Here is a 72,089-nt window from a genome sequence, read left to right on the forward strand (position 1 = left end):
TGGGCAGACCATTGGCTTTGGCGAAGGAAGCGCATTTGTAGATGGTGGAAGCAACTTTTGGTTGACGTGTCCGAGAAGCATTGCGAAAATCATTTTGAAAATGTTTGGAGTCAATGTAAGCTTCGTGTAAAGTTTGCTTATACTGTCCGTCATATTATCGAATAGCGGAGGCACCCCAGACTCAGCCAGGATATTTTTAATAGGTGAAGTAGGGAAGGCATGTAATGATCTCCGTATTGCGGTGTGATAAGGAGCAGCCAGCATTTTGAGATTATTTTTAGCGTGATGACCATAAACTTCTAAACCGTAGTTGATAGTTGATAAGATAAGCGCCGTAGTTACATTGATAAGGAGTTGCGGGGTGATAAGCGAGCGTTTACAAGATAAATATTTAACAATGTTTAACTTAGAGAATAGTCTATCCCTAACGTATTTACAATGTTGTTTAAAGGTGTAATTAGAATCAAATATTAATCCTAGAAACTTAAGACTATCACTATAAGGAATATTTACATTATCAAAAAGCAATGAGGGGGTATTGCAATTACGTTTCTTATAGATATGAAGAAGCTTTGTTTTACTAATGGATATTGAAGCGCCAGTGGAGAGGGACCAGGAGGAGATACGGGCAAGGATATCGGAAAAGTTTGCAATAACGGAGTCTAGGTGAGAGGTTTTGGAAAACAATAGAACATCATCTGCGTAAAGCAGGTGGGAGACTTTAGGGAAATCGGAAAAACTAGAACTAAGTTCACCAAAAGCTACGGTGAATAGGATGACTGAAAGAGGTGAACCTTGAGGAGTGCCATTGTCTAGGGGGAGGATGGGGGATCGGTGGTTCGAAACAATCACGCTGATCTTCCTGGAGGATAAGAAGGATTTAATAAAGTTGTAGATTTTTGGACCAACTTTCCACTTGTTGAGTTGTCGCAGTACCACTTGGATACCGATTCTGTCAAAGGCTTTAACAAAGTCAAGTGAGAGAAGAGTAACATGATTTTTGCTTCAGAGATAAGATGACCGAGATGAAGGATAGCATCCCTTGACCTTGTTTAAAAGCAACCTGGTTCGGATGAATTAGTTTGTTTTTGTGAACGTACCAAGCGAGTCTGGTTGCAATCATTTTCTCCATCAACTTACCTAAGCATGGGAGTAGGGCAATGGGAAGGTAGCTGGTAGCTTCAAGTGGGGGTTTGCCAGGTTTTAGGATGGGGATCACGGAACTAGTTTTCCAAAGGTGGGGGTAGTAGCCAGAATTGAAAATGTTGTTGTAATGATCGAGCAGACGGGACTGAAGGGATAAGGGTAGGTGTTTAATAATAGGATATGATATTTTGTCAAAGCCAGGTATTTTGCCTTTGACTGCTGAGAGTGCTGATTGAAGTTCAGACACTGATAAGTTGGCTTCTAAATGTTTGGCAGAAGGGGATAAGGAAAGAGGACGAGTTCTATTGGAGTTAAGCAAGGAAAGTTTACCTGCGACAAACTCTGGAGGGAAATTAGATTCGGAGGAAACAGAGGAAAAATGGTTGGCAAGTTCTAAGGCTATATCCTGAGGATAGAGTAGATTGCCCCGAGGGGAGTTAAGGGAGGTTTTATTGGAGCGGGAGGAAAGGCCTGTAAGTCTTTTAATGTCCGACCATATTTTTTTGTGTCCGATGATGCAGAAATATTGGAAGTAAAATCTTGAAAGGAGCGAGTTTTAGCAATTTTAGCATTGCGTCGAAAAAGAGGATTCTGTTTTTTATAATGCATAAGGTTAGAAGAAGTAGGATTACGTTTAAATTCATGCCATGACTGTTGTTTTTTATCCCTTAATAACGAAAGTTCATTATTCCACCACACAGGGGCAGGCCTGATAGGTTTCGTAGTAGTTAGAGGAATGGATATGTTCGCTGAGGAACGAATGATTTTGTGGAGATTGGAAGTTTCCTGGTTTATGTTGGATGAAAAGGAGAGGGAGGAGGAGAGGGATTCACAGGATTCGCTAAATTTTTCCCAGTCGGCAAGGTTAGTTTTAAAAACGAGTCTGGGTTTGAAATAAGTTGATGGGCGATGGGTATGGATTTTGGTAAGAATTGGGAAATGGTCACTGCCATGAAGGTCATCGATTAGGTGCCAAGACAATTTAGAGGAGAGGGATGAGGAACATATAGTGAGGTCTATGTGGGTAAAAGTGGAATGAGTGGAAAAAAAGAGTAAGAGATCCGTTATTTAGGACGAAGCAGTTGGAAACTAAAATAGTCTTCAATCGCGCGCCCCTTGGAGTTATCCGAGGCTGAGCCCCAAAGATCGCTCCAAGCGTTAAAGTCCCCAGATATGATAAAAGGATGGGGGAGGAAGGGATTAGGTTATTGAAATCTGTAGATGTTATTGATTGAATAGGAGGTGAATAGGCACAGACAATTGTTAATTTATTTGGGGTTTGGAGCTCAATTGCCACCGAGGAGATTGTGGAATGAGGGAGGTAGGATGAATGGGGTAGGTTCTTTTTAACAAGGATGGCAATTCCTTGTTTACTGGAGGTTATGTGAGGATGGTTATAAAAGTGACCTATGTAAGCAGAAGGGGTGGGAGGGGTAACGTTAGCAGCGGTGTGAGTTTCGTTTAAAAGAACAAAAGAGGAGTTATGAGTTTTAATTAATATCTCAAGATTAACGTAATTGTTTAAATATCCGTTCATGTTCCATTGAATAAGAGACATAACCATGAAAAATGGAAAGAAGAGAAAAAAAAGTGACTTTAAGAGTTGGGGTTTGAGGTTTTGGGAGAATTAGAGACAAAATCTGGGTCTATGTGAGGGGAGGGGAGAGGGGAGGTATCCATCATAGATGGAGGGAGTGGGGTAGAGTCCAGTGGACAGGGGGAGAAGGGGTGCCTAAGGGGGAAGAGTATTGGGTGTTTCCCTGTGTAAGTATAGTTGTGTTAGAAGATTCAGTTTTAGGTGTGGTAATATTGACATTATTAATAGAGGATTTAGCTATATTAGCAAAAGATTTTGGGTTTGGAGTAGAAGGTAGTTGATCTTTGTATTTTTGTACGGCTTCCCTACTACATTTGTTTACGGTTTTAATTTTCAAGATTTCTTTAGTTTGTTGAAATTTAGGACAAAGGTTTGAGTAAGATGGGTGATCGGCGAGGCAATTGGCACACATAACTCTAGTACAATCTGATTCTGTATACTTTAAATCATCTGCATATAGAAGGAAAGAGGACGAAAAAAAAACAAGAACCAATATCATTTATAAAAAGCACAAACAACAAAGGCCCGAGAATGCTACCCTGAGGAACTCCAGACGTTGCATTAAAAGGTAGGGACTTGCAGCCCTCGATTTCAACACATAGAGACCGGTTCGATAGATACGATTTTAACCAAGATAAGAATACAGCGTGAAATCCAATATACTCAAGTTTAGATAGTAAGATTTGATGTGAAACTTTATCAAAAGCCTTTGAGAAGTCGGTATATATGGTATCAACCTGGCAGCCATCCTTAAATGCAGAGATACAGAAATCAGAAAACGACCCTAGATTAGTGACAGTAGAGAGACCAGCAACAAATCCATGTTGACGCGGGTCAATTACCCTTTTAATGATAAAATACAACTTCTCCTTTATGATTTTTTCGAAAAGCTTTGAGCATACTGTGAGTTTGGCAATCGGCCTATAGTTAGAGATGTCATTTTTATTACCAGATTTAAAAATAGGACAAATTGAGCTCCTTTTCCATCTATCGATAAAAGTTCCACAGGATAGAGATAAATTGAAGATATGGCAAATGGGAGCGCAGAGAGTTAAACTACAGTGCTTCAGAACAAAGGCGCAAAGGCCATCAGTGTCACAACTTAGCGAGGGTTTAAGGGAAAGCATAGCATTGCGAACATCATCCTCTGAGATAATGAGGGAGACAAAATCAATCTGATCACAAAGTCCCGAGCGCGAATGAAAGCCAGCCAAACCTACATTGGCATCACCAAAGTTAGATTTAAAGAATTCCGCAAAAAGCTCAACTGTTTCAGTTAGCGACTGGGAGCTTACCCCATTAAAGGTCATACAGATCGCAATATTCGTTGAACCACGTTTGGAGCGGATAAAGTTCCAAAGGGCTATTGGCTTTTCTTTAAGCTCATCTTCGAGCCTACGCATGTAGCGATTATAAAGAAATTTATCGAGAACATTAAACTGCCGCACACTATTAATGTACTGTTCTCTAAGGGAAATGTTTTCCCTATTTGCCTTATATAATTTATTGAATTTGTTACGCTTGTTTTTCAACCTCTTAAGCGTTATGTTATACCAAGGTAATTTATGCAACCTAGGCCTAAAACGAGGCACTGTACTATGAAATATCTCAGACAACTTCGATAAGAAAAGGTCATAACACATGCTGACGTCATTAGAGAGAAATATATTTGCCCAGTTAAGTGCAAGTAAGACATTGTTCAACTCACTGAAATCAGTAAGTCGAAAGTTAAAAGGAGAGTTATCCAATGGCGTCAGCGTAGGGATAGCAGCAAAGGTATTTAATTGAATGACAAGCGGTAAGTGATATCTATCGGATGGACACACAGGAAGAGTACTCTCAGAGAGATCAAATATTAAATTCTCATCGACAAACACTAGATCAAGCAACCTCGAAAGAGTATTAAATAAATTATTGATTTGAATCAAATCGCAACTTAAAATATTATCTATAAGATTGATTTCATAAGAACGGGTGACATTCGTAGGAGTTAGAATACCATTACATTGAAAGTCTGTCCAAACAATATTAGGCAGATTGAAATCACCAAGTATGCAAAAACTCGCATCAGGGTGGCTTTCGCATAGATTGACGATGTTCTCGACATGAGATGAGTATAAGGAATCACCACTGTTCGGCGGTATGTACGAGCAACATATGAAATTTGAACTAGAGGAACTGGAAATACAGACGCACAGCTGATCTAGTAATGAATCATGATGTAGAAGTTGAAACCTCGATGAATGCAGGTTTCTGTTAACTGCAATCAACACTCCACCCCCTTTCTTTTGACCAGTTTTCACAGTGGCATATGATAGAGTATTTACAGACTCACTATTAGTAGCAATTGTCGAATAATTAGAATGAGTAATAACAAATCCGCTCTGTATGGAATCGCCCGCTGGGGGTGCAGAACCTTTCGATCTCACCTTATTTTTTGTTGACGTATTTCAAGAATTGATTATGTTAGATGTCAGAGCATTTGACAATGATGATTGTGTAATAGTTGCAGGTGAAGAAGTAAATGCATTATTAATGTTGGTTGTAAGAGCATTTGTTTGTTTTGTAATTCTCTGAATAATTTGAAATTAATGTATTTAATTAGAACAATTGCAGAATACATACATTTGTCAAAAAAAAAAAAAAAAAAAAATGGGACTTTGTAGATTTTTATGCTGATTCCAACGGTAATTCTGCGTAGAACACCTTTCTGCATATGCGGCCTTCGGACGCGCTTATAAAAAATAACCCTGGGCTACGCCATGGCAAGTCCGGGTGTGTGGTATAACCGTGGCTACCGCCACGGTGATGTCCTTCTGCGTAGTACACCCTTCTGCGCAGCACCCCAAATAATATTAGACTACAAATTATTAAGTGTTTTACAAAAACAAAATATATTGATAGTGTATGTTTGTTTGCATTTATGTCGACGTGCCACCACCTTATAATGTTCTATCAAGATAAAAAGATAATATTGCGGAGCTGGCAACACTATTCACCACTTCATTTGTTTTCGTTTGTTTAATAGCAACAACGAAAAAAGCGACAATAGTACCGACGTGTTTTCCGCGAATAAATTTTAAACGAGATACAAAATATAGTTTCTGCTTTCGGATACTGAATCTTGAGGCAAATACGCGTCTTTTGATACCGCTATCGACATGTGCGACCCGAATTTTAAGTGCAGGACTTAAGTTGAAATGTCACTAAATTTGGAAATTAAAAAGCTTATATTTCATAAACTAAGAGTTTCCTAGAGCTGCGGATGATAATTTTGTGATTTTTAAGACCCCTCTACCCCTACAAATCAACAAAATTGAAAATCGTGGCACCTTATATAAAATCCAACTCGTTGCAGGCTACAAATATTCTAGTATTCTTATTTCCGCGGAAATATATGCAACCATTGTAAATTTTATCAAGTAGCGCAACTAACAGCTGGTCGGTGAAAATTCGAACATTCACACGCACAGTTCTCGACTCAGTTTCAAAAAAAACCTTTAATTTAAATTTTAAAGTGAGATAATCATTACGAATTTATGTATATATAATATATAAGGCGTTTTTGTTGTTATTAAAACAATAGTTTTATTTATATTAAAGCTTTTATCATTTTTTTTTTTTAACTTTGAAAAAACTCCGAACACCATTCCTTTATTATATGACATTCGACTGCCTAGTCCACTGCCTTCAACTCTATTCGCAACATAACCTCTATTTAAGCTGCCAAACTATATAGTAAACAATGTATGCAACTATTTTATCTGTAAATACTACAAAGTTTTATTAAACTATCAAATGCAACTCAGCTTGAAGCACTCTTACGTACCAAAAATGCAACTCTAGACCTGAGATTTGCATCAGGTGAGCGAGGCTGTTTGGAGTTTTGACGTTTATCGCTTAGTGGACACACTTGTATGGGTACACTATGGAAATTTGTAAAAAAGCACTGAAAAACGTTAATATTTTATTATCGAAGGCATTTTGTACAAAGAAAAGGAATAGATTATATTGCCGCCGTGTTATATTTTTTTGAGTGAAGACCTTTCATAATTGTAAGTGTGTTTTTGTCCGTTCTTTTGTCCAATTCCCTGCCGTGGCCACCAAGTTTTGTTAAAACGGATTCCTGCACGAATATTGTTGACATTTTCTGAATATTATGGATGCTAATTTCATTGCAGTGGCCTAAAATACTTTATGAAGATTTATTTATTCTTTCCACAAGGATTTTTTACGTTTTCGCTTCAACTTCCTCTACTCCGGCAGCTTACTTTGGCATATAACTGGACCCAACGAACAGACACAAATTATAGCTGTCTATTATAATGGAAGCAATGGCCGCGGTATTTATTTATTTATGAAAGCTTATATAAAAATAAAATTAATATATAAACTATAATTAAGTGCAGCGCTAGCGACGGAGGCTTTCGGCTGGCTGGTATAGGAACGTTGGTTTAGATTAGACGGAGAAAATCAGAATCCTTTAAAAATTTGTATTTTATAGTTATGTTGGAGTCGGATGGTTCCTTGAGAAGAAGTATAGGATCTGAGTTATCGAAATGAAGTTGACTCTGTAGGATCAAACCGGAACAGGAGGTTATAAGATGTAATTCGCTGACTGTCTCGTTGCAAAAGGGGCATTGGCTAGGCGGATGCCTTTGTAGTAAATGTGCATTTGTAATTAGTATATGCCCGATTCGAAGGCGAGTGTAAGGCGTAATATAGTTGGCAGAAATCTGATTTGAATAACTAGGCTTACTGTGGGTAGGATTAACTCTGGAATAGTGATGGGTGTAGGTGACCCAATCTGCCTCTATTTTAATTTTCCTCTGCTGCTTAATGAGTCTGAGAACATCGCTTTTGCAGATTGATATTGATGTAATTGTAGGAGTCATTTTCAAATCTTTGGCAGTAATATCAGCAAATGTGTTACCACTTATGTGCGAATGCCCTGGTACCCACATTATCTTAATCTTATTTGGGTGGGCCATTCAAATATTACGAATTCCTTTAATAATATGGTTTGCGTTATTTATTTTGTTAATGGCATCAAAGCAGGACATGCTATATGAGCATATAGTGAATTTTCCATTTGCCTTGGAGGCATACTGAGTGGCAAGTAGAATCGCAGTAGCTTCAGCAGTAAAGATGGAACAAAAGCAAAATAGTAAAACATATGAAATTGGATCTCCGTTTGCTTTCGAACCATCGGTGAAAATCAATTGCCAATTGGTAGATTTAAGGTGATCGGTAACCTCCAAAAACCGGAATTTGTATTCAGCTATTGAAGTGTTAGATTTTCGCAGGAAAGTTAAATCCTTAACTAGACACGATTCGTTAAAAGTCCAGAGAGGATGCACACTGGAACGTTGAGTAGGCATGATGATGGGCAGACCATTGGCTTTGGCGAAGGAAGCGCATTTGTAGATGGTGGAAGCAACTTTTGGTTGACGTGTCCGAGAAGCATTGCGAAAATCATTTTGAAAATGTTTGGAGTCAATGTAAGCTTCGTGTAAAGTTTGCTTATACTGTCCGTCATATTATCGAATAGCGGAGGCACCCCAGACTCAGCCAGGATATTTTTAATAGGTGAAGTAGGGAAGGCATGTAATGATCTCCGTATTGCGGTGTGATAAGGAGCAGCCAGCATTTTGAGATTATTTTTAGCGTGATGACCATAAACTTCTAAACCGTAGTTGATAGTTGATAAGATAAGCGCCGTAGTTACATTGATAAGGAGTTGCGGGGTGATAAGCGAGCGTTTACAAGATAAATATTTAACAATGTTTAACTTAGAGAATAGTCTATCCCTAACGTATTTACAATGTTGTTTAAAGGTGTAATTAGAATCAAATATTAATCCTAGAAACTTAAGACTATCACTATAAGGAATATTTACATTATCAAAAAGCAATGAGGGGGTATTGCAATTACGTTTCTTATAGATATGAAGAAGCTTTGTTTTACTAATGGATATTGAAGCGCCAGTGGAGAGGGACCAGGAGGAGATACGGGCAAGGATATCGGAAAAGTTTGCAATAACGGAGTCTAGGTGAGAGGTTTTGGAAAACAATAGAACATCATCTGCGTAAAGCAGGTGGGAGACTTTAGGGAAATCGGAAAAACTAGAACTAAGTTCACCAAAAGCTACGGTGAATAGGATGACTGAAAGAGGTGAACCTTGAGGAGTGCCATTGTCTAGGGGGAGGATGGGGGATCGGTGGTTCGAAACAATCACGCTGATCTTCCTGGAGGATAAGAAGGATTTAATAAAGTTGTAGATTTTTGGACCAACTTTCCACTTGTTGAGTTGTCGCAGTACCACTTGGATACCGATTCTGTCAAAGGCTTTAACAAAGTCAAGTGAGAGAAGAGTAACATGATTTTTGCTTCAGAGATAAGATGACCGAGATGAAGGATAGCATCCCTTGACCTTGTTTAAAAGCAACCTGGTTCGGATGAATTAGTTTGTTTTTGTGAACGTACCAAGCGAGTCTGGTTGCAATCATTTTCTCCATCAACTTACCTAAGCATGGGAGTAGGGCAATGGGAAGGTAGCTGGTAGCTTCAAGTGGGGGTTTGCCAGGTTTTAGGATGGGGATCACGGAACTAGTTTTCCAAAGGTGGGGGTAGTAGCCAGAATTGAAAATGTTGTTGTAATGATCGAGCAGACGGGACTGAAGGGATAAGGGTAGGTGTTTAATAATAGGATATGATATTTTGTCAAAGCCAGGTATTTTGCCTTTGACTGCTGAGAGTGCTGATTGAAGTTCAGACACTGATAAGTTGGCTTCTAAATGTTTGGCAGAAGGGGATAAGGAAAGAGGACGAGTTCTATTGGAGTTAAGCAAGGAAAGTTTACCTGCGACAAACTCTGGAGGGAAATTAGATTCGGAGGAAACAGAGGAAAAATGGTTGGCAAGTTCTAAGGCTATATCCTGAGGATAGAGTAGATTGCCCCGAGGGGAGTTAAGGGAGGTTTTATTGGAGCGGGAGGAAAGGCCTGTAAGTCTTTTAATGTCCGACCATATTTTTTTGTGTCCGATGATGCAGAAATATTGGAAGTAAAATCTTGAAAGGAGCGAGTTTTAGCAATTTTAGCATTGCGTCGAAAAAGAGGATTCTGTTTTTTATAATGCATAAGGTTAGAAGAAGTAGGATTACGTTTAAATTCATGCCATGACTGTTGTTTTTTATCCCTTAATAACGAAAGTTCATTATTCCACCACACAGGGGCAGGCCTGATAGGTTTCGTAGTAGTTAGAGGAATGGATATGTTCGCTGAGGAACGAATGATTTTGTGGAGATTGGAAGTTTCCTGGTTTATGTTGGATGAAAAGGAGAGGGAGGAGGAGAGGGATTCACAGGATTCGCTAAATTTTTCCCAGTCGGCAAGGTTAGTTTTAAAAACGAGTCTGGGTTTGAAATAAGTTGATGGGCGATGGGTATGGATTTTGGTAAGAATTGGGAAATGGTCACTGCCATGAAGGTCATCGATTAGGTGCCAAGACAATTTAGAGGAGAGGGATGAGGAACATATAGTGAGGTCTATGTGGGTAAAAGTGGAATGAGTGGAAAAAAAGAGTAAGAGATCCGTTATTTAGGACGAAGCAGTTGGAAACTAAAATAGTCTTCAATCGCGCGCCCCTTGGAGTTATCCGAGGCTGAGCCCCAAAGATCGCTCCAAGCGTTAAAGTCCCCAGATATGATAAAAGGATGGGGGAGGAAGGGATTAGGTTATTGAAATCTGTAGATGTTATTGATTGAATAGGAGGTGAATAGGCACAGACAATTGTTAATTTATTTGGGGTTTGGAGCTCAATTGCCACCGAGGAGATTGTGGAATGAGGGAGGTAGGATGAATGGGGTAGGTTCTTTTTAACAAGGATGGCAATTCCTTGTTTACTGGAGGTTATGTGAGGATGGTTATAAAAGTGACCTATGTAAGCAGAAGGGGTGGGAGGGGTAACGTTAGCAGCGGTGTGAGTTTCGTTTAAAAGAACAAAAGAGGAGTTATGAGTTTTAATTAATATCTCAAGATTAACGTAATTGTTTAAATATCCGTTCATGTTCCATTGAATAAGAGACATAACCATGAAAAATGGAAAGAAGAGAAAAAAAAGTGACTTTAAGAGTTGGGGTTTGAGGTTTTGGGAGAATTAGAGACAAAATCTGGGTCTATGTGAGGGGAGGGGAGAGGGGAGGTATCCATCATAGATGGAGGGAGTGGGGTAGAGTCCAGTGGACAGGGGGAGAAGGGGTGCCTAAGGGGGAAGAGTATTGGGTGTTTCCCTGTGTAAGTATAGTTGTGTTAGAAGATTCAGTTTTAGGTGTGGTAATATTGACATTATTAATAGAGGATTTAGCTATATTAGCAAAAGATTTTGGGTTTGGAGTAGAAGGTAGTTGATCTTTGTATTTTTGTACGGCTTCCCTACTACATTTGTTTACGGTTTTAATTTTCAAGATTTCTTTAGTTTGTTGAAATTTAGGACAAAGGTTTGAGTAAGATGGGTGATCGGCGAGGCAATTGGCACACATAACTCTAGTACAATCTGATTCTGTATACTTTAAATCATCTGCATATAGAAGGAAAGAGGACGAAAAAAAAACAAGAACCAATATCATTTATAAAAAGCACAAACAACAAAGGCCCGAGAATGCTACCCTGAGGAACTCCAGACGTTGCATTAAAAGGTAGGGACTTGCAGCCCTCGATTTCAACACATAGAGACCGGTTCGATAGATACGATTTTAACCAAGATAAGAATACAGCGTGAAATCCAATATACTCAAGTTTAGATAGTAAGATTTGATGTGAAACTTTATCAAAAGCCTTTGAGAAGTCGGTATATATGGTATCAACCTGGCAGCCATCCTTAAATGCAGAGATACAGAAATCAGAAAACGACCCTAGATTAGTGACAGTAGAGAGACCAGCAACAAATCCATGTTGACGCGGGTCAATTACCCTTTTAATGATAAAATACAACTTCTCCTTTATGATTTTTTCGAAAAGCTTTGAGCATACTGTGAGTTTGGCAATCGGCCTATAGTTAGAGATGTCATTTTTATTACCAGATTTAAAAATAGGACAAATTGAGCTCCTTTTCCATCTATCGATAAAAGTTCCACAGGATAGAGATAAATTGAAGATATGGCAAATGGGAGCGCAGAGAGTTAAACTACAGTGCTTCAGAACAAAGGCGCAAAGGCCATCAGTGTCACAACTTAGCGAGGGTTTAAGGGAAAGCATAGCATTGCGAACATCATCCTCTGAGATAATGAGGGAGACAAAATCAATCTGATCACAAAGTCCCGAGCGCGAATGAAAGCCAGCCAAACCTACATTGGCATCACCAAAGTTAGATTTAAAGAATTCCGCAAAAAGCTCAACTGTTTCAGTTAGCGACTGGGAGCTTACCCCATTAAAGGTCATACAGATCGCAATATTCGTTGAACCACGTTTGGAGCGGATAAAGTTCCAAAGGGCTATTGGCTTTTCTTTAAGCTCATCTTCGAGCCTACGCATGTAGCGATTATAAAGAAATTTATCGAGAACATTAAACTGCCGCACACTATTAATGTACTGTTCTCTAAGGGAAATGTTTTCCCTATTTGCCTTATATAATTTATTGAATTTGTTACGCTTGTTTTTCAACCTCTTAAGCGTTATGTTATACCAAGGTAATTTATGCAACCTAGGCCTAAAACGAGGCACTGTACTATGAAATATCTCAGACAACTTCGATAAGAAAAGGTCATAACACATGCTGACGTCATTAGAGAGAAATATATTTGCCCAGTTAAGTGCAAGTAAGACATTGTTCAACTCACTGAAATCAGTAAGTCGAAAGTTAAAAGGAGAGTTATCCAATGGCGTCAGCGTAGGGATAGCAGCAAAGGTATTTAATTGAATGACAAGCGGTAAGTGATATCTATCGGATGGACACACAGGAAGAGTACTCTCAGAGAGATCAAATATTAAATTCTCATCGACAAACACTAGATCAAGCAACCTCGAAAGAGTATTAAATAAATTATTGATTTGAATCAAATCGCAACTTAAAATATTATCTATAAGATTGATTTCATAAGAACGGGTGACATTCGTAGGAGTTAGAATACCATTACATTGAAAGTCTGTCCAAACAATATTAGGCAGATTGAAATCACCAAGTATGCAAAAACTCGCATCAGGGTGGCTTTCGCATAGATTGACGATGTTCTCGACATGAGATGAGTATAAGGAATCACCACTGTTCGGCGGTATGTACGAGCAACATATGAAATTTGAACTAGAGGAACTGGAAATACAGACGCACAGCTGATCTAGTAATGAATCATGATGTAGAAGTTGAAACCTCGATGAATGCAGGTTTCTGTTAACTGCAATCAACACTCCACCCCCTTTCTTTTGACCAGTTTTCACGGAGTCTCGATCTTTCCGGAAGGTTAGGAATAACTTAGAGTCAAAGTATTCTTCATCAAAGAAGTCTTCATTGAGCCACGTTCCCACAATGACATAAACGTCATAGTCCATACGAGACGAAGACAAAAGAAAATCATTAGATTTGGTGCGCATGCCGCCGACATTTTGAAAGTAGACTCTCAAACGTGCATTCGATGAGCAAGTGTGGATATTATGATTGTTGTTGAGTTGATCATTACGTGAACCTACGATACCGATGGGTTTTCTCCGATTTTTGGAAAAAACCGAAATGGCTTGATAGTGACATTAGAGGGCCACAGAGCAGGATCAAATAGCTTATTATAATCTGCTGAGCGCACACGAACTTTAAACGAAACTCTCACCAAAGAGTTGATGTCAGCATCCCTCCTTACTAACTTAAAACAAGCCAACGCTGATGTATCAATTTTGATATGCTCGGATATATATTTAACACCACCGTGGTGTGATGGTAGCGTGCTCCGCCTATCACACCGTATGCCCTGGGTTCAACTCCCGGGCAACGCAACAACAAAATTTTAGAAATAAGATTTTTCAATTAGAAGAAAATTTTTCTAAGCGGGGTCGCCACTCGGCAGTGTCTGGCAAGCGCTCCGATTGTATTTCTGCCATGAAAAGCTCTCAGTGAAAACTCATCTGCCTTGCAGATGCCGTTCGGAGTCGGCATAAAACATGTAGGTCCCGTCCGGCCAATTTGTAGGGCAAAATCAAGAGGAGCACGACGCAAATTGGAAGAGAAGCTCGGCCTTAGATCTCTTCGGAGGTTATCGCGCCTTACATGAAATATGGATCCATTTATATGGTACAAAAACATCCAGCTCAGCATTGTTATTATTGCCATTAACATTTAATTCGTTTGGAGCACGTGCGCTTCGAATAACTGTGGTAGGAGCCTTAGGTGATTTGCTAGTAGGGCAAGCAGTGACAGTGGCATATGATAGAGTATTTACAGACTCACTATTAGTAGCAATTGTCGAATAATTAGAATGAGTAATAACAAATCCGCTCTGTATGGAATCGCCCGCTGGGGGTGCAGAACCTTTCGATCTCACCTTATTTTTTGTTGACGTATTTCAAGAATTGATTATGTTAGATGTCAGAGCATTTGACAATGATGATTGTGTAATAGTTGCAGGTGAAGAAGTAAATGCATTATTAATGTTGGTTGTAAGAGCATTTGTTTGTTTTGTAATTCTCTGAATAATTTGAAATTAATGTATTTAATTAGAACAATTGCAGAATACATACATTTGTCAAAAAAAAAAAAAAAAAAAATGGGACTTTGTAGATTTTTATGCTGATTCCAACGGTAATTCTGCGTAGAACACCTTTCTGCATATGCGGCCTTCGGACGCGCTTATAAAAAATAACCCTGGGCTACGCCATGGCAAGTCCGGGTGTGTGGTATAACCGTGGCTACCGCCACGGTGATGTCCTTCTGCGTAGTACACCCTTCTGCGCAGCACCCCAAATAATATTAGACTACAAATTATTAAGTGTTTTACAAAAACAAAATATATTGATAGTGTATGTTTGTTTGCATTTATGTCGACGTGCCACCACCTTATAATGTTCTATCAAGATAAAAAGATAATATTGCGGAGCTGGCAACACTATTCACCACTTCATTTGTTTTCGTTTGTTTAATAGCAACAACGAAAAAAGCGACAATAGTACCGACATGTTTTCCGCGAATAAATTTTAAACGAGATACAAAATATAGTTTCTGCTTTCGGATACTGAATCTTGAGGCAAATACGCGTCTTTTGATACCGCTATCGACATGTGCGACCCGAATTTTAAGTGCAGGACTTAAGTTGAAATGTCACTAAATTTGGAAATTAAAAAGCTTATATTTCATAAACTAAGGCCCGGTTTCACCAACTCGACTTAACTTAGTTAAGTCATATTTTTTAATTTTTCTGTTTCACCACCAAAGCTTAGCTAAGTCGCAAATTAGCCTACCTGTTAGCTGGCTTATTCTCGACTTTCAACAGTGTTGCTGTAGTACAAATTTTGAGTTGAATTAAATGGCACTATTTATACTTATTTCATTATGCAAATATAGCAACCCCGCTATTGTTGACATCTGTAATTTCTCTGAAGAGGCTTATTTGTATTCTCGGTGGAAAATTTGTAAAAAAATTAATGGATCTTCGAGATTCTGGTGAAAGTGATTGCGATTTTGAAGCTCTGCAGGTAATCGTGCTTCGACGAAAAAGAAAAATTAAAGAGCGTCCTGACTTGTTTCATTATTATAACGATGTTGACTTTCGCGAACGATTTCTTATGTGCAAAGGTGCTGCTTGGTTGGTTTTTTCTTTAATGAAAGACAAAATTTATCTTGAAGCTCGGTAAGTTTACATCATATTTTATAAATGTTGCCCTAAATTACTTCTCCGTTTACAGCAACAACGCAATGCAGCCACACCAAATATTTTTCATCGCACTCCGGTTCTATGCTCCAGGATCTTTTTAGCAAATTGTGGCAGCCCTTTCCGGAGTTTCAAAAGCAAGTGCCTCACATGCAATTACGCTAGTTTCCTACCATCTAGTATCCTTGCAACCAGATTTTGTGAAATTTCCTCAAACGAAACAGGAGCGCTTGGAAACACAGGCTGCTTTTAAAGAAAGGGCAAATTTTCCGCGTGTAATTGGGGCAATGGACTGCACCCATGTTAAAATCAATTCCCCAGGTGTATATGCGTGAATAGCAATTGGAAAACAATATCTCTATATTTATTTATAAACGCTTCCCAAGGCAGCCGGTGCTGTCCGGCTTCATTTCAGTCTAATCCCATTTAATTTGTTGCGTCCTCCCAGCAGATCCTTGCAGCGGGGTAAAAGTTTAGTTGAGGGGTCGACTGCTAATACGCTACCAAAAATATCGAGAGAATATGCGAATAATCTCGAAAATAATAATCCGAAGGCGGAAAATAAAAATTGTATCTCAGTTCTGAGATATTTGCAGTTGAAGTGGGCGATTTTCATGTGGTTGTTGTAACGTTGTGTACCCACAAAAAAAAGTTGTGAACATAAGTGTTTTGCGCGGATATAGTTTTGGTCTACAAACCGGTGTTGGACCCACCCAGGGTAATTTTTTATAAGCGCGGCCGAAGGCCGCCAATACAGAGAGGTGTTCTGCGCAAAAATACGTTGGATCCCACCCCTGGTTTCGGAGGAACCCGCGGGAAATATTTCTGTTTTTCGTTAATATCTTTTGAACGAGTTAAAATTCTTACTTTCGGCCTTAGGATTATTAATACTGATGTCAAGACGCGTCGTTTGACACCTCTCGATATTTTTGGACGCGTATTAGCGGTCGACCCCTCAACTAGACTGTTACCTGCAGCGGGACTGCGCCATACTCCTGCTCCGGGAAGGTATCGAACCCTAAGGGCGCCCCGTAGTCTACGCCTCAGCACCCCTCACTACCTTTCAGCAGCTCTGCTGCTCAACAAGCCACGCCCCACGGCGCCACCAGCTCATACGGCCGCTTCCACTCATGACTACAATCTCCGTAGTTGAGTTGGTAGCAATGCCGAGCATCAGAAACCGCCCCGTCTTCTTCTCCCCTCTTGGAACCAACGCTTTTAATAACCCTCATTCATACGGCTGAGTTCTCAGGTGCCGTATTTCCTCAAAATGCTTACGGAGATGACTCCTTAAGCCCCTAGGCGGTGTTGGCTCATCAATCAGATGTCTGTTGGGATGCTCAGGTTTCTGGGTATTCAACAGGAACTGTTTGGTTAGCATCTCATTTCTCTCCCTGATGGGGAATATTCTCGCCTCATTATGTAGATGGTGTTCTGGGGACAAAAGAAGGCAGCCCGTGGCGATTCTGAGAAAAGTATTTTGGCAGGCCTGTAGCTTCTTCCAGTGGAGTCATTTTTAGGCTTGCCGACCATATGGGTGACGCGTAGCACGTAAACTGCTGGCCAATTGCTTTGTATGTAGTAATGAGCGTTTCTTTATCTTTTCCCCAGGTACTGCCAGCAAGGGATTTGAGGATTTTATTACGGCTCTGGATTTTCGGGACAATTGCGGCTGCGTGCTCACTAAAATGTTGCATCTGTGAGTGAAGAATAAATAGCACCAGCGAACAAAAACTATTTTTTTTAACATACTAAACATTTATTTTATATTATTTCCAGGCGAAGAAGATCAAACTTATGTGCAATGGAAGTGGCTGCAAAAAGGTACATCAAAACGCTGCTAATGCGGTCATTGGTTAAAATTGGTTGAGAAAGCTCCTGTATAAACTTATTACTTTTAAATAAACGCAAATATATTTTTATTAAGAAAAAAGTAACCACATAAATTCACAAATAATAATAATAATTTAATACTTTATAAACACTGTAATTTATGTTGATTATATTTAGTGACTGCTTCCCAAGGCAGTCGGTTCTATGTACCGGAGCGATTCGGGATTTTTCTGGCGAAGGACTGTCATTTCAGTGTAACCCCATTTAATTTGCTGCGTCCCTCCCACAAATTTGCATCCTCCCAGCAGCTCCTTGCAGCGGGACTGCTCCATTTTCTCTTGCTCTGGGAAGGTATCGAATCCAATCCGGGTCCGCCTCCTGACCCCGGTCCTGAGAAATGCTTTTGCTGCGTCTGCCGGAAAGGAATATTTTTAGGACGGTCATACTCTGTTCAGTGTGTCTCGTGTAAGGGATGGTTGTATCGGACAGGTTGTTCTGGGCTTGATCCCAAAACCCGACGTCCACGTAACTTTTATAAATCTTTTGTGGCTCCTTGCTGTTCACGTCCAAGGGCATACCGTAGTCTACGCTTTAGCGTCTCCGCGACGGCAACCCCCGAGGGGTTTCATTGCGCCATGTTGCCAGGTCGCAAACCCCAATCTACCGGGTACCCCAATGCTTGCCCAAGGACGCCCAGTCCCAGGGCAACAACAGCAGTTGCGTCCTGGCCTTCCTCAACCCAGGCGTAGTCACCCGTCACTTACTCCCAGAGTGGCGCATTGCTGCGATTCAAGAGACTAAACTCACAGCAAGGTCTGCAAACCTGTTCTGGGTATAATGTCCACAGAAAAGATCGCATGAGCGGAAATGGAGGCGGCCTCACGTTTATCATACACCACTCTGTGCAATATCATATATTTGATCCTGGCATCGACCGCTGGGACAATGTCTTAGAACGTCAAGGCCTTTCTGTCCGGTCAGGCGATGCAAACCTAGAAATCATCAACATCTACATCCCTCAGCGCCTTACTCACTGCCAACAATCGCATTATCTTAGCCGACTTTAATGCCCATCACGATCTATGGCATTCAAATTTGCGGGCGGACAGTAGGGGTGAGATGTTGGCTGATCAAATAGAAGAAACGACGTTCTGCACAATAAACGTAGACGCCCCCACACGTATGGTAGGAAGCTGTCACAGCTCGCCAGATATCTCAATCGTGAGCGCAGAACTCGTAAACTGCGTCAACTGGCAGCCGATGGTAACATTCGCATCCGACCACCTGCCCATACTTATTTCGCTCGAGCGTACCGCCGACTTCATCGTCACTGAAAAACGCACTTTCATAAACTTCAAAAAAGGAAAAATGGGAAGAATATAAATGCTTTACAGACAACCGCTTTGCTGCCCTCCCTATCCCGACTGATTCCCGCCAAGGGGAGCGTGCCTTCCGTAAGGTCATTGAATCCGCCTCGGCACATTTCATTCCCGCCGGGAGAATTCCCGAAATCCAGCCCCACTTCCCGGCGGACCAGGTGGACCGCAAATTATCTGGGTGGTCGGCAGGCATCGGTGCAATTTAGAAACGAAACATCAAAACCAAGAAGAATTAAACAAGGGGTGCCACAGGGTGGTGTTCTATCCCCTCTTTTGTTTAATTTCTACATATCTAAGCTACCTTCACCACCAGAAGGAGTCACTATCCTTTCATACGCCGATGACTACACAATAATGGCCACAGACCCAGGCCCACAGATCGATGAGCTCTGCAACAGAATAAACGGCTACCTCCCTGATCCCGACTAAATCTTCCGCGACCTTATTTACAACATGGACTTCCCAAATGTCGACCATTTTGAACATCCACGCCGATGGCACTACGCTACCGACTGTCCTACACCCCAAAATCTTGGGTGTGACGTTTGATCAGGATCTACATTTTGGTGAGCACGCAGCCGACATTGTTCCGAAAATCCAGAGCCGTAATAAAATCCTCAAATCCCTTGCTACTCGATACAATCATAAAGCGTGGGCCTGGCCCTAAAGAGCAACCAACTATGCTTTGTATTTAGTTTTTTGCAACCATTCTTTTTAGGTAAGGGTAATCGCTATGTTAATTGGATGTGGCTGGAAAAGGGTGCACCCAAACGGTGTGAATGTGGATTTTATTTCCAATTAAAGGAAGTAAAACCAATTTAAAAAGAATTACAGCAAAAGTCAACTTAAAACCGTGGTATATATTCGTCCGATATATTATTAATTTCAATATAATTGTTTACACATTATAAATAAACTAAGAATGTTAGCCTATGTTATAACCATTCAAGAGGTAACCACTATTACCATTCATATTTACTTCAGGATGTGTGCGATTGGGCAATATTTGATAGTAACGTAACCAATTTCAAGTAAAATGCAAATGTGTGACATTACAGTTGGTTTTCAGCTCTACATACAAGTCCATTAACAATTCCTTGCTAAGACTGTACAACACTATTGGGCGTGAAGGTTTTACAAAGTGTAATAAAGCTTGCACGATGTTACTTGGGTGTTCCTTTGCTGCTATGACAAGTGCATCAAAAGTGACGCACATTAACTCACATGCACGCCGGTTTTCTATCTGCCATTTCTGCGCCGGTGCTGCTGGAACTGTTGCAGATGGGTTATTTGTTTCGCTATAATCGCCGGTGCTGTCGCTATTAGGAGACGCTGCTGTTGTTGTAACAGTGCTTGATGTTGCGCCCGAAGTTGCTGCAGAAAAAAAAGAGTCAAGTTATTACAGCTAGCAAGGTTGTATTGTGCTGTAATGGCGAAAACCTGTCCGAGGTTTTTGAGCATACAAATTTAGGTCGTTCTGTAAACAAGACCAGAAAGGCTTTGGAGAATTCTCCAAGTGTTTCTGGCAATATTTTTATACAGATCAAGCCTGTCTAATCGTTTATTCAATGTTACTTACCCGCATCATCTTCGCTTAGTTTCTGCTTTTTACTGCTTGGCTCTCTTTCTTCAATGGATGTACTTGGCTCAGTTGCGGCCTCGGGTACCTGTTGATCCTTCTTTTGATAGTATTCTCGCAGCGCCGAATATAAATTTACCGAGATACAACGTGTTAGTTACTCTTTCATTGCTTGCTTCTGTGGCACATTACCTGGATGCATGTGCACAAGTGTCGCCTCAATGTTAGCGCCAATTGAATTCAGAAAGCTTGCAGGTAGCAACCACTTGTACCACTCTCATACATTAAATAACTACCAAAACCGCTTACACCCGCATATGAAATGTTATTATTTTTATTATAATTTTATTAAAAGTTGCCAATACGCAACTGACAGCCGTAACTGACAATACTTCAAATGGATTGGGTTGCGTGAAATTAAAGAGTAGCAAAAAATACTACTATGTATAAAACAGCTGATAGGGTTGTTGTTTGTCAATTTCGTTAAGTAACTAAGTTGGTGAAACCGAAAAAAAACTAAGCCGCAAATCAGGTCTAACTTAAGTCACAACTAAGTTTTAGCCTTAGTCGAGTTGGTGAAATCGGCCCTAAGAGTTTCCTAGAGCTGCGGATGATAATTTTGTGATTTTTAAGACCCCTCTACCCCTACAAATCAACAAAATTGAAAATCGTGGCACTTTATATAAAATCCAACTCGTTGCAGGCTACAAATATTCTAGTATTCTTATTTCCGCGGAAATATATGCAACCATTGTAAATTTTATCAAGTAGCGCAACTAACAGCTGATCGGTGAAAATTCGAACATTCACACGCACAGTTCTCGACTCAGTTTCAAAAAAAACCTTTAATTTAAATTTTAAAGTGAGATAATCATTACGAATTTATGTATATATAATATATAAGGCGTTTTTGTTGTTATTAAAACAATAGTTTTATTTATATTAAAGCTTTTATCATTTTTTTTTTTTAACTTTGAAAAAACTCCGAACACCATTCCTTTATTATATGACATTCGACTGCCTAGTCCACTGCCTTCAACTCTATTCGCAACATAACCTCTATTTAAGCTGCCAAACTATATAGTAAACAATGTATGCAACTATTTTATCTGTAAATACTACAAAGTTTTATTAAACTATCAAATGCAACTCAGCTTGAAGCACTCTTACGTACCAAAAATGCAACTCTAGACCTGAGATTTGCATCAGGTGAGCGAGGCTGTTTGGAGTTTTGACGTTTATCGCTTAGTGGACACACTTGTATGGGTACACTATGGAAATTTGTAAAAAAGCACTGAAAAACGTTAATATTTTATTATCGAAGGCATTTTGTACAAAGAAAAGGAATAGATTATATTGCCGCCGTGTTATATTTTTTTGAGTGAAGACCTTTCATAATTGTAAGTGTGTTTTTGTCGTTCTTTTGTCCAATTCCCTGCCGTGGCCACCAAGTTTTGTTAAAACGGATTCCTGCACGAATATTGTTGACATTTTCTGAATATTATGGATGCTAATTTCATTGCAGTGGCCTAAAATACTTTATGAAGATTTATTTATTCTTTCCACAAGGATTTTTTACGTTTTCGCTTCAACTTCCTCTACTCCGGCAGCTTACTTTGGCATATAACTGGACCCAACGAACAGACACAAATTATAGCTGTCTATTATAATGGAAGCAATGGCCGCGGTATTTATTTATTTATGAAAGCTTATATAAAAATAAAATTAATATATAAACTATAATTAAGTGCAGCGCTAGCGACGGAGGCTTTCGGCTGGCTGGTATAGGAACGTTGGTTTAGATTAGACGGAGAAAATCAGAATCCTTTAAAAATTTGTATATTATAGTTATGTTGGAGTCGGATGGTTCCTTAAGAAGAAGTATAGGATCTGAGTTATCGAAATGAAGTTGACTCTGTAGGATCAAACCGGAACAGGAGGTTATAAGATGTAATTCGCTGACTGTCTCGTTGCAAAAGGGGCATTGGCTAGGCGGATGCCTTTGTAGTAAATGTGCATTTGTAATTAGTATATGCCCGATTCGAAGGCGAGTGTAAGGCGTAATATAGTTGGCAGAAATCTGATTTGAATAACTAGGCTTACTGTGGGTAGGATTAACTCTGGAATAGTGATGGGTGTAGGTGACCCAATCTGCCTCTATTTTAATTTTCCTCTGCTGCTTAATGAGTCTGAGAACATCGCTTTTGCAGATTGATATTGATGTAATTGTAGGAGTCATTTTCAAATCTTTGGCAGTAATATCAGCAAATGTGTTACCACTTATGTGCGAATGCCCTGGTACCCACATTATCTTAATCTTATTTGGGTGGGCCATTCAAATATTACGAATTCCTTTAATAATATGGTTTGCGTTATTTATTTTGTTAATGGCATCAAAGCAGGACATGCTATATGAGCATATAGTGAATTTTCCATTTGCCTTGGAGGCATACTGAGTGGCAAGTAGAATCGCAGTAGCTTCAGCAGTAAAGATGGAACAAAAGCAAAATAGTAAAACATATGAAATTGGATCTCCGTTTGCTTTCGAACCATCGGTGAAAATCAATTGCCAATTGGTAGATTTAAGGTGATCGGTAACCTCCAAAAACCGGGATTTGTATTCAGCTATTGAAGTGTTAGATTTTCGCAGGAAAGTTAAATCCTTAACTAGACACGATTCGTTAAAAGTCCAGAGAGGATGCACACTGGAACGTTGAGTAGGCATGATGATGGGCAGACCATTGGCTTTGGCGAAGGAAGCGCATTTGTAGATGGTGGAAGCAACTTTTGGTTGACGTGTCCGAGAAGCATTGCGAAAATCATTTTGAAAATGTTTGGAGTCAATGTAAGCTTCGTGTAAAGTTTGCTTATACTGTCCGTCATATTATCGAATAGCGGAGGCACCCCAGACTCAGCCAGGATATTTTTAATAGGTGAAGTAGGGAAGGCATGTAATGATCTCCGTATTGCGGTGTGATAAGGAGCAGCCAGCATTTTGAGATTATTTTTAGCGTGATGACCATAAACTTCTAAACCGTAGTTGATAGTTGATAAGATAAGCGCCGTAGTTACATTGATAAGGAGTTGCGGGGTGATAAGCGAGCGTTTACAAGATAAATATTTAACAATGTTTAACTTAGAGAATAGTCTATCCCTAACGTATTTACAATGTTGTGTAAAGGTGTAATTAGAATCAAATATTAATCCTAGAAACTTAAGACTATCACTATAAGGAATATTTACATTATCAAAAAGCAATGAGGGGGTATTGCAATTACGTTTCTTATAGATATGAAGAAGCTTTGTTTTACTAATGGATATTGAAGCGCCAGTGGAGAGGGACCAGGAGGAGATACGGGCAAGGATATCGGAAAAGTTTGCAATAACGGAGTCTAGGTGAGAGGTTTTGGAAAACAATAGAACATCATCTGCGTAAAGCAGGTGGGAGACTTTAGGGAAATCGGAAAAACTCGAACTAAGTTCACCAAAAGCTACGGTGAATAGGATGACTGAAAGAGGTGAACCTTGAGGAGTGCCATTGTCTAGGGGGAGGATGGGGGATCGGTGGTTCGAAACAATCACGCTGATCTTCCTGGAGGATAAGAAGGATTTAATAAAGTTGTAGATTTTTGGACCAACTTTCCACTTGTTGAGTTGTCGCAGTACCACTTGGATACCGATTCTGTCAAAGGCTTTAACAAAGTCAAGTGAGAGAAGAGTAACATGATTTTTGCTGGACAATGCTTCAGAGATAAGATGACCGAGATGAAGGATAGCATCCCTTGACCTTGTTTAAAAGCAACCTGGTTCGGATGAATTAGTTTGTTTTTGTGAACGTACCAAGCGAGTCTGGTTGCAATCATTTTCTCCATCAACTTACCTAAGCATGGGAGTAGGGCAATGGGAAGGTAGCTGGTAGCTTCAAGTGGGGGTTTGCCAGGTTTTAGGATGGGGATCACGGAACTAGTTTTCCAAAGGTGGGGGTAGTAGCCAGAATTGAAAATGTTGTTGTAATGATCGAGCAGACGGGACTGAAGGGATAAGGGTAGGTGTTTAATAATAGGATATGATATTTTGTCAAAGCCAGGTATTTTGCCTTTGACTGCTGAGAGTGCTGATTGAAGTTCAGACACTGATAAGTTGGCTTCTAAATGTTTGGCAGAAGGGGATAAGGAAAGAGGACGAGTTCTGTTGGAGTTAAGCAAGGAAAGTTTACCTGCGACAAACTCTGGAGGGAAATTAGATTCGGAGGAAACAGGAAAAATGGTTGGCAAGTTCTAAGGCTATATCCTGAGGATAGAGTAGATTGCCCCGAGGGGAGTTAAGGGAGGTTTTATTGGAGCGGGAGGAAAGGCCTGTAAGTCTTTTAATGTCCGACCATATTTTTTTGTGTCCGATGATGCAGAAATATTGGAAGTAAAATCTTGAAAGGAGCGAGTTTTAGCAATTTTAGCATTGCGTCGAAAAAGAGGATTCTGTTTTTTATAATGCATAAGGTTAGAAGAAGTAGGATTACGTTTAAATTCATGCCATGACTGTTGTTTTTTATCCCTTAATAACGAAAGTTCATTATTCCACCACACAGGGGCAGGCCTGATAGGTTTCGTAGTAGTTAGAGGAATGGATATGTTCGCTGAGGAACGAATGATTTTGTGGAGATTGGGAGTTTCCTGGTTTATGTTGGATGAAAAGGAGAGGGAGGAGGAGAGGGATTCACAGGATTCGCTAAATTTTTCCCAGTCGGCAAGGTTAGTTTTAAAAACGAGTCTGGGTTTGAAATAAGTTGATGGGCGATGGGTATGGATTTTGGTAAGAATTGGGAATGGTCACTGCCATGAGGTCATCGATTAGGTGCCAAGACAATTTAGAGGAGAGGGATGAGGAACATATAGTGAGGTCTATGTGGTAAAAGTGGAATGAGTGGAAAAAAAGAGTAAGAGATCCGTTATTTAGGACGAAGCAGTTGGAAACTAAAATAGTCTTCAATCGCGCGCCCCTTGGAGTTATCCGAGGCTGAGCCCCAAAGATCGCTCCAAGCGTTAAAGTCCCCAGATATGATAAAAGGATGGGGGAGGAAGGGATTAGGTTATTGAAATCTGTAGATGTTATTGATTGAATAGGAGGTGAATAGGCACAGACAATTGTTAATTTATTTGGGGTTTGGAGCTCAATTGCCACCGAGGAGATTGTGGAATGAGGGAGGTAGGATGAATGGGGTAGGTTCTTTTTAACAAGGATGGCAATTCCTTGTTTACTGGAGGTTATGTGAGGATGGTTATAAAAGTGACCTATGTAAGCAGAAGGGGTGGGAGGGGTAACGTTAGCAGCGGTGTGAGTTTCGTTTAAAAGAACAAAAGAGGAGTTATGAGTTTTAATTAATATCTCAAGATTAACGTAATTGTTTAAATATCCGTTCATGTTCCATTGAATAAGAGACATAACCATGAAAAATGGAAAGAAGAGAAAAAAAAGTGACTTTAAGAGTTGGGGTTTGAGGTTTTGGGAGAATTAGAGACAAAATCTGGGTCTATGTGAGGGGAGGGGAGAGGGGAGGTATCCATCATAGATGGAGGGAGTGGGGTAGAGTCCAGTGGACAGGGGGAGAAGGGGTGCCTAAGGGGAAGAGTATTGGGTGTTTCCCTGTGTAAGTATAGTTGTGTTAGAAGATTCAGTTTTAGGTGTGGTAATATTGACATTATTAATAGAGGATTTAGCTATATTAGCAAAAGATTTTGGGTTTGGAGTAGAAGGTAGTTGATCTTTGTATTTTTGTACGGCTTCCCTACTACATTTGTTTACGGTTTTAATTTTCAAGATTTCTTTAGTTTGTTGAAATTTAGGACAAAGGTTTGAGTAAGATGGGTGATCGGCGAGGCAATTGGCACACATAACTCTAGTACAATCTGATTCTGTATGAGGAGGAGAGTTACAAGTGGCACAAACAGGAGCATTACGACAAAACTTAGCAGTGTGACATTGTTTACAACGCATTGGATTGGAAAATAGGGGCGAATGGAAAGGGTTCTCCAAGCGACTTCAATTTTTTCTGGTAGGTGGTATTTATTGAAAGTTAGTAATATGGATCCTGTAAACTTACGGCTACCGTCGATCATACGAGAGAATTTGTAGGCTTTAATCACCCCGCTATCCTTGAGGCCATCACCGATTTCATCTTCAGGAAGATGGCTAAGGTAAGGAGCGTATATGGTGCCCTTGACGCAGTTGAGAGTTTCGTGTAGGATGCTGAGATTTTGGTGACTCCAGGTGTCGCAGCAAGAAATCTGTCAGCGATCTTTTGATTTTTAACGAGTAGTAAGAAGTTACCATCACGAAGTTGGGTAATATTGTTGATTTCTTTGCTAATAGCTTGTAATCCCTTGTGGATGGCGAAACAGGAAAATGATGCGAGTGGTTTATTTTCAAGTGATGACATAACCAAAAAACGAGATCATCCTTTTTCGTTATTGGTAGATCAGGAAAAATTTCCGTTATTGAGTTTTCCGGCTTTTTACGTTTTGTTTTAGGTGTGGGGGACAATAGGGAAAACCTATTGTTCCCGAATTTAGTGCCCACTTGGGCCATTGCTTATAAATGTAGTCAAATTCACTTATTTGCAGTCACAAAGTTAAAGGTGGAGCAAAGAAAAAAACGGTAAATTGGTAACGGTATGCAAAATGTACTGAAGCGAAGGCTAAGTAAGCACACGAAAAAAAATCACACGGTTGAACAAAAGCGACTGTATGCGGCGAAGGTTCGTCGGTGAATCTGAGCCGCGGTATTATTTGTGGAGTTGGAAAGCAACGCATACGAAAATGGCCAGGCGAGAATGGAAAGGCAAATATTGCGAGATTTTTGTAATCCATTTGAGATGAGTGACGAATTGTAAGAAATTTAACCTAAAAGTGGTAAAGTTTAATGACTTATTTTCTTATTTAGGTTAAAAAAAACTTTCGACTTAATAAGGATGCTTTGAAGTATGTGTTAGATACTTTAGCAGGGCAAATACGTCCAAGGACTTAGACATCGACATGTTGTTTTTACCTGGACACATATAAAAAACAATCGTCATCAACCCTTTTACGTTTCTCAACAAGTTTTACTTACATTTTTGGTAAAATTCTGTTATAAATTAATAAAAAAATAAAAAGAAAATATTTTTCCGCAAACTAATTTGCAACTTAGAAAAACGGAACTACGATCAAAATGCAGAATACACAAAATAGAACGATTCAAAGTTGGATCGAAAGAGATTTGAACACAGAATACCAAAATTGCCAAATCGAAAAAATTCCAATCCAAGTGAAATGCAGATAGGGCTGAACGTTGTTGTTGTTGTTGTAGCAGTGCTTCGCCCCACCTAATAGCTACGACCGATCACAGATTGTGATCAATATCCTCTACGGGGGTCCAAGGAAACTTGCTGTTTCAACAGGGGCGCACCAAAATGAAAGGGGTGTTAGAGGCGTTGGTTCCACATTACAATTGAAGAGATGGTTGGTGTCATGTCGGGACACATTGCAAGCGGGGCATACATTTTGTATGTCGGGGTTGATTCTTCCAAATTCGAACCTTTATGCCGGGAATTGCCTGGTGAATCCAGTACTCAAAGAACAGTACCCAAAACTTGTGGAAGAGGAACGCATACTCCCCAGGGAAACGCTTGTCACTCTTGCTCAACTGTAACAGGTTAAACTCTTACCTATCCAGAATCAACCCCTACATACAAAATGTATGCCCCGCTTGCAATGTGTCCCCTTTAATTGTAATGTGGAACCAACGCCTCTAACACCCCTTTCATTATGGTCCACCCCTGTTGAAACAGCAAGATTCCTTGGACTCCCGTTAGAGGATATTGATGACAATTTGTGATCGGTCGCGGCTGCTAGGTGAGGCGAAGCACTGCTACAACAACAACAGGATTTTATTACGGCTCTGGATTTTCGGTACAATTGGGGCTGCCTGCTCACCAAAATGTAGATCCTGATCAAACGTCACATCCAAGATTTTGAGGTGTAGGACAGTCGGTAGCGTAGTGCCATCGACGTGGATGTTCAAAATGATCGACATTTGGGACGTCCATGTTGTAAATAAGGTCGCGGAGGATTTAGTCGGTGATAATGCCAGGTTTCGCGAGGCGAAACAAGCGGAGAGATCAGGAAGGTAGCCGTTTATTCTGTTGCAAAGCTCATCAATCTGTGGGCCTGGGCCTGTGCATTATGCAGTCATCAGCGTACGAAACAATAGTAACTCCTTCTGGTGGCAAATGTAGCTTAGATATGTAGAAATTAAACAAAAGTGGGGATAGGGCACCACCCTTTGGCAACCCTTGTTTAATTCTTCTTGGTTTTGATGTTTCATTTCGAAATTGCACCGATGCCTGCCGACCACCCAGATAATTTGCGGTCCACCTTTTAAGACATGGGGGAAGGGTAGACCCTTCCAGGTCGTGCAGTAACGTGCCATGGTTGACCGTATCAAAAGCTTTTGATAGGTCTAGCGCTACGAGAACTGTTCTATGCTGGGGGTTTTGATTTAAACCGCAATTTATCTGGGTGCTGATGGCATTTAGCGCAGTGGTGGTGCTATGGAGTTTTCTGAAGCCATGCTGATGACAGGCTACCTGCAAATTTGCTTTGAAGTAGGGGAGCAAAATGGCTTCAAGCGTCTTGGCTACTGGCGATAGGAGAGATATCGGACGATGCGACTCTCCTATGTTAGCTGGTTTCCCAGGCTTTAGTAGCGGGACCACTTTGACCATTTTTTGGTCGACCGTAGAATGCGCTATATATTTTGTCGGTAGAAAGCACTCGCACATTTTTTCGAATCCGACAGCACTTTATCGCCAAAGGCGATAGAAACTTCGTCATTAGAACAATTTACAAATAACAACAACAACATGGAAACTTTGTCATTGTGCCTAGACGGATTCGGAAGGGACTTTACGGTGGACCAAAGTTTACCTACACCGGCAGAGAGGTCACAACCGCTTAGGTGCTCCTCCCATTTCGCCCGCTTGTGTTCATCCACAAGTCTCCGTTTATTGTGCAGAACGTCGTTTCTTCTATTTGATCCGCCAACATCTCACCCCTACTGTCCGCCCGCAAGTTTGAATGCCATAGATCGTGATGGGCATTGAAATCGCCTAAGATAATGCGATTGTTGCCAGTGAGTAAGGCGCTGATATTAGGGCGGTATCCACTGGTGCAACAGGTGACAGGATGTTGACTATTTCTAGGTTTGCATCGCCTGACCGGACAGATAAGCCTTGACGTTATAAGACACTGTCCCTGCGGTCGATGTCGGGATCAAATATATGATATTGGACAGAGTAGTGTATGATAAACGCGAGGCTGCCTCCATTTCCGCTCTCGCGATCTTTTCTGTGGACATTATACCCAGGACAGGTCTGCAGTGCAGATCTTGATGTGAGTTTAGTCTCTTGAATCGTAGCAATGCGGATGTTGTGCCGCTTCATGAAATCGACTATCTCCGTGATCAGTTAATCCATTACAGTTTAACTGCAGAATTCTGAAGTGCACAGGGGGAGACGTCGTCACTCTGGGAGTAAGTGACGGGTGACTACGCCTGGGTTGTGGAGGGTTAGACGCAACTGCTGTTGTGGCTCTGGGACTGGACGTCCTTGGGTATACATTGGTGTACCCGGTGTATTTGGGTATGCGGCCTGGCAACATGGCGCAATGAAACCCGTCGGGGGGTTGCCGTCGCGGACACCAGAACATCTAGGAAAGTGGCACCGTCCATGGCAGGAGCTGCATTGGGCGGATGTCGCAAACATATATTCTCTGTGCTGGCAAACGTTGTAAAGGGAGGTAGGGGCTAAGAGTCTGTTTCCCTGACCTACACAATTGCTGCTCGTCATTGATCCCGACTCTACTACTACGAGATTGTAGGTATGAGTGGGAGCAGCCGTGTGAGTTGGTGGCGCTGTGGGGCGCGAGCAGCAGCGGGTACTTGTTGTGGCTCGCTGCGCAGCGGGGCTGCTGGAAGGTAGCGGGGGGGGGGGGGGGGTCCTAGGGCGTGAACAGCAAGGAGCCACAAAAGATTTATAGAAGTTACGTGGACGTCTGGTTTTGGGATCTAGCCCAGAACAACCTGTCCGATGCAACCATCCCTTACGCGAGATACACTGACAAGAGTATGACCGTCCTAAAAATAATCTTTTCCGGCAGATGTAACAAAACCATTTCTCAGGACCGGAGTCAGGAGACGGAGACGGAGACGGACCCGGATTGGGTTCGATACCTTCCCGGAGCAAGAGGATATGGAGCAGTCCCGCTGCTGGGAGGATGACAATTTGTGGTAGGGACGCAACAAATTAAATGGGGTTACACTGAAATGACAGTCCTTGGCCGCGACAGTCCTTGCTTTCCGCAAGGTCATCGAATCCGTCTCGGTTCAGCTCCGGAAATCCGGCCTCATTTTACGGCGGAGGCCGCAAATTTAGTGAGAGAACGTGACCACATAAGACAGCACGACCCGGGCACCCCCAAAAAAGGAATATAAACCAACGCATCCGATTGCTTGTGGATGAACATAAGCGGGCGAAATGGGAGGAATTGTAACCTCTCTGCCGGTGTAAGTTTTGGTCCACCGTAAAGTCCTTATCGAATCCGTCCAAACACAATGACAAAATTTGCATCGGCTTTGGCAATTAAGTGCTGTCCGATGCCAAAAAATGCGCGAGCGCTTTTTGCCGTTGACATGTAAGCATTCTGCTGTTGAAAAATTTAGATGGCGGGCCAACAGACGCGCACACAAGCATAAATACAGCGAGTCCCCATTTACCATGACCGCCAAAGAGGGTGAGGATGCCATAGTTCATGATAAACCATCTAAACCGATCTAATACCGACTGTCTTACACCTCAAAATCTAGTTTGTGACGCTCGACCTGATCTACATTTTGGAGAAATAAATGCTAACGCAAACAGTTTCTGTTGAATACCTAGAAACCTGGGCATCCCAACAGACATCTGATTGATGTGGTTACACCACCCAGGGGCTTAAGGGGTCATCTCCGTAAGCATTAAGAAAAAATATGGCACCTGAGACCCCAGCCGTATGAAGCAAAAAAGCACGAGCAGGTCCTTAGTGATATCCAAAAACAGACGGCGGACCTATATGCCAGGAATTGCACGGCAAATCCGGTACGCAAAGAAAAATACCCAGAACTAGCAGAGGAGGAACGCACTCTCCCTAGGGAAACGTGCGTCAATCCAGCTCAACTTCTATCTGAGGGTTAAGCTCTTACCTTTCCAGAATCAACCCCGACATAAAAATTGACATTGATGAGAATTTGTAAGTGGTCGCAGTTATTGGATGGGCGAAGCACTGCTACAACAACATGGTTGTTGTTGTAGCGATTAGTTACTCCCCGAAGGCTTTGGGGGTGTTATCGATGTGATGGTCCTTTGTCGGATACAGATCCGATACGCTCCGGTAACACAGCACCATTAAGGTGCTGGCCCGACCATCCCGGGAACGATTTATATGGCCATATTAAACCTTCAGGCCATCCCTCCCTCCAAGTTCCATGAGGAGCTTGGGGTCGCCAGAGCCTCGTCTGTTAGTGAAACGGGATTCGCCGCTCGAAGGTGAGGTTGACAATTGGGTTGGAGAAGCTATATATTGCGCTACACAACCCCTTGAATCCCAACAACATGGTATATATTCATTTTAACAAACCATAGAAAACACGTTTAATAATTATATATTCCAGCCATACATTACACACCTCACGGCCGAAAGTGATTGATTTTTTAATAATACATTTAGTTCATGCTGTTTTCCACCAACCTAACGAGCATCAGCAATATCACACAATCTTGCTAAAAGGCTTGTCAATTGCAGCAGCGAGTTAAGTCCGTCCACAACTTTCATATGCGTAACACCAATTTCTTTGATGAAATTAAGTTTAGTATTTTCATCAATACTGAGTCTCTTACATACCCGAAATATATTTCCAATTATATCCTCAGATGCATATCCAAGCCGCCATAATTTAGTGAGAATTTTGTACGATTTGTGGATATCGTTCTGTGCACAATGCTGCAGCATATCTTGAATGAGCATGGGATGCGGTTCATCACAAACCTTGAATACGTTTGCGCCGTTAATAACACCAAATCCTTGAGCAGTTGATTGCAAATTATTTAATGCTTGCCTCATATCACCTTGTGCAGTAAACACGATTGCCTCCAAACCATCCTCCTCATATGAAAGCAGTTCCCGTTGACAAACTTCAACTAACTTCGCGAGTATTTGTCCATCAGAGAGTTTTGTAAAGCGTAGCATAGCACAACGCGATTGTATTGGTTCGATGATTTTTTCACTGGTGTTGCACGCAAGTGCAAAACGTGTTGTATTGCTATAAATTTCCATTGTTCGACGAAGTGCTTGTTGCGCACCTTCTGTCATGCTATCGGCTTCATCCAATATAACAATTTTGTGTCTACCTCTAGGTAGAGTAACTTTCTGTTGGGCAAACATTTTTATTTTATTACGTACTACATCAATACCACGCTCATTTGAGGCGTTCAGCTCGAGTACGGCTTCTTTATAACTGTCTCCTAGTAAAATTCTTGCTAGACATTGAATTGTTGTCGTCTTGCCTACACCAGGTGGACCCTGTTGGATTAATTTTTAGATTAATAACTGACATATATGTATGTTAACATTTATATTGCATACAGCTATAATAATATTTGGAGCATTTCCTTGCGTTGCAAAAACAGAAAGTCGAGCAATTGTATCTTCATTACCAACAATCTCCTCGAACTGAGTAGGTCTGTACTTTTCAATCCAAGGCAAATTACGCCGCTTTAGTTCTTCCGTACCTAAGTCGACGTCTTCGGGCATTTTCAACTTTGAAGGACGATTGAAAAAAAAAATTTTTTAATTGCCGCAATTTCTAGTGTTGGGAACTATCGATTGAAAAATGAGTTGTTCTATAGTTCACTAATTTTCATTCATTCGATATATCGAATGAAATATTGGCCCTATTAAGGTTCATGCACATTATACAACGCGACATGCACATCTAGCGACAATCGTACGACATGACGCGACCAAGTTAACAACAACAACAACCAAGTTGACCACTTAGGCAAAAATGCCGCAAATACTTTGTCGGAATGTGTCGCTACATATCACGTCGTATAATGTGCATGAACATTTATGAGACAAATTCGAACTTCGACTGTGGTCGAAAGGGCTGAACCAACGAATTTTCATTCGTTATTATGGTAATTCCCTACAAGAATACTGACTATCATATGACTCTCATCTGATTGTCAGCAATGTCAACCTAACGATCAGCGCCTCATACAAACTTTCTATCACGAACTTAAGGGGACTTGCGCAAATGCGATGTAAACAACTGTGTACGTGTGAGTTTTTGTCTCCTTCTTATACACCAACATGGCCTACTGCTTAAGTATCCCCCCAGCGGGTTAGGGGGGGTCAGAATATACCCGCGGTAGGTATGCCTGTCGTAAGAGGCGACTAAAATACCAGATTCAAGGGGCTGTGTAGCGCAACCCTGCAGGTTGCCAGCGCAACATATAGCTTCTCCAAACCCAATTGTCAACCTCACCTATCCGCGGCGAATCATGTTTCACTAACAGACGAGGCTCTGGCGACCCTAAGCTCCTTATGGAACTTGGGGTTGGGGAGGGAGGGGATGGCCTGAAGGTTTAATGTGGCCACATAAATCGTTCCCGAGATGGTCGGGCCAGCACCTTAATGGTGCTGTGGTACCGGAGCGTACCGGATCTGTATCCGGCAAAGGACCATCACATCGATAACACTCCCCAAAGCCTTCGGGGAGCAACCTTATCGCTACAACAACAACAACTGCTTAAGTATATAGCCGTACTGCTCACTCTCATTCCTTTTCCTGGATCAGTGATGACACTGTAACTATCAAAAAGTGTCATAAATGATAGTTTACTGTAGATATCAGGTTTAACTGTAATACTATCATAAATGACCATTGTTATATTCCGCCAAAAATGAAACAATGATTTTTGCTTTTTATTTACTTTATTTCATTACGTCTTTAATTTTGTACGTGATAAAATCATACGTGTTTTTTATTTGTTTAAAATAAATAGTTTTATAAGAATTCGAGTTCAGAATGTTCAATTTAAATTCAGAAAATAACAAAACAACAGAAGAGCGCTTTCCTCATGCGGAAACACATTTAAAAATGAATCACCACTAACCACTATTATTTTTCGCGTATCAATTTTTTGAGTGCGCCCCATACATTCCGACAGCTTTTGGTATTTTTTAATATTATTTTCGATTTTTTTCTTTTAGCATGGAGCTTTGAAATGCTCTCTTTTTCATTTTTTAAACTTATTTTTTATATTACACCTGGTACAGAACAAAAGAACACACAGCAGATACCATTATGCATGTGAGACAGATACATAATTCTCAACGGAATTTTATGTATGCGAGAACAGTTTATCCGATTTAATCATGTTGTCACTACTGAATGTCATATGACAATCAAATGATTATCACGGTTTTGTTATTTTTTAAATTCCGCCATTTTCAACCGACGAGAAAATGGCGGAATTTAAAAAATAACAAAACCGTGATAATCATTTGATTGTCATATGACAGTCAGTAGTGACAACATGATTAAATCGGATAAACTGTTCTCGCATACATAAAATTCCGTTTAGAATTATGTATCTGTCTCACATGCATAATGGTATCTGCTGTGTGTTCTTTTGTTCTGTACCAGGTGTCCGAAGCTTTCCCAGTTTGAGTCCTTTTTCATGATTATCGGCTGTCGTTGGGAACATGCGGACATGCGTGAGCGAACAAAGGAACATACATAAATTTGAGTATCAATGTTTACATCATCGCAGGATCAGCATTGTCAATTACAAGTGTGAGTGTATTAGTAAAACTATCAGCGTTTCTTGTAGGGGATGAATGGCTGCGACAATGCACAAGAGCCAAGTCTATTCCAACCATTTTGAAATTGGCAACAATTCTCAGATTTTGCGCTAGGGATTGTCTTCAACTGACCATCGCGTACGAGAATGCACTCGGAATTTTTTCCACCTGATTCTTTCTGCAACTTCGTTTTGTTATAAACGAATTTTGTCCAATTTATGAATTTAGTCTTCCAAGCGGTGTTTTGTATTCACGACCTTGGACCTATATGTAGGGTTCTTAAATTATATTGACTAAATTATTTTTATTTTACTTTGTTATTATGTTACTTTGAACTTTGTAATTTTAGTATGTTTTACAATATTTTCATTTTCAATATTGATTTTACTATTTTCAAAAATTTTCATTATTATTCAATTTGCATCATGAAAATATAACATTTTCTTTTAAATAACTTTTGTGTGGATATTAATTTTAATAAAATTAAAGCACCATACACTACAAACGATTAATACAAATAGTTTGAAATTACTATAAGGTAGCAAAAAAGTAGAAGATAAACACAAAAAACTTACATTTAAAAAAAATTCTTCTAATTCGATACAGCGTCGACAACCAATTTCTATTCGCTTCAAAATTAGATATCCAATGAAAATTTCAACAGAGATTAGATGTCATAATACCAATTTATTTCGATTTTCGTGTTCGATAGCCAGCGAAGATCGAAAAATGCTCATAATAGGGGCCATTGTAAAGGTCTACACCTGGGGGTCAATTCTCTAACTGTGAAAAACTGTAAATTATTGTGCACATTGTTTTGCTGAATGAGCGCTGAATGTAAAAGTCTTATGTCAGTGAGAAAATATTCATCAAACGCCATGAAAACAAAAAAGTCATTCTGCAAATGTGCGTATGAGTTTTGAATATCACAGTAATGTACACTGGCTTCCAAGAAAACTCACGAAGCTTTTATCAGTGAGCTTTTTTTGTTCACAGTTTTGCTTTACAGAATCAGAATTTCAAAGTTTACACAATTTCTTATGTACACTTTAAAACTCACAGTTAGTGAATAGGGCCCCTGTACTATGATTTGAAATTCGTTCATTACAATTTTTTCGAATTACTATGTAGTTTTAGGTATGAATGAATCGTTCATTACTATTTTATCGAACTATTAGTTTTTGGTATGAATGATTCGCTCATTACTATTTCTTCGAATTGTTCGCTCTATTTAAATTTTTACTGTGCATATATCAGTGATCTCAATTAAAAAGGTATTAAGGCTGGGTGCGAGTTCGCCTATATTTTAGGTACCTAAAATAACATTCCACTGGAGCTTTCCGGCACTGCAACAATTTAGGAAAAAACTGTCAAAACTGTGCGAGTTGATTTGACAAACTAAATTGTGTATTTAGCGGGAAATTATTGCCAAAAATATAAATTTGAAACTTGTATGGTGTTTGCAATGTTTGTGCAGGACAGGAGTCCATAGTGTTCCTATACAAGTGTGTTCACTAAGCGATAAACGTCAAAACTACAAACAGCCTCGCTCACCTGATGGAAATCTCAGGTCTAGAGTCGCATTTTTGGTCTCAACGACAACATTTTTGACTACCAATCGTCTCGACTTTTTCAATTTTTCAATCATTTGGCGCATTCGGTAATGGTATCCATTTTGAATTCGCTGTCATTCCGAATCCAGCGGGTGCCTATCAGAATGCTTGACAGATAAGTCAACACACTTGTACTTGTACACTATGCAGGAGTCAAGTGAGCACTAAGTTTGAATACATAGCAGTGAAAGAAAGTGCAGCGGCTCCACGGTATATGGCCTTTTATGCCAGACGTTGTGGAGCACATGCAAACCGACGTTTGCCACCATCTCAAGACATGAATACCCCTGTGACCGCCATTAGGCATGACGCCAATAACTTCCCTACAAGGCAGGTACCCGTTACCTAATCGATTACTTAATCGTCACCAATAACTTGTTCACCAATTATCATCGTAATGACTTTTACATTGCTGTCGTGAAAAAGGTAACGCATGCGCTCTCTCAAAATAGTGTACGTGTGACTCGCTTTCTCGTTCTTACCTATTGTGTTTTCGACATTCCTTCTCGCTCGATGTTATTTACATTTTTAAGTTACTTCATATGTCATGTTTTCGTTATCGCTAACCAAAACATATGCAACAACAATAACACGGGTAACTGGCCTATCGGTTACCCGTACCGGTTACCTTCTGTCAAATCGCTTTTTCCATGAATGAAACGCGTCTTTTGTGTTCAGATAATATTTAATTATAAATAATTCATATATACAATGTTTTTTTACAGTTTAAATTATTCCCTTATTGCTCTAGTGAACTTTACATATGTGTATATTGATATGTACAAGCTAATTAAGTACAATAACGTTTATTAATAGCTGTGCCCTTTCTGAAACTTTCGAAGCTCAGTGATGATGCCCAATTTTTCCTGCGCTGGTGGTGTTGTTCAACATCAGTTTGTAGAGCCATATGAGTTTTGTAGGGATAATACCGGAAGCCCCAATTTGTGCTACCAAAGTCGATCTACAGGTGATATTGATCCTTTGGTCTTGACCCTTTCCCATAGTATGCTTGTTAGCGCCTTATCTGTGGTACTAAAAAGGCGGGGGGATAGTTGTCGCAGTTTTCTTATAATTTGAGCAAATTTATGTTCTTCCTTCAGCTACAGCTGGAATATTTGGAATATTGCTCTGCGCACATCGTCAAAATCAAATTACCTAGGATGAGAAAGAAACTAATATCAGTAAGGATAGATAAAAGTTTTTAATATATTTAACCCGAAAAGTGTTCTATAAATAGGGCTCCACAATTAGCTCTTTTCTGCGAGGCCAAAGGCACAATGGAGATTTCAGATAACTAGAACTAGGGGTACCCGAAGATACTTCGCTGTTGCATTCATAGAGAACACAACATTATAACAAGGGATAATTGATTGATGTTGCGAAGGAAATTAGACGTGCTACAAAAACAAACAAATGCAGATGGCTGTTTAATTCAACAACAACAACACCTGTTTAATTCATTATCCGAAGTTCTTGTATGGACGTGCAGTATGAAAAGTACAAAGTACTGCTAAAACTGATTTCCCCGAGTAACCCGGGAACGAATTGATGTGACTACGCCTATCTCTCTTTAGCAGCAGGGTCTAGAACCAGTTCCCTGTTGGACAGGAAAATAAACGTTTGGTTGTCTCCAAGTTGATCATATGCTATTACAGAATATACTCGTTTGCTGCATCCGACCAGTACATCCAACTTTCCCAGATTTTCTGGGCTCAGTAAGGGTATCCTCCTGAATGGTGCATAACGCTTCTCATGGCTCCAGCGGGTTAGGGGGCTTAGAGTATACCCGCGGTAGGCATGCCTGCGTAAGAGGCGATTAAAATACCAAATTGGTTCAGGGGGTTGTGTAGCGCAACCCGTTCAATGCGTTGCCAGCGCAATATATAGCTTCTCCAACCCAATTGTGAACCTCACCTACCCGTGGCGAATCCTGTTTCTTTAACAGACGAGGCTCTGGCGACCCCATGTTCCTTATGGATCTACATTTGAAGGCGCTTAGTTAGCTGACATCGCTTACTTAAACAGTTGATTTTAAAGTAAAAACCAAAACAAAATATAGGTTAGGTTGAACTGGCGGGTTCATGAGGACCTCACATAGACTGAATGAGTCCGTAGTGTTACCAGAAGTTTGTTTTAACGACCAAGCTAAAAACCCTATCAACAACCAGGACATGTTATAAAATAACTCCGTCCTCTTGACAAATACCAGAAGCTTCCTAGAATTTAAGCCACTTGCTGCTTCTAGATCTGACAGCTGTCAGCTGGAGCCTTAGCTTGGCAAGCGCAGGGCACGAGCAGAGAACGTAATCGATCGTTTCCTCCTCCAACCCGCACTTCCTACATCTGCTATCACTGACCAAGCCTAATTTAAAGGCATGTGACGCCAGAAGGCAGGGGCCAGTAAGAATACCCGTCATGAGTCTACAGTTTAATGATAATGAAAATATAACAATCAGTGTTTATGAATAACATATTTTAATTAATCTCTTACAAAAACGTGATCGGTGGCTACATCGCCATGAAGATAGTGTAGTGTTCCACCTTGTATAAACGTAGGTACTGTATGTGCTCAACCGTGCAAATGGACATTAGCAGTAACATTATTCACATAAACATAGCTTGGTATTTGTGCAGGCATCAATATAGCATACATTGGTCCAGTTCGGTGTGCACCAGCCACTGGTACAAACACTTTTGAATGCATAGCTTTCATATAGATTGGATGTCCAGCAGTGCTCCGGTTGTGACAAAATGTAATGGGCTGCTCCGTCTCTTGGTACGGCTGTATAGGTATGGGCGGGTGCAATGTATTACTAGTCTGCTCAAGATCGTATGGTACATAGATGGCTCGAAGACGCCAGAGGGGATTGGAGCCAGAGTTTTCGGACCCAGAGCCAAAATATCAGTACCTCTAAAAGCACATCCGATCATTTTCAAGCGGAAGTATTCGCCATAAGTTAGTGCGCTAAGCTGAAACTTCAGCGCTGATACCCCAATGAAACAATTGCCGTACTCAGTCAAGCAGTCAGGCCCTACTAAAGGCATTTGCAGCGTTCGAAATAAAGTCAGCACTGGTCCTTCAGTGCGTAGAAAAGCTAAATCAATTAGGAGCACACAACGTAGTATTGTTGCCCTGGGTCCTAGGCCACAGGGGAGTAGAGGGTAATGAGCAGGCGGACTCAGTGTTTAATTTGTTGCGTCCCTCCCACAAATTGTCATCCTCCCAGCAGATCTTTGCAGCGGGTTGCGCCATACTCTCCGCTTCCGGGAAGGTATCGACTCCAATCCGGGCCCTTCTCCTGACCCCGGTCCTGAGAAATGAGTTTGCTGCGTTTGCCGGAAAAGAATCTTTTTAGGACGGTCATATATATAAGGGCCTGCAATATTTCAATGAACTTCCTAATCACATAAAAAGTAGTAATAACTTCAATACTTTAAAAAAAAAAGTTTATTGGAGCATTGTAAAACCCTTCCAATAAGATCAAGTTTTTCTCCTCTTATTTTTTACATGATATATCCGATACTGGAGCGCGAAAAGGGAATGGTAATATTGGAAGCAGCAAAATACAATGCATCCGGCCCTAAGGAAAAGAAAATCGGTCGCCACCTGTAACTCCAGACAGTTCCAACAACTAATTTCGTTGGAATCCGGTATTTCCAGCCGACATTTACTGTTGCTGATCGGAAACACTCGCACTCCGACAGCATTAATATAACAATGAAATTATATAATGTGTAACAAAAATAACGAAAATAATGCCAAACAAAAGTTGGAGCAGGGGGGATTGGAAACACGTCCTTTTCAACCCCCCATTATATGTTGAGCTGTGCTAATCGGAATCTTCATGCATTCCGACAGCGTCTTTACTAAACTGAGGGGTGATTGGATACACGTTATTTTCAATTTCCAACATCCAAAGACATGTTTAGCTGTGTTGTTCGGAGACTAATACATTCCGACAGCTTCAAATACAAATATAATTGAAAAATATAAGTTCCAAATTTTGTTGCCTTAAGCTGGGAGCACTGGAGGATTGGAAACGCGTCCTTTCCAACCTTCTTTAAATGAGTGGCTCCCAGACTCGTCCCTTTGTCACGCTAGTAAATATGCTGATCGGAATCACATGGCATTCCAACAGCATATTCAATAGAAATAAGTGATTAGTTTAAGTCGCCGACTATCATTCAAAGCGTTCAGACGTCGTTTTTCGCAGTAAATAGTTGTGACTAGCATTTTGTCAGTGTGTTAACGTTCCGTTAATCTTTTTCTTTTACTATACCTTCATTCGCCTTTGTTTTCACCAAACACACGTGTTTAACTAAATTAAAAATTTAATAAATCTTAGCAATAAGAATGGCGCCGGGACCTCCGGATAGGTCACCGAATCGCTTTTCCGCGTTAAGCGTGTTATGGAAACGCATTTACGATGGAAGCAGTAAGGAAGGCGGTCGGCATGATTTTGTGGTGCACAGTGGCTAGTCATTGTCGGCTGGGGCGGGTCCTTGCCAACCTTACTGTTCCTGCGCCATAAACAGAAAAAAAGTTCCTATCATGCCTATCAAAACTAGCTGTCAAAAAGCGCAGAGACCGACTCAAAACGCTTGAAATTCAAAATAAAACAACATCCGGCCGAACCGGATGTCACGGACAGACCGTCGGCATTCAAAATCTAAATTAAAAAAAAATAAAAAAAAAAACTGACGCAAAAAAAATTACCGAACCGGACATGACCGGTTACTACTCTGAAATCAAAATTCAAAAAAAAACTGCTGAAAATAAAATAAAAGATCCAAAAGGAAAATAAACAAAAAGGGCCGAATATATAGAGGGGCGCCGCGGGTGTTGTTGCGACGCCCGGTGCTTAGCCCACCCTCAAAATCCATGGCCACCGTCGCACCTAAAATTCCGGTGACCCCTTACCTGGTAACCCTACGTGCCTTCTAAATAAATGGCGACGCCAGCATTCCCATATTATTTACAAGTTTATTCAAATTTCATTATTACTACTGACATAGCTTTCTGTTTTTTTTTTTTTTCTTACTTCTTACTGCAAGGTTTTTTGAATATATTTAACCTTATAAATAATTAAAAAAAAAAATAGCAATCTAAAAGGCGTGCCTAATTAAAGAGGAACTCTATTCCTTTTGTAAGTTTGAGAAAAATTTATTGTGAGCCGCGTTTTGCGACGGTTCATTGAAAGTAATAATAATAATCGGTTAGTTTTATAATCTAATATACTATATATGTAATAAAAAAAATCTTTTTTTTTCAGAAATTTGGATAAATGCCCTTTTTTTCTTTTTTTTTCACAAATCTATCTTAGGGCTGTACAGTTTGGATTAATTGGGGCCCCCTTACAAAATTAATAGTTGTTGTATTAAACTTACTTTGAGTTTAGCTGAACATCAATTTGGTATTACACATAGTATAATGACATTAATATGTACTATGCACTAAGAAATTAGTTATAAACGCAACTAGGACTAAACTTGGGGTAAATCCTACCCCTCAAAAAATATTGTTTCACAAGCTCAAGTAAAACGTAAGCTTTTAGATTCATGGAAAAATTACCGGAGTCATTTACCTGTTCAGGTAAAACATGAACCTTTTAAACTTATAGTACAATTAATGAAATTGTTTTACTTGTTCAGTTGAAACGTTAACTACTTTACATGTAACAGTCAGGGTTGGTATTGTTCGGGTTTCGTGCAACTCAGTCACCAAAAAAAAATGTATACAAAAAAAAAGTTTTGTTTTGATAATGCAAGCTAACCCGCATTACTTGTTATTTGCGTCTCTTAATATAGAGTTAATGCATTTTAACTGATAATGCAACTGAACTTGAATTACCAGTAAAACTTTATTCCTTACCGAAACAATATCAACACTTTTGCTCACTCCAAAATCATATTCGCCACGATGGCATCAATTAAAAAAAATGTAATAGTAAAATTCTACCATAACGCAAAGCAAATTTTAATAACTGAAACACTTTTTCTTTTGTTTCACAGGCAGTATACATTGCACACCTATGACCATTAAAATATGCTTTGTTTTTTGTTGGTTAAAATTTTTTTTTCAGTATGCAACAATTTTGAACGTACAACAAGAATTGCTTTTTGTTTCCTTTTTAACTTTTCATTTCCTCCGGTCATTGTGCATATTGCATTAGTATTCACATTTGCTTTGATTCTACACTAGGGTGATAGCCCTAAATTCGAGTATGTTGGTACATTAACATTACATAATGTTGCGGAGTCAAAATTATAATTTTAAAGGATAGGGTTAAGGCTACAAATACATAACTTTAGTTCAGAAATGGAACGAACTCACCGCTTTAACCGCTGATGTTCGTTATCGCAATTGGAGTGCCTGCAGGCCTATATTCGCTGCCCTGTGGTCGTCATTGCAGCTGGTTTATTGTAGCCCATCTGGTCGTAGCTGATACGGGTGGCGCTAGTAGTGTTGTTGCCGGTATGGACGCAGCCAATAAGGATGCGCTAGTAGTATTGTTGCCGGTATGGACGCAGCCAATAAGGATGCGCTAGTAGTATTGTTGCCGGTATGGACGCAGCCAATAAGGATGCGCTAGTAGTATTGTTGCCGGTAGGACCGCAGCTAATAAAGATGCGGCTAGTATTTGGGTCGGTGGTACCGTCTGTTGTTGGGGTTACCGTTAGTGGCCGCAAGCCTATGTACGTGGCCCCGCTACGTGCGTTGCAACTGGTGTGGCGGTACGTCTGATGGTTGTTGCGCTCGTGGTTGGCGCTTATGAAGGAGTTGGGGGAGGTACTACCGATGGTGATGCCCGTGGTAATAGTAGGCCCCGTTGGTGGTGGTTGGCGCTGTGGTCCGAGGTAACTAAATGACCCGGGTGGCGATAGAGCTTCGTGCTGGCCTTTACGCCGGAGGTAGTGTCCTCATTCGGTTAAGATTTATTACCACCCAATTTTTTTACATTTGCTGCGCTGCATACAATTGCCACTTGAACATGCCTAATGTTTGAGAGGTTAAATGCAAATCTAATTCTGGCGTTGTTTCATTGATGGGAAAATGTTCACGTTGTGAGTTCCAATAATCATTTATAAATACAATGGGTAAATACGTTTTACCACCATCATCTTTTTGGTGTCTATTTGGCCCGAAACTCGTGCGATTTTCTCGATTTTTTATTTCTTACCAATTTTTTTATCTTTCTTCGTGTGTATACGGCCGGAAACTCCTTGCCTTCTCTTCCCTAGTGATGGAAGGTCTGTTTTTTTCTTGTTTTCGATATTTTTTTATCGCCACTTTCGCCACATCGCTAGGTGTGTTCGCGTGAACACGCTCCCAAGTGGATCGTAGCCGTAGACCGTAGCAGCAGACCGTAACAAACCTGATTCGCTATGGAGACCTGACGATGAAGCGAACAGGAAACCGGATCATCTGTGGGAAGCTACTGCCAGGGATCTTCGACGACAAGCAACGTGGGGCACGACTCACCCCTGAGATAAGAGTCTCAAAGTCCTACTACGAAGCTAGCCGGGCAACATAGGTCCATCAAAAAAAAATTAAGTCAGGTTGGGAATTAATTCTGTTTCCTAGTTTAAAAGGGCTTTGCGGCAATTAGACATTTGTTATGGAGAACTCGTCAAAACTCCGAAAGATGATTTCTAGTGGGTATCGCTCCCACAGGAATGCAAAATCAAAAAAAAAGGTGTAGACATTTTGATCTGGAGAACTCGTCCAAACTCCGAAAGGCTAGTCCGACCTAAGCGTGGACTGCCAGGGTGTTCACGGTCCTCGGTGAGTACGCGCGTGAACATCCTATGAGGTCAGTGCTCGGGGAGAATACTGGGCGAGATGTCCCCGACCGCCAAAACGCCCAGACAAAAAAGTCCAATTGGTAGGTATATAAATAAAAGTCAAATTGTAATTTGGCAAGGAAACGTTTTCTTTTCATTGCGGACGAATGTCCGAAGCGTGAAAGCGACCTATCAATTTCCCGTTTGGGTCTTCGAGATCATACATTACATTGCCTATTTTTCGAAGCACGCGACACTTCAGGTATTTGGGTAGGAATTTGGCGTTAATGCCCTGTTTGAAATTACTTAAGGCAAAGTTTCTCCGAAAAACTTCCTGACCTTCCTTATAGTTGACTTGTCTAGAGCGCTTGTTATAGGTGGTTACTCCCCTATCCTTGGCCTGATCTAAATTTCTACGGATCTGCTCACGAATATTAGTCAACTTGTCAGCTCGGCTTACTACCGTAACCTGGTCTTCCCGAAGGCTGCCGAGTTTCCCTAAAATGTTGTACGTTGAGGCATGTTGGACCATATTTTGGCCATATAATGCAAAGTATGGAGAACACTGAATCGCCGTATGAAAATCACTTCTCAAAACTGATAAAATCTCGGGTATATGCTTATCCCAATCGGTATGGTCAGGTTTATCTTTCAGGAAAATCCTAATCTTCGAAACAATATCTCTATTAACGCGCTCGGATGCGTTTGCTTGGGGAGAATATAACCCCGTCCTCACGTGCGTCACCCCGTAATTTGCAAAAAATTGGTTCATTTCCTTCGAGATAAACTGTTTACCATTGTCACTGTGAATAAACTCAGGGACCCCTACAGCCGGAAAAATTTCTGGGGCGAAGTAATTTATAACGTTTACAGTGGTGGCTCTCTGCATGGGCTTTAGCCAAACGTATTTTGAAAAATGGTCTAGTACTATGAGAAGAAATTGATTTCGCCGCTTAGATCTCGGATACGGCCCTAGGAAATCGCAATATAATCGCTGAAATGGTCTCTCGGATGCAAAGGTATTCTCTATAGGCGGTCTCGGCTGCTGATTAGTGGGTTTTACAGCTTTGCAGGTGTCACAACGCTGGACGTAGTCCCTGACGTCCTTAGCCTGCTGCGGCCAGAAGTATTTCTGCCTAACACGTTATAAGGTTTTCTGCCATCCGCCATGGTAACTCCGGTTAGCGTCATGTGCTAATCTCACTGCTTCCTCAGTCAACCCTTTTGGCAACCATAAACGCCACAGCGAGTCTTCTTCCCCTTCCATCCCCTTACGAAACTTAACTCTTTTGAAAATTACACCGTCCACAACTCGTAAATCCGGAAGTGATTCCTCGTTTTCGACGACGGTCCGAATCAAGTCTAAATACTCGTTGCTGCTAAATTCGGGAGAGACTAAATCTATTTCTCCGGGTGTGGTAGTGAAAGTTAACTCGTCAGCATCAAACCGCGACAGCGCGTCTGGTACTACATTCAGGGTGCCCTTACGATGTTCCATTCTAAAGTCGTATCTTTGCAGTAAGAGTGACCATCTCGCCAACCTCCCGCTCAAGTCTTTTTGTGTCATCAACTACTTGAGACTGGAGTGGTCCGTAATAATCCGAAAAGGTAATCCTTCGACATAGGGTCGGAAACGCTTCACGCTGATTATGGCTGCAAGACATTCCAGCTCGGTTACTGTATAATTCCGCTGAGCATTATTCAGCTTTTTCGACACGAACGCGATTGGATGCTCAGCGCCCTCATCATCGACCTGGAACAACACTCCGCCAACACCTATTTTGGAAGCGTCGCATTGTATTACGAATTCTTTGGAAAAGTCTGGTTGAGCCAAGACAGGCGCCGAACTCAAGGCTACTTTTAGTTTTTCGAATGCCTCTATAGCTTCAGGAGTAAGCTTAAACGGGCCTGCTGACTTGCGGAGACAGTCGGTCTAGGGGCCTGCCAAGTCAGCAAAATTGGTAATAAACGCTCGGTACCAATTCGCCATGCCCACAAACCTACGCACTTGCCGAGGGGATTTAGGGATCGGGAAGTTTTGCATTGCTTCTATTTTTCCCGGATCCACTTTCAAACACCCGCTGCCTATCAAGTACCCTAAGTAGCGTATTTCCTTTTGACAAAATTTACTTTTTTCCACGTTTATCGTCAGCCCTGCGTCTCTCAAACATTGGGCCACTTCCGCTAGCAATTTTAGGTGATCCTCAAAATTAGTGCTACATACCATCAGATCGTCCAGGTAGACAAAGACGTTCTCTCGCAGACGCGAAGGGATTGCCTTGTCCATCAGCCTACTCATAGTCTGCGGTCCATTGCACAGACCAAATGGCATTACTTTGAAGTGGTACAGAGGCCTCCCCGGAACTGCGAATGCTGATTTTTCCTTAGAGGACTCTGTCAATTTGATCTGGAAGAACGCGTCCTTCAGATCAATGCCACTAATAAAATGCGTATCTTTCAGTCTGCTCAATAAGCCGTTGATATGAGGCAGGGGGTACGAGTCTTTCTAAGTCACCGCGTTGACCTTCCTGGAATCTATGCACAGCCTAACTTTACCTGGTTTCCGGTCCAGTACTACAGGACTACACCACGGGGAGTTGGATTCTTCTATAACTCCTAATTCGAGTAACCTGTCTAGTTCTCTAAAAGCTTCGGCTTGCCTCGGTGGCGAAAGAGGGAAATGTTTGCTTTTTATAGGTACAGCATCACCGGTGTCGATGTGATGCTCCACTAATTTGGTTTGCCCTAGGCCTAATTTCTCGTATGAAGGAAACGTCTCCATGACCTTTTGCAATTCTAATTTTCGTTCTGGTGACAATTCATGGAGGTTAAGTTCCTCTTCCTTTTCAAGCCTAATCTCTAAACACTCTACGCTTGGTAATATTTCGGGAGCTAACGCAAATGCTCTCCAAAAATCTACCCCGAAGTATGCTTCTTGGAGCAATGAGGGAACAAGGTAAAAACGAATAACCTTTGTGATATTTTTGAAGGTGACTGGTAGGGATACTGAGCCTAAAATTTTTTGCTTGTTGCCGCCCGCGGTATATACGAACGCGTGTAAGGGCTGATATTCGAAGCCGTTATCCTCTAGGAATTCTACTCCATTTTTCCCTAAGATGGAGACGTTGGCTCCCGAGTCCAACAACCCTACAAGAAAACTATCTTTAATTTTGGCCTTTACTAAAGGCCTTTCGTCCTCTGTAAGCGTTAACGTGGTGGCTTGCAGCAGTCTACGCTCCTGTACTCTCCGGTACTCTTCCTATACCGGTATCTCTTCCTACACTTCAAAATATTTTCCGATACCGGTTAGTGTTCAAAATTGGTATGTCTTATTTGTTCATACCTATGTTCCCTTTCTTCTAGGTTTGGTGAAAGTTGCGTCTGGCAAACGACATCCCTATGCCGGCGTCGCAGAATTTTAGTCGGCTCGCCCATCGCGGATGAAGACGTTTGACTCTCGGCTTCAGAACTATTCGAACTGTCCGTACTGTCAGGGTAAGTTATTATCACTTTTGAGGGCTCTTCTGCCAGGGTACTATTGCACCTCGGAAGCGTATCACCTCCATGCAGAGATTCACCCTCTGGTTCAGCGCACGGGACGACGCCTCGAGCACTGGCTGGTGTGGGAGCTATGAAGCCGAACGAGGTTCCCCCACCTTCTCGCTCGGGTACTGGTTTCCCTGTCTGTGATGGTCCCTAGGGTATTTAGGAGTAAATACACCCTTATACCCACATTTAAAACAAAAAGGATTTTTTATGGGTTCCTCACAATATATATAGGAGTGCCCCATTGCCTGGCAATTCCAGCATTGGATTCCGGAATAGTCCGGTCGTCTGCTGCGTCGATATTCCAGCGCCTCTATCTGCGGATCCATCTCGCCGTCTTCGTTTTCCATCCTCATGTCCGGGGTTGCCACGCGTGCTTCGCTTACATGCCGTCCTGGGTAAGTGGCTCCCAACAGCTTGCTTTCTTTCAGCACTTGTTCACCTCTGCGTGCTACATCGCGTAGATCATGGAGGGTCCTTACGTCCGCATTAAAAAGCATTAGCTTAAGGCTACTGTTGACGTTCCTTTTTATTATGTCAATCAGTAAAAGCTCCGACATTGGCTCTCTTAAGCGCGCGTTCAAGGAGATTATGTCCGTGTGAAACACGTCATAACACTCACTTGCTTTTTGCTTCCGCATGGAGATTTCCATCATGATCTCGTGGTCAGTCTTCAAAGTGCCAAATTCTCTTTTCAGTGAGTAGCACAAAAAGACATAAGTCGCGTTTGGGTTTTGTTTCGTGAAAAGCCAGTACCATTCTTCGGCTCGTCCAGAAAGGAACAGGTGGAAACTAGCCATTATTTGTTCGTCAGGGCATTGTGTGCGCTCACACAAGGTGTTCAGTTTGAAAAGGAAATCGGCTATGCTCCCAGTGCCGTCAAATTAGATTTTCCACTCCTGCGGTTTTACTGCTATGCTGCTTGGAGTCGGGTACATTGGTGGTACTCCCGTTGGAAATGGGTTACGGTCCATCCTACTTGCGTTCCTGTGTTACTGGTTTGATTGCTGCGCGGATTCGAGAGCGGCGTAGAGCTTCGAATTGACCCCATCTCTCTCCGCATTTCCTCCTGCGAAGCCTGGAACAGTTGGTGTAGCACGTCCACCCACGAGCCTCCACGATTGGCTTCGTCCTGCATTCCTAGGGTATTCGCCCGATCACTTGTAGCGTCTCCAAAATTTCCTATCTCCTGATTTGGTGGTAAAGCGCCAGCTCCATCGGGTGCATAGGTCGACACATTGGTCACTAGCCCCGAGATATCCTGCGCGCTTACTGGAGGCGCATTAAGGTTGCTGGTGCTTATAGGTCTGTCTATTTTGTCGCGCGGGTCGTTCAGGTCCGAGCCTATGTTCATTAGCGCGGGATCTCCGTAATGTCCCCCTACTGGGGTGTGCACCACCAAGGGACGCCTGGCCTTGCGAAAAACCCCCCTATTACTACCGCCCCGGTTCTGGTTCCCTCGGAAGCTTCCCGCACTCCCAAACGGAGTAGTTCGGCCCGGTTGGCCGTACGACTGCTCGCGTGACATAATAATTAAAAAAAAAATTTTTTTATTTTGTTAGGTCGTAGTTTGTTAGATCCTAGTATTCGAAAAAATGCTTTTATTTACTGCCAAACGTAAGGCCGTTAGGGGTTATGTAAAAGGTCTAAACTCACCCTCCTTCCACCCTATATTTTAGGCGAGGATTTGTAAAAAAAAAAGAAATGTGAATATTTATACATATGCGAGAAAAAAAATTTGTGTGCGAAAAAAAATCGCGCGAACACGTATTATTGTCCTTTGTTCGACTATCGTATCGACAAGGAAATTCAAAGCTGGGAAAAAAAGTAGTTAGTAAAATATACAATATAGGTGGTGATGGGAATGCTGACATCCCATCATTAGAAGGCAGCAGGGCTACAGAATAAAAAAAACACAGATACATTCATACATGTCCCTAGTGCTCCCAACCGCAATGCGAGGGGGTCTTAAGGCCCCCCCTACGAGACTGGTTGGGGCCACTAGGGTCGGTTCCAGACACTCACGGGTTGGTCTCAACACGCCCAGCCGCAACGCAGGGGCAGTCTCCAGGGGCTTGCCCCTGGGACTGGTTGGGGGTGTTGAGGCCTCCCGTCCATTCTTACTGGGCACCCCTCCTGCCTCCGCCGCAATGGGTGGAGCGGTTTCGGAACCGCTCCCCCAGTCTGGTGACACAGGAAGGAGTGCCACTTTGAATCCCAGGTCAACCCGTCACAATCTAGGTGGCACTATGTGTTGCCACCTGAGACGTGGGATGAGCTGGGGTCCTTACAATTCACTCACCCACTCATACCTGACATCACAAATTCGGCGTGAGAAAACTAAAAAAAACTACTTTACAAAAAAAAAGCCCAATTTAGCGGACATATTCAACCAGGGCCGACTAACGGACAAAACATCCGGAAACACAAAAACCCACCTACAAAAAAAATCAAGTGCGTGCAGCACTGCCTCATCGGGTGAAATGCAAAAGTCCGGAGGACAAGACGTTCAGTCTGTGGCTCCTTCGGCCACTGCCCCCGATGACCAGCCCGGACAACCTGATCCGTCCAACCATCACACCGCAACGTAGGTGGCAGCTTCTGTGGCTGCTCACTCGGACTGGTGGGATGGTCAACATCACAAGTTGACCCGACTGACCCACGCGGCCAGCGCCTCAGGCGCCACGTTGGGCGCCATCTGTTATGGAAACGCATTTACGATGGAAGCAGTAAGGAAGGCGGTCGGCATGATTTTGTGGTGCACAGTGGCTAGTCATTGTCGGCTGGAGCGGGTCCTTGCCAACCTTACTGTTCCTGCGCCATAAACAGAAAAAAAGTTCCTATCATGCCTATCAAAACTAGCTGTCTAAAAGCGCAGAGACCGACTCAAAACGCTTGAAATTCAAAATAAAACAACATCCGGCCGAACCGGATGTCACGGACAGACCGTTGGCATTCAAAATCTAAATTAAAAAAAAATTCAAAAAAAAAACTGACGCAAAAAAATTACCGAACCGGACATGACCGGTTACTACTCTGAAATAAAAATTCAAAAAAAACTGCTGAAAATAAAATAAAAGAACCAAAAGGAAAATAAACAAAAAGGGCGAATATATAGAGGGGCGCCGTGGGTGTTGTTGCGACGCCCGGTGCTTAGCCCACCCTCAAAATCCATGGCCACCGTCGCACCTAAAATTCCGGTGGCCCCTTACCTGGTAACCCTACGTGCCTTCTAAATAAATGGCGACGCCAGCATTCCCATATTATTTACAAGTTTATTCAAATTTCATTATTACTACTGACATAGCTTTCTGTTTTTTTTTTTTTTTCTTACTTCTTACTGCAAGGTTTTTTGAATATATTTAAGCTTATAAGTAATTAAAAAAAAAAAAATAGCAATCTAAAAGGCGTGCCTAATTAAAGAGGAACTCTATTCCTTTTGTAAGTTTTAGAAAAATTTATTGTGAGCCGCGTTTTGCGACGGTTTATTGAAAATAATAATAATAATCGGTTAGTTTTATAATCTAATATACTATATATGTAATAAAAAAAATCTTTTTTTTCAGAAATTTGGATAAATGCCCTTTTTTCTTTTTTTTTCACAAATCTATCTTAGGGCTGTACAGTTTGGATTAATTGGGGCCCCCTTACAAAATTAATAGTTGTTGTATTAAACTTACTTTGAGTTTAGCTGAACATCAATTTGGTATTACACATAGTATAATGACACTAATATGTACTATGCACTAAGAAATTAGTTATAAACGCAACTAGGACTAAGCTTGGGGTAAATCCTACCCCTCAAAAAATATTGTTTCACAAGCTCAAGTAAAACGTAAGCTTTTAAATTCATGGAAAAATTACCTGAGTCATTCACCTGTTCAGGTAAAACATGAACCTTTTAAACTTATAGTACAATTAATGAAATTGTTTTACTTGTTCAGTTGAAACGTTAACTACTTTACATGTAACAGTCAGGGGAGGTATTGTTCGGGTTTCGTGCAACTCAGTCACCAAAAGAAAATGTATACAAAAAAAAAGTTTTGTTTTGATAATGCAAGCTAACCCGCATTAGTTGTTATTTGCGTCTCTTAATATAGAGTTAATGCATTTTAACTGATAATGCAACTGAACTTGAATTACCAGTAAAACTTTATTCCTTACCGAAACAATATCAACACTTTTGCTCACTCCAAAATCATATTCGCCACGATGGCATCAATTAAAAAAAAAATGTAATAGTAAAATTCTACCATAACGCAAAGCAAATTTTAATAACTGAAACACTTTTGTTTCACAGGCAGTATACATTGCACACCTATGACCATTAAAATATGCTTTGTTTTTTGTTGGTTAAAATTTTTTTTTCAGTATGCAACAATTTTGAACGTACAACAAGAATTGCTTTTTGTTTCCTTTTTAACTTTTCATTTCCTCCGGTCATTGTGCATATTGCATTAGTATTCACATTTGCTTTGATTCTACACTAGGGTGATAGCCCTAAATTCGAGTATGTTGGTACATTAACATTACATAATGTTGCGGAGTCAAAATTATAATTTTAAAGGATAGTGTTAAGGCTACAAATACATAACTTTAGTTCAGTAATGTAACGAACTCACCGCTTTAACCGCTGATGTTCGTTATCGCAATTGGAGTGCCTGCAGGCCTATATTCGCTGCCCTGTGGTCGTCATTGCAGCTGGTTTATTGTAGCCCATCTGGTCGTAGCTGATACGGGTTGCGCTAGTAGTGTTGTTGCCGGTATGGACGCAGCCAATAAGGATGCGCTAGTAGTATTGTTGCCGGTATGGACGCAGCCAATAAGATGCGCTAGTAGTATTGTTGCCGGTATGGACGCAGCCAATAAGGATGCGCCAGTAGTATTATTGCCGGTAGGAACGCAGCTAATAAAGATGCGGCTAGTATTTGGGTCGGTGGTACCGCCTGTTGTTGGGGTTACCGTTAGTGGCCGCAAGCCTATGTACGTGGTCCCGCTACGTGCGTTGCAACTGGTGTGGCGGTACGTCTGATGGTTGTTGCGCTCGTGGTTGGCGCTTATGAAGGAGTTGGGGGAGGTACTAACGATGGTGATGCCCGTGGTAATAGTAGGCCCCGTTGGTGGTGGTTGGCTCTGTGGTCCGAGGTAACTAAATGACCCGGGTGGCGATAGAGCTTCGTGCTGGCCTTTACGCCGGAGGTAGTGTCCTCATTCGGTTAAGATTTATTACCACCCAATTTTTTTACATTTGCTGCGCTGCATACAATTGCCACTTGAACATGCCTAATGTTTGAGAGGTTAAATGCAAATCTAATTCTGGCGTTGTTTCATTGATGGAAAAAGGTTCACGTTGTGAGTTCCAATAATCATTTATAAATACAATGGGTAAATACGTTTTACCACCATCATCTTTTTGGTGTCTATTTGGCCGGAAACTCGTGCGATTTTCTCGATTTTTTATTTCTTACCAATTTTTTTATCTTTCTTTGTGTGTATACGGCCGGAAACTCCTTGCCTTCTCTTCCCTAGTGATGGCAGGTCTGTCTTTTTCTTGTTTTCGATATTTTTTATCGCCACATCGCTAGGTGTGTTCGCGTGAACACGCTCCCAAGTGGATCGTAGCCGTAGACCGTAGCAGCAGACCGTAACAAGCGATTATTGAGACAACCCAAATCGGAAAAAACCAAAAATTAACCCTAAACAAGACAATTTCCCACAACTCCGGCAAAAGTGCTCTACAACTTATAACCCTAAATTCTTACTCGTATCCTCAGCGGACAATGATAAACCACTATCCCAACTAAGCCCATTTGCAATCAAAAAGTCTATTGAAGCCATATCAACTGAAATAGAGCCAGTTACTCAACTCCGTGATGGTAATCTACTTGTGCTGGCGCGAAACGCCCAAATACTAGACAGATTTCTAAAAACCAAGTCTTTCCCTAGCCTTTGCAAAATTAATGTAAAATTACATGACACTTTAAATGCGGTAAAAGTCATAATCTACGCCCCTTGCCTTAAGCACGTCGAAGAAGACGAAATAGTGCGTGAAATTCAAGAACAACATGTCACAGGTGTATACAAATTTACACGCCAAATTGATGGCAAAACGATCCACACTGGGCAAATGGTTCTAACCTTTGATCTATACCGACTGCCTGAATCGGTGGAAGTAGCATGGTACAAAGTCAAGGTGCAACCTTATATTCCCAGTCCAATGCGTTGCAAGAGCTGCCAAAAACTAGGGCACACCAAAAAAAGGTGCACCAGCAACCCAATATGCGACAATTGCAACCTTCCGCCTCATAATCCTGACGCATGCGTCAGAACTCAATGCGCCAATTGCGCTGAAGAACACCCATCATCGGACCGAAGCTGTCCAAAGTTTATCCAAGCCAGAGAAATCCTTAAAATTAAAACCATTGAAAAATGCAGCCTGAGCGAAGCACGCTTAAAATACAAAAATAGCTTACCACCATCGCAATGCCTAAATACCTACGCCAGTACCATAAAAAATGGCACATCCACCAATACAGACGCCACAAATCCTAAAGATAAAACACTTACCAAAAACAACCACCCTACCGACTCCAATTTACCTACAAACACCATTACAAACCACTCAACCAATCTAACCGAAAAGCCAAGTTCAAGCACCAACTTTAAAAATAATTCTACTCTCTCTCACTTTAAAAACTATTCAACCCCACAAACTAATAAACTACCTAACCAAAAAAGTTCAACATCAGAATCAAACCTCACACAACTTATGTCACCAATATCCGTTTTCACTCAAAATCTCCTAAAAAATAATGACTACTACGTAAATGACAAAAGCAACAAACCCTTCTCGATGGATTATTCCATCGAGGATCATTAAACCCAATCTCTCTAAAGTCCTCGCTTCTGTAAAGCTCGCCTTTACAAAAGACAGAGCTCTCTCCTCTCCACAACCATGAACCTTAATATTCTCTAGTGGAATATGAAAGGTTTTTACAACAACTTCTCTGAACTACAGCTACTAATCAAACAGCACAACCCAAGCCTTATCGCAATCCAAGAAACCCATTGCCCTCACAACTCAAACCCAGCTTAACTAAACAGTTACTCCACATACTTTGCAAATGCGATATCAAATACCACAGCCAAGCAGGGAGTGCGCTTAGCAATAAGGACCTACATACCACACAAAAAGATCGACGTAAACTCTCATATCCAAGTGGTGATGATCGAAATCGAATTTAGCATCAAATTCACCGTGGCGTCAATCTATATCCCCCCCTGTCAAAAATTCAGCAGCAGAGACTTAACCAACATTTTCGGATCAGTTAATACCCCCCTTATAGTGCTCGGCGATTTCAAGGGTTGGAGCAGCCTATGGGGTGCTACCACCGACAATCACCGAGGACATATAATAGAAAGTGCTATAAGACTATCCGACCTGAGCGTTTTAAATGATGGCAGTCCGACCCACTTTTCTACCCACTCCTCCTTTTCCCATGTAGACATATCTCTTTGCTCTCCCCCATTGCTTCCACTAATAAAGTGGAACATATTAGATGACCTCCATAACAGTGACCACTTCCCGATAACCCTAAGTTTCTCCCTAAATCCCAATATTTCCTATCACACCAAAATGCCACCAAAATTCCTCTTAGATTTTGCTGACTGGGAGAACTTTAAAAAAGAGGTTGACCTCGAACTAAGAGCCCTTGCTGAATCCAAGCGCACAAACCATGAAGCCTCTAACATTGCTAAAGCGATACGCAAAGCAGCAAACCACTGTATCCCTCAAGCATAACCCTGCGGAAGAAACCACGTACCCTGGTGGAATAAAGAACTCACGACACTAAGGGGAGAAAAAATGCAAGCTTGGCATAAATTTAAAAGAAACCCCATACACGCCAATCTTATAAACTTCAAAAAATTAAATGCCAAATTCCGAAAAGAAATGAAAATCCAAAAAAAGTGCAGCTTCCAAAAATTTACTGAGTCGATTTCTCCCAATTTCTCTGTGCCCGAAATCTGGAATAAAATTAACAAATTATGCCATAGAAATCCACACACACCTTTAGTTGCAATTAAAACCAACAACTGCATATCCTCTGACCCGTCCGTAATATCCAACGAGTTCGGTACAGTGTGGTCAAACCTCTCATCTGACGCAAACTTTTCAAATCACTACAGGGAATCAAAAAGTCATATCTTGAGCCAGGTGTCTCCTCTCACTAGAACACATCCAAAAGCTGATTTAATCGAAAAACCAATCACACCAATCGAACTGCTAACTTGCATCGGTAAAGCAAAGGGCAAAACCCCGGCTATGACCGGATATCTTATAAAATGATTAGTGAAATGCCGGAAACTGGTATATCCCGACTTTTGCAGCTTTATAACAATATCTTGGATACCAGTATCATCCCCCATAATTGGAAAATTGCCACCATTATTCCAATACCAAAGCCAAATAAAAACTCTCTTTCAACCGATGGGTACCGCCCCATTTCACTTCTCTCCTGTCTTTCCAAAGTTATGGAAAAGATAGTGGCAAACCGAATCGCATGGTTCACTGAAACACAACACCACAACACACATTGATTTTTTTGTTACAAAAGCCCTCTCAACCCGTAACCATGTATCCATTCTTTCGCTAGATTTCGAGAAAGCCTTCGATCGAATTGGCCCTCATGTAATCTTAAACCGCCTCCGCTCATGGGGAGTAGGCCCAAGAATATTCCACTTCGTTAAATCCTACCTAACTAATCGAAAGTTTCGAGTAAAAATTAGAAATGTATTCTCCGATGTATACCCACTGGAAAATGGTATCCCCCAGGGCTCACCATTATCGGTGATCCTGTTCAGCATAGCATTCAATGAAATAAGCAACATAATACAATCTAATAGTGCTGTAGACCATTGCCTTTATGCAGACGATGTCTATATACTCTGCAAAAGAAGCAACAACATAGAAACCAAGTTAATCTTCAAAAACTTAATAAAGGATATCATGGACTGGGGCGATTACTTCGGTGCCATGATATCCTTAGAAAAAACTAAGAACTTTCACATATGTAGAAAACACTCATTCGATTTTCACAGCCATATTTTGACAATAAATAACGTAGAGATCGAAAATGTAAAGAGACTAAAAATCTTAGGTATCACATTCTCGCATAATTATAAGTGGATAAGTCACTTTACTAATTTAAAAAAAGTATTAGCTGCCAGAATTAACATTATTACGTACCTTGATAGTAAAAAATGTCATGTACACATTAATACTCTTATATACTTAACAAAAACGTTAGTGCTAAGCAAAATTGACTACGGGCTTTTCCTATTTTGGAACTCTCCTAAATCAACCATCAATATTATAAAGCCAACATACCACCAAGCAGGACGAGCAAGCGTCTACGCATTTCGTACAACGCCCACAAAAAACATCTTAGCTAAAGCCGGCTTACCAACATTCGAAGAAAGAATATACCAAGTCCATGCAAGACTCGTACCCAAACTCCTCATTCCAACCAACTCTATTGTCGATTGTGACATAAAAAACATTCTCTGCGGGAAAGGACATCAAATACTTCCTTCTACCATGCATCATATACTTGAAATCGCCATAAAGCTGGAGTTACCAAACCCAGTGGAGAACTATCAAGCACAAAACCCAACATGGCAAATCAAAAAAACATCATGTGACCTTTCTCTATCTAAATTTAAAAAAAGTTGTACGACACCAGAAGTTTTCCACACTATGTTCCAAGAGCGTAAAGAATACTACGAAGCACAAAACTGGACCTTGTGGTTCACAGACGGTTCAAAATTGGACCAACTACCGGCGAGTTTCGCAGTAGTAGACACAAATGGTGACTCCCTTAGGGTGCAAACCCTACTGGACTGCGCGTCTGTTTTCACTGCAGAAGCAGTCGCAATCAGCTGCGCAATATCTATGGCGTCAGAAAACAACTATAAAACCCTCATATGCACAGACAGCAATTCTGTCTTACAAGCTGTTCAAAACCCACTATCAGACTCTACGACGATAAGCAGAATTAGAGATGCACTCATCGACAAAGAGGCAACAATACGCCTACTTTGGATACCAGGCCACATCAATATACATGGAAACGAAATGGCAGACAGAACAGTAACAAAAAACGACACATGCGAAAGAAAAGACATGCGCACCACAATTAAACGACACCTACACGCCAAAATAAAACGAGAATGGTAAGACTACGCGCACCATCATTACACTGCCATAAACAGAGAATTTACAACTCCAAAATACCCGACCGGCATTTCGAAATCGCGCACAAAACTTTTTTCACGCCTACGCCTTGGCGATACTGTGGGCACCCATGCACATCTTCTTACCGGTGAACCAGCGCCAGTCTGCGCACATTGCGGCGATACCATGTCATTAAAACACATATTCATAGACTGCCCTGCTTTAATAGATGTCAGAAACCAATACCTCAAAAAAAACTGGACTGAACTCCTAAAAAATGCAACCATTGAGAATATTACCTCTATCTACGACTTCATCAAACACATCAGAGCCCGAGTTTGAGTGATCTAAAAGTTTATTTTTACATTAATGTATATACGTATATAATATTTTTACTTATATATTATATATCTTCATCTAGCTTTTTTTATATAATGCAACTTAGTAAACTTTATATATAATATTTCTCAAAGAGCTGATAGCCCTGGCAGCTACTGCTCCTTTAATGTTAACATGTTAATTTAGTTAATTTGTTAATAAATAATAATAATAAAATAGTTTAAGTTTTAGGCCTAAACAGCCGTAATAATAAATAAATTAAATTAAAAAAATAAATACTCTTGTCAGTGTTTTCACGTGCAAGGGATGGTTGCACCGGACAGGTTGCTCTGGGCTAGATTCCAAAATCCAGAATCCTCGTAACTTTTATAAATCTTTTGTGGCACTTGTTGTTCACGGCCTCATTACATTATGAGGAAATACGGCACCTGAGAACACAGCCGTATGAAGCTAAAGAACACAAGCATGTCTTCAGTGAACTCCACAAACAGGCGTCGGACCTCTATGCCGGTGATTCCTGTGCTCAAAGAACAAAACTAGCAGAGGAGGAACACACTCTCTCTAGGGAAACGAGAGTAGTCACTCTAGCTCAACTTATAACGGGAAGCTTAGTAGAAATTCAGATTAGGTTTACTCCTTTTTCAGATCAAGAATATTCAATTCAAGCAATAATTCTGCAACTCTTAGCAGGAGTATTGATTGGTTTCAAGTCTAATTCCGGCAGCAATAGGATCACGTCATACCTTATTATATATGTACATGAATTTGCAACTTAAATTGATACAGTTGATATAAAGAAAAGTAAGTATTTTAATAATAAATAAACTCGCTTAATTGGTTTTCGTTTTCCAATTGAAATCTTTTCCAAGCGAACAGAAAATAATTTTAAGCTTTAGAAAAAACTCCAATTATTTGAATAATCTACAACTTAAAGCTTAGTAGAAATTCAGATTAGGTTTACTTTTTTTTCAGATCAAGAATATTCAAAGGTGTCGTGGAATCCGATTGCTGTCGTAATTGATGAACTTAAAAATGTACGAATTGTAATTGAGTCAGACTTATTATTGTTCTAAATCTAATCATTCAAGCAATAATTCTGCAACCCTTAGCAGGAGTATTGATTGGTTTCAAATCTAATTCCGATAGAAATCGTATCACATCCCTCATTATATACGTACGTGATATTGCAACTTAAATTAATACAATTGATATAAAGAAAAGTAAGTACTTTAATAATAACATAAACTCTCTTAATTGGTTTTTATTTTCCAATTGAAATCTTTTCTAAGCGAGCAGAAAATAATTTTAAGCTTTAGAAAAAACTCCAATTATTTGAATAATCTACAACTTAAAGCTTAGTAGAAATACAGATTAGGTTTACTCTTTTTTCAGATCAAGAATATTCAAAGGTGTCGTGGAATCCGATTGCTGTCGTAATTGATGAACTTAAAAATGTACGACTTATAATTAAGTCAGACTTATTATTGTTCTAAATCTAATTATTCAAGCAATAATTCTGCAACCCTTAGCAGGAGTATTGATTGGTTTCAAATCTAATTCCGACAGCAATCGTATCACGACATCCCTTATAATATATGCACATGAAATTGCAACTTAAATTAATACAGTTGATATAAAGAAAAGTAAGTCCTTTAATAATAAACTCTCTTAATTGGTTTTTGTTTTCCAATTGAAATATTTTCCTGTGCAAGCACATCGCTAACCTGTGTTGGCAAAAGGTATGATTATACTGTCCTCGATAGATAGTCGGACGAGCCGCTACTCGGCGAAGTAGAGATGACCGTTGTGTCGCTGGCAGCAGTTGCAACAGCAGTTTCTAACTTTGCACCATCCGTACAGTGTGATGAATGCTTCACTGCCTTTTCCAATTGCTTGGCGCCAGCAATTTTTGCTGTTTGTAAAGCTTTAGCTGTAATGCAAATATGTATATAGATGGGTTAAAGTGGTTTTCTTATGTTATTCAACAACTCACCCTATACCACCATCACAGCCTTCTCATCGGTTTTGAATATGTGTACTGTTTCAGTATTCAGACCCAGTTCGTCGATGGATATGTATACTATCCGTTAGGCAGACAATTGGGTGCGTTCGATTCATTCATATACTGTGGGTATTTGAGCCGTAGACGCAGATATTTTGATTCTTTTTGAAGTGTAACATTTGTAAACAGTTGGGTTTCTCTGCTGTCACCATCACCACTAGAGAGCTATTGAAGAAACGCTCGACCAAGATAATATGTTGCGACTTACGCGCATAGATTTCTTCCACCTTGTCACAGTTATTGATGGAGAAAATGCGAAAGCCATCTTTACCATCTAATACGTAAATTGAACTGTAGAAGAAGAAACATTTTATAAAATTTAATAAAATCAAAAATGATAGTAGTGCTAAAAAGGGGAAAAGTATTGTATGTTAAAGTATAGCAGTCTCAGCGGCTTTGTCGTGGTGAAAATTGAGTTTGAATAAGTATCATTCTTCATTCTTAGAAACATGTACGAAGGTACCTCGTAAGATATTAAAAATCCTCAACAGTTTTTTGCAATAACTTAAAAAAAAACTCATATTCAAACATCTGTTTAACTTCTACATATCAATAGCTACCTTTACCACCAGGAGTCACTACCCTTCAAAAGACGCGAGTACTCTATAAATAATGTAAGGGATACTCCTTTGGGAGTATAGGACTGCTCCAAATCTAATCTGTATTCATACAAAAAATGTGCTCCAATTAACATTGCGATGTCCTAGGAGAGGAGTAGGTGATCCCACTCTCGCTTTGTTTGTGAGTATTCCATAGAGTACATACGTTAGAGTACTTTCCAAAGTACTTTCACTGTAGTACTCCATGGAGCACCCACAGATAATCATATGCCAAAGTACTAAAGAGGAATTGTGTCGGAAAGAATTATCGAAGTGAATTTAATTTAAAATTTAAGTAAATGAAGAGGGGCAATACAACTTTTATATTTTATACTACGAATATTCTTATGTTATTTAGCATTTGCGTGAATAAAGAAACTAATATAATACGCATACGCATACGTGAATAAAGAAACTAATATAATATGTATACATAAAACCAGTGCGCTGTTTCATTTTACAGAGTTGCCAAAGTAACATTTTATTATTAGTTATTTGCATGCAATATTTAACTTTTGGCAACTCTGTTCGATCGTCATCGTGTCGTGATCACTATCGTTAAAAAACGAGCAATGATCGGCTGATGGTGGTCCGCAAACGCATTGCAAAGGAGTATTGTTAGAGTACTCCAACATGAAGAAAATGGAACACGTAATCCAACAATTTTTGCAGGGTATTGCTTCTACGCCTATTGTTATGGTCCATTTGGGAGATTCAACCTTGGAACGTACCAGTTGGCTTGTGTTAGGGAAAAGGTAGGATTCACCCTCACTCATGTCTGCCTGGGGTGGTTAAAACAAAATTTTGTTAGTTTCGTGCGGGTGGCATAGCCAAAAATTCCCATGACATTAGCCGTGTTTTTTAACACGCGTATATCCGTTTACGCTTAAGACTGCTAAGAGCCAAGTTTTTTTGTCGCTTGTGAAATAGTAGAATATAAAATCAGTACTTCCAAATTTCAATAAGTAGTTTTTATCGACTTTTTTAGTCTGTTTTACCATCCCTAATTAAATAACAAAATGTCAGCAGGAGAAATGTAAGTACCTTTGTGTAAATATTATAAAGAATTTTAAATAACGCATATTTACTCAATTTTTTCAGAAAAGAATCAAGGAAACGTTGGACGAGGGAGGAGGCGCTTCTTTTGTTGCAGTGCTACAGTGCGCGAAAGGACGAGTTTAAGTATAGCAGGAAAAAGAAGTATGCTTACGTGAACGTGTTGGAAGATATGTTTGGATTAGGCTTTTTGGTATGTTTCTTTAACAAAATTTTGTATTCAAAAGGTTGATTATGTTCTATATTGATTTTGTAGGATACCACTGTAACAATAAAGGCGTTGGAGGCAAAGATGCGCACACTTTTGATAGCGCATAAAAGCGCCAAGGACAACAGGCAGACCGGTGTGTAATATTGCAAAGCTCCATTTATGGAAGAAATTAATGAGATTTTGGGTCGTGAGCCAATAATCTCAAATTCTCGCAGCCTGAATTTAGGCTCCGGAATTCAAAGGCCATTATCTGAGCGCTGTTCGTTGGCTGCTGTTGGTAAATATTTCACGAATTGGTTATCTATTAGTTTCTCTTAAATACAATATTTGTTTATATTTATTGATAGAGTCATGTTTACTTCGTGATGCCCTGTTGTTGTCCAGTGAAGACTCATCATCGAACATAGAGTCTCAGCGCAATATAGCTTGCACATCAAGGTGTTTGTCGACTTGTAATCACGATCCTTTAGGAGATGTGCCAGCGTCCAGTGGAAACTCATTTCCTTAAGCCAAGGAATTCACACTTTTGTGTACTCAGTGCATCTGTTGTATAAACTCGGGAGAGCGTGAGCATAATGTGTTGTGAAGTACCTGAAAAATGCTGAAATACATTGAATCAAATTCATTTGCTTAAATATATTAGTAAACAACTTGTACGTATGTTACACTTCAATATTTCTACAATCATCTTCAATTGTTGCTAAATCGTGATAAATAGCATTTTTCAGGTATTTCACAACACATTATGCTCACGTTCTCCCAAGTTTATACAACAGATGCACTGAGTACACAAAAGCGTGAATATCACGATCGAAAAAATAAGTGCTTCTTAAGATTTCTGAAACTTCACATAAATTTTCTTAAGCAAAAATTCAAGTAGAAGGTCGGAAGTCTTAAGCTGAAGCAATTGCTCAATTTTTATTAAGATGGAAATGAATTTTAAAATTAAAAAAGTAAAAAAAAAAGACAATGAATTTAACATGCGATAAGCAATGAATTTAAAAACTTAGTGATAGTCTATTTATTTCGAAATTCAGAGCTAAGGCTAAATTAAGTATTAAAAAAAAATAATCGTTAGTATTTTAGAATTTTAAAATTAAAAAATAAAAAAAAACAACAATGGATTTAAAATGTGATGAGCAATGAATTTAAAAACTTAGTGATAGTGTATTCATTTCGCAGGGCTTAGAGTAAATTAAGTATTTAAAAAAAAATAAAAAAAATCGGTAGTTTTTAGGCAAGTAAGCAAATTTATAAACTGAATTATGTTATGAATGTGTGTAAATATGTATGTAAATTTAAAATGATTGAATTGAAGAATTTAATTTTGTGATAATTAGACAAATATATTTTGAATTTGATAATTTAATTTTGTTACAAAAAACAAGACTATATATGGACTACTGAATGGAATACTACCTCGGCTGCTAGTTCGAAAACTGTTTCAGAGTTTGTTTGGAAAATGCCATGCTTCTGAAATAGGGCGATTTCGAACTGGAAGCCGAGGTATTCCACTCAGCATTCGATATAGTAATAAATAAATGTATATACATGAAGTCAGCAAATTTAAATGAATTTTATGAATTAATTTTAATTTTTGTCAATCGTGTAACACAGTACCTATTTTAAGACAGCATACAAAACAGTTAATTAAATAAAGCATACAAGTTTAATTTTACTTCTGTTATAGTATTCAGCGTTGTGGACCCATTGGGAAACCATTCTATTTTGCGATAGGTCGTTTTCGGGCCTTAATACCAAGATCCATCAGCTAAAAGTGACTACATTAGGAATGGTATTTTCGAATCAAGAAGTTCAAGAAAATTGTGGATAGGGTAGATGTCTTTGTTCAATATTACAGCTTTTGTTTCTAGATGGCGACCGCATCGGAAATTCGCCAGGCCTGCTTTTGAATCCGTAGTAGCGAATATCCTATCCGGACGTTACTATTATGCTTATCCCTCCATCACACTAATGTCTTTTCTTACCCTCTTTATTTTCCTTTCTAATTTTGCCTCTATTCCTACTGTTGCCCTTACCTTCTACCTCTACCTTTTATCTCTACCCCAGTTTAGGCCAATACCTCGGGAGCAGAATAAGATATTGAAATAAAAACCATCATTTATTCATATCTTTCGTTTGAAACCCATATCGTTCAAACAAAAATCCTCGGAGGTACCTCTGGTATATATATAGCTTTCTATCTTCAGATAGATATTTAGGTAGATATCTCCAGGCCGTGGTTACCCAAAAGTATGAAATATATTTAGCTACGTTCTCGCATACCTATCATATATACATACTAAATTCGGTTCAGTAATTTCTGAAGGAGTTGTTCCAGTAAAACCATGACACGAGATTATTATATATAATAAATACATTTTAATTCTGATTTTCAATCATACATTAAGCCAGCAAATTATATTATTTATGGCATTCAAAGGTTTTTAGTGTAGTAAGGAAGTCTCATGTTGGGACTTTTGTTCTCTAAAACTCCAGGCAGTGGAATCATTGTGTCCTTACCGATTAGCTTATATTCGATTCCCGGATGAACTTTCCTTCGAGACTCCCTACAAGGGATATTTATTGCTTTCATCATATCTTTGTCACTTCAACGTACTGGTAGGGGATACACGTATTGAATTATAGCTATTGTTACGGTGATGCTGTAATAGAAAAAAAACTTATTAAAATAACAATATGGTAATGAGTGGTAGTTTTGACTTTAGGGCACTATTAAATTTGTCATTTTCAACATCAATTAAAACAAAGAAGGACGGGACATACCTTTCATGAACGTAGATGAACTAAGGAAGCGAATTTTTAGATAAAAATTAAATTAAAAAGTAGGTAATTTGTGTGAGAATACAAAGATTCACGTTTCTTGTGGTCTGCCTGACATAGCTATGAATCACTTATCTGAAGAACATATGACGTATACGTAAGTATTTCATGAAATTTTAAACTTGTAGCTTTTAAAATGGGGCAGAAATGACGAAAAGCTTCTTTTCTGAACCATCGGTTTGTATGGGGCATAGAGTATATCACCATCACAAGACGGTGCTCGCGGCACTTGACTTGTCAAAAGCTTTTGACACAGTCAAACACAGCACGCTACTCCAATACATACATATATATTAGGCTCACACATGTCTGTTTCTAAACAGATGGACTGCTAATTATCTGAATGGTTAGCAAGCGTCGGTTCAATTTAGGAACGAAATCTCAAGGTTAAGGAAAATTAAAAAGAGGGTTGTTGTTGTTGTAGAGATAAGGTTGCTCCCCGAAGGCTTTGTGGAGTGTTATCGATGTGATGGTCCATTGTCGGATACAGATTCGGTACGCTCCGGTAACACAGCACCATTAAGGTGCTAGCCCGATCATCTCGGGAACGATTTATGTGGCCACGTTAAACCATCAGGCCATCCCTCTCTCCCCATCCCTAAGTTCCATGAGGAGCTTGGGGTCGCCAGAGCCTCATCTGTTAGTGAAACAGGATTCGCCGCGGATAGGTGAGGTGGACAATTGGGTTTAGAGAAGCTATATATTGCGCTGGCAACTTGAAGGGTTGCGCTGTACAGCTCCTTGAATCTGGTATTTTAGTTGCCTCTTACGACAGGCATACCTACCGCGGGTATATTCTGTCCCCCTGGGGGTCCCGCTGGGGGTCCCACAGGATGGTGTCCAATCCCCGCCTAATCTCATTTCTACATATCAAGGTTCCCTTCCCACCAGAAGGAGTTACAATCATTTCCTATGCCGGCGACTGCACGATTATGGCAATGGAACATGGCCCTTCAATGGATGAATTAGTTTCTGAGGTAAATAGCTATCTCCTCGATATTTCTAGTTTCGATCAGGATCTACATTTTGGTGAGCATGCAGCCGCAATTGTACCGAATATCCAGGGCCGTAATAAAACGTCAAATCCTTTGCTGGTAGTACTTGGGGAATATACAAAGAAACGCTCATTACCACATACAAAGCAATTGGCCAGCCGATTTCATGCTACGCGTCCCCTATATGGTCGCCAAGCCTAAAGCCTACTCACTGGAAGAAGCTACAGGCCTGCCAAAATACTGCTCTCAGAACCGCAACGGGCAGTCTTCTTATGTCCCCAGAACACCATCTACATAATGAGGCGAGAATACTCCCCATTAGAGAGAGAAATGAAATGCTAACCAAGCAACCCCAGAAACCTGGGAATCCCAACAGACATCTGATTGATGAGCCTACACCGCCAAAGGGGCTTAAGGAGGCATCTCCGTAAGCATTACGAGGAAATACGGCATCTGAGAACGCAGCCGTAGGAAGCTAAAAAACACAAGCAGGTCCTCAGTGAAATCCACAAACAGGCGTCGGACCTCTATGACAGGAATTGTCCATTGAATCATGTACTCAAAAAACAATACCCAAAACTAGCAGAGGAAACGCGCGTCACTCTAGCTCAGCTTCGATCTGGGTACTGTAACAGGTTAAACTCTTAGCTATCCAGAATCAACCCCGACATACAAACATATGTCCTGCTTGTAACGTGTCCCCACATGACACCGGCCATCTCTTCAAATGTATTGTGGAACCAACGCCTCTAACACCCCTCTCATTATAGTCCACCCCTGTTGAAACAGAAAGATTCCTTGGACATTGATGACAATTTGTGATCGGCCGCACCTATTGGATGAGGCGAAGCACAGCTATAACAACAACAGCAGGCGGACAACCCGGAAAGAGAGGCAGCAACTGGGCGGACAGTAGGGGTGAGATCTTGGCGGATCAAATAGAAGAAACGACGTTTTGCACAATAAACGGAGACGCCCCCAATCGTGAGCGCAGAACTCGTAAACTGAATCAACTGGCAGCAGATGGTAACATTGGCATCCGACCACCTTGCCTATACTTATTTCGCTCGAGCGTTCTGCCGACTTCATCGTCACAGAAAAACGCACTTTCATTAACTTTAAAAAAGGAAAGTGGGACGAATATAAATCCTTTACAGACAACCGCTTTGCTGCCCGCCAAGGGGAGCGTACTTTCCGCAAGGTCATGGAATCCGCCTCGGCTCGTTTCATTCCCGCCGGGTAGAATTCCCGAAATTCGGCCCCACTTCCCGGCGGAGGCCGCAAATAAGGGATTGTTTGTGGATGAACACAAGCGGGCGAAATGGGAGGAGCACCTAAGCGGTCGTAACCTCTCTGCCAGTGTAGGTTAACTTTGGTTCACCTTAAGTCCCTATCGAAACCGTCTAGGCACAATGACAAAGTTTCCATCGCCTTTGGCGATAAAGTGCTGTCGGATGCGAAAAAATACGCGAGCGCTTTCTGCCGACAATATATAATGCATTCCGCGGTCGAAAAAGATAGACGGAGGGCCAACAGACTTGCACATAAACATAATTTCAGCGCGTCACCAATTACCATCACCGCCAAAGAGGTTGAGGATGCCATCGGTCAGGTTAAACCATCCAAAGCAGTCTGCAGGGCGGCATAGCCATGCCGGTGCTTAAAAGCCTAGGGGAAAGAGGGTTTCAAATATTTAGCACATGTCTTCAGCCTGTCTGTTTCCACTTTTGTCATACCCGAAAAATGGAAAATGGCCCAGGTGGTCCCGCTACTAAATCCTGGGAAACCAGCTAACATAGGAAGGTCAAATCGCCCGATATCTCTCCTATCGCCAGTAGCCGAGACGTTTGAAGCCATTTTGCTCCCCTACTTCAAAGCAAATTTGCAGCTAGCCTGTCATCAGCATGGCTTCATAAAACTCCATAGCACCACCACCGCGCTAAATGTCATCGGCACCCAGATAAATTGCGGTTTAAATTAAAACCCCACCGTAGAACAGTACTCGTTGCGCTAGACCTATCAAAAGCTTTTGATACGGTCAACCATGGCACGTTACTGCAAGATCTGGAAGGGTCTACTCTTCCCCTATGACTTAAAAGGTGGACCGTAAATTATCTGGGTAGTCGGCAGGCATCGGTGCAATTTAAAAATGAAACATCTAAACCAAGAAGAATTAAACAGGGGGTGCCTCAGGGTGGTATCCTATCCCTACTTTTGTTTAATTTCTACATATCTAAGCTACCTTCGCCACCAGAAGGAGTTACTATCGTTTTCTACGCCGATGACTGTACAATAATGGCCACAGGCCCAGGGCCACATATCGATGAGCTTTGCAACACAATAAACGGCTACCTCCTAGATCTCTCCAGTTTTTCGCCTCGCGAAACCTGGGCATCCCACAGACATCTGATTAATTAGCCAACACCGCCTAGGGACTTAAGGAGTAATCTCCGTAAGCACTTTGAGGAAATACGGCACCTGAGAACTCAGCCGTATGAAACAAAAAAACACAAGCAGGTCCTTGGTGAACTCCACAAACAGGCGTCGGACCTTTATGCCAGGAATTGCCCGGTGAATCCAGTACTCAAAGAACAGTACCCAAAACTTGCGGAAGAGGAACGCATACTCCCCAGGGAAACGCGAGTCACTCCGGCTGAACTTCGTTCTGGATACTGTAACAGGCTAAACTCTTACCTATCCAGAATCAACCCCGACATACAAAATGTATGCTCCGCTTGCAATGTGTCCCCGCATGACACCAACCATCTCTTTAATTGTAATGTGGAACCAACGCCTCTAACACCCCTTGCATTATGGTCCACCCCTGTTGAAACAGAAAGTTTCCTTGGAGTCCCGTTAGAGGACATTGATGACAATTTGTGATTGGTCGCACCTATTGGATGGAGCGAAGCACTGCTACACCAACAACAGCAGGCGGACAACCCGGAACTGCATGACCCATCGATCCCGAGCCGTTCCTGGCAGTTGGCTCCCTCAATAAATGCCCCTATTAGTAGAAGGGAGGGAAAAGAGAGAACACTGGCGCAATATGCCAGGCCTGAGTCAATCTAAGTTACTGTTAGGGGGTTACAGCACAACTCGATATAGGGCATTATCCTTCTAGAATGCGACGCAATTTCAAGACGTAGCGCTAAGTTTATTGGCTCACCATGGCCAGAGCATTTCCACATTTAATCCCTCAAGCCAAGAACACTGCTAGGTTTCAACAAGGAAGTCGGCTAGGATGAGGTGCTGTGAAGGAGAATAAATATCGATCTATCTACGTTCCGGTAACAAGCACCATTGAGGTACTAGTCCCACCATCTCGGGAACTATTGATATGACTACATTAAACCTTCTAGGGATTGAATATTAATAATGACCGCAATGCGAAAGTCTGCTAAAATATACCATTCTCCATGGCATGCTCGATATATAACTTTCCGCGTTTTGAAACAGTGATGAAAAGAGCAAAATTTACTAAAATTTTAACTGGTTGTGGGTAATAAGGTGTTGATGTCCTCTCCTAACGCAATGTAATGACAACTGCGACGCAGGGAAAATGACAAAAACCTTGTAAATCTACTGATAATAATTAATTAATTCCTCCCCTTCTATGCAGTTCTATGCATACATACATATGTATTTTGCTCTCCATACGCTAATTAAAAAAATCAATTGGTATTTACATGAACTTCGAACTCTGTCGTATTTGCATTCTTTAGTTGATTATCAACAAAAGGATGACAAATTAAAAATAAATAAATGTAAGGCGCGATAACCTCCGAAGAGATCTAAGGCCGAGCTTCTCTTCCAATTTGCGTCGTGCTCCTCTTGATTTTCCCTACAAATTGGCCGGACGGGACCTACATGATTTAATGCCAACTCCGAACGGCATCTGCAAGGCAGATGAGTTTTCACTGAGAGCTTTTCATGGCAGAAATACACCCGGAGCGCTTGCCAAACACTGCCGAGGGGCGACCCCGCTTAGAAAAATTTTCTTCTAATTGAAAAAACTTATTTCTAAAATGTTTGATGTTGCTTTGCCCGGGGTTTGAACCCAGGGCATCCGGTGTGGTAGGCGGAGCACGCTACCATCACACCACGGTGGCTGCCAAAGCATAACAAATTATCACCAACAAATTCATCATGTTGTTTATATATTTAATATGGTAGACAATTTACTTACCCTTTCTGGTGCGATAATTCCTGGAAAATCGGGCCTGACTAGACGCGATTTTTTTGCCTTAAAAGAGCGTGCTTAACGCGAACCATATCATGTTATGACACACCTTTGGTGATGCAAACAATCAAAGAAATTTCTGCTTCTAATGCTTCTAGGATAGCAGCAGCAGCTCCCGGTGGCGCCACATAAATAACAGTTGCATGCAGATCAGTTGCCTGTTTTGTTACGGCTACCTATTCCATTTTAATTCACATTACATCATCCACTATTGCAATTTTTAATCAATACAAATTAACGAAGCAAATACTGGCAAACCAAGATTCGTAGTTCCACCCTTTTTTAGGGAAATACATCCAACCAGTTTGGTACCGTATTCCAAAGCATGTTGGTTGTGTAAAGTACCTTGTTTAGCAACCTTGTTGGCAAATAACACGTGAATCTGCATTTAATTGTAGGTTTCCTCTGGTTTTGGCATATTCTTAGCTGAATCGCACCCCGGCGGAGATGCTATCTATTAGAATAATATAACATTTTTTTTATTATTTAAAAATGCACATACGTATGAATGAAAAGCAGAAAGTAAATAATGTTGTTGTTGTTGTGGCGATAAGGACTCTCCCCGGTATCGACTTTGTTGGTCCTTTGCCAGATGCAGATCGGGTACGTTCCGGGAACCATTAAGGTACTAGCCCGACCATCTCCGGGCCGATTTAGTATGACATGAAACCTTCGATTCTATACAACTTAATATGGTAACGATTTAAAAGACGGCGCACCACCTAATTTTTATCAAAAATTATCAAACGTGGAATCAAAAGACGCGCCTCGAGGTCCGTTTTTAGAATCCGAAATATCCGAAAACATAAATTTTTATTTCTGTCAAAACATAATTTTGATAATTTTTAAATTAGGTGATGCACCGTCTTGCAAAACGTTACCCTTAATATTATTTTGGGCGAAGGCCGCCAACCCAAAAAGGTGTTCTCTGCAACAAAATTTTTAATTTCCGTCACATGTCACAACTAAAATTAACTTATTATTTTGGGCGAAGGCCGCCAACGCAAAAAGGTGTTCTCTGCAACAAAATTTTTAATTTCCGTCACATGTCACAACTAAAAGCACAAGAATTTTTACTTTTTACACACCAGGTTAAGCGAGAGCTTGTAAGATTTTTATTCATAATGTAATAATAATAATAATTCCATCATGGTTTTATTAACATCTCAGCAATTATATTTTTTCTGCGTTTCAATGTTTTCCGGAATAATTAATGAACTGTCATTTCGATAACAGCATGAAACGT

At 40.7% G+C, this 72,089-nt stretch overlaps 1 protein-coding gene and 4 long non-coding RNA genes across 7 annotated transcripts; 1 reads left to right on the top strand and 4 right to left on the bottom strand.

Annotated features, from left to right (window-relative positions):
• The first annotated feature begins 15,031 nt into the window (after positions 1 to 15,031).
• On the top strand, positions 15,032 to 17,517 carry LOC137246702 (uncharacterized). The gene is made up of 4 exons (XR_010951652.1): positions 15,032 to 15,568; positions 15,624 to 15,910; positions 17,201 to 17,288; positions 17,369 to 17,517. It is a non-coding gene; the product is annotated as an uncharacterized lncRNA (long non-coding RNA).
• Positions 17,518 to 19,650: 2,133 nt separating this feature from the next.
• On the bottom strand, positions 19,651 to 25,182 carry LOC137244433 (uncharacterized). The gene is made up of 2 exons (XR_010950994.1): positions 20,381 to 25,182; positions 19,651 to 20,175 (listed from the first exon to the last, which is right to left on the bottom strand). It is a non-coding gene; the product is annotated as an uncharacterized lncRNA (long non-coding RNA).
• A 6,912-nt stretch (positions 25,183 to 32,094) lies between these two features.
• Positions 32,095 to 33,338, bottom strand: RfC4 (replication factor C subunit RfC4). 2 transcript variants are annotated; one of them, XM_067777714.1, is made up of 3 exons: positions 33,091 to 33,337; positions 32,350 to 33,027; positions 32,095 to 32,297 (listed from the first exon to the last, which is right to left on the bottom strand). In XM_067777714.1, exons 1-3 carry the CDS (start codon positions 33,256 to 33,258, stop codon positions 32,277 to 32,279), a joined length of 867 nt encoding a protein of 288 aa, XP_067633815.1. In that variant the 5' UTR covers positions 33,259 to 33,337; the 3' UTR covers positions 32,095 to 32,276. The 2 variants fall into 2 exon arrangements, with proteins under 2 accessions (XP_067633815.1, XP_067633814.1); XM_067777713.1 differs by having other exon boundaries at positions 32,095 to 33,027; positions 33,091 to 33,338.
• Positions 33,339 to 58,831: 25,493 nt separating this feature from the next.
• On the bottom strand, positions 58,832 to 61,875 carry LOC137246704 (uncharacterized). 2 transcript variants are annotated; one of them, XR_010951654.1, is made up of 3 exons: positions 61,456 to 61,875; positions 60,827 to 61,186; positions 58,832 to 60,763 (listed from the first exon to the last, which is right to left on the bottom strand). It is a non-coding gene; the product is annotated as an uncharacterized lncRNA (long non-coding RNA). The 2 variants fall into 2 exon arrangements; XR_010951653.1 differs by lacking the exon at positions 61,456 to 61,875 and having other exon boundaries at positions 60,827 to 61,333.
• A 3,245-nt stretch (positions 61,876 to 65,120) lies between these two features.
• Positions 65,121 to 67,339, bottom strand: LOC137244438 (uncharacterized). Its single transcript, XR_010951001.1, has 2 exons — positions 65,549 to 67,339; positions 65,121 to 65,427 (listed from the first exon to the last, which is right to left on the bottom strand). It is a non-coding gene; the product is annotated as an uncharacterized lncRNA (long non-coding RNA).
• Positions 67,340 to 72,089: the final 4,750 nt, after the last annotated feature.

The sequence above is a fragment of the Eurosta solidaginis genome, chromosome 3 (assembly GCF_040869045.1).
Source record: "Eurosta solidaginis isolate ZX-2024a chromosome 3, ASM4086904v1, whole genome shotgun sequence".
Classification (NCBI taxonomy): domain Eukaryota; kingdom Metazoa; phylum Arthropoda; class Insecta; order Diptera; family Tephritidae; genus Eurosta; species Eurosta solidaginis.

Coding starts and splice junctions, on each gene's coding strand:
- RfC4 (XM_067777713.1), bottom strand. CDS start 33,258: ATGCCCGAAGACGTCGACTTAGGTACGGAAGAACTAAAGCGGCGTAAT. Junction 33,028..33,090: donor CTCCAAATATTATTATAGCT/GTATGCAATATA, acceptor TTAATCCAACAG/GGTCCACCTGGTGTAGGCAA.